Source organism: Hermetia illucens, chromosome 6 (genome assembly GCF_905115235.1).
Source record: "Hermetia illucens chromosome 6, iHerIll2.2.curated.20191125, whole genome shotgun sequence".
Taxonomy (NCBI): domain Eukaryota; kingdom Metazoa; phylum Arthropoda; class Insecta; order Diptera; family Stratiomyidae; genus Hermetia; species Hermetia illucens.
The window spans coordinates 31126083-31198171 of record NC_051854.1 but is presented as its reverse complement, the minus strand read 5'-3'; the positions used below and the strand labels follow the sequence as shown (position 1 = coordinate 31198171).

General features: G+C 42.0%; 1 long non-coding RNA gene and 2 pseudogenes across 1 annotated transcript; 1 reads left to right on the top strand and 2 right to left on the bottom strand.

The window, feature by feature from the left end:
- Positions 1-20290: 20290 nt before the first annotated feature.
- LOC119660537 lies at positions 20291-37056 on the bottom strand (annotated as a pseudogene).
- Positions 35604-35978, top strand: LOC119660539. Its single transcript, XR_005250438.1, has 2 exons — positions 35604-35844; positions 35919-35978. It is a non-coding gene; the product is annotated as an uncharacterized LOC119660539 (long non-coding RNA).
- A 13727-nt stretch (positions 37057-50783) lies between the features above and the next one.
- LOC119659064 lies at positions 50784-65347 on the bottom strand (annotated as a pseudogene).
- Positions 65348-72089: the final 6742 nt, after the last annotated feature.

The window sequence follows — 72089 nt, the reverse complement described above, 5'->3', positions numbered from 1 at the left end:
CTGGGAGTTCTTTCTTTATGAAAAATGGCAGATGAAGAAGGATGAAGGCGAGTCTCCCGCCCCTAAAAACGGGACAAATTGTCCCAACTGGTCGTCCAGGTTGGGGGTTGCGTAGGGCTGACAACCCTACACGGAAAACCGATGCTACGAAGCCACGCAAGGAGCCTCGGACAGGATGGATCTTACAACGACGAACCCGGCATCGACAACGGATTAACGATTTGTGCATTTTCTCATGAAACGTGCGCTCCCTGTACAGACCGAATGCTGGTGAGCAGCTAGTCGATACCCTGTCCCGATACAAGGCTGATGTAACAGCGTTGCAAGAGATGCGACGGACAGGAACTGGTTTCCTGTAGAAGAGCTGCTATACCATATATTATAGCGGCCATCCTGTAAACCATGTGCTCATAGTAGGTTTCTTAGTCAGCCAAAAAATGAAACCTGCTGTTATCGGCTTTGAAAATATAAGAGAAAGGCTATGCACTCTGCGTTTGTGAGACAAGTTTAGAAATATAAGCCTCATAAACGTTCATGTCCCTACAGAGTCGGAGAAGGATACCTTCCACGAGGCAGTTGAGCGGACCCTCGAAGCCTGTCCCAAGTATGATACCAAAATCATCCTTGGAGATTTCAACAGTCAAGTAGGGACGGAGTCCGTATTCAGGCGATATGTTGGCTCCCATGGCTTACATAGGGATACCAACGACAACGGATTGTGCATTATCCAGTTAGCAGTATCGCACGAAATGGTTATTGAAAGTACCTGGTTGGCGCGGAAAGTGGTTCACAAACATACGTTGGCCTCTCCGGACGGGACCACTTTCAACCAAATTGACCACGTACTGATTGAACGCCGCCACCTCACAAACTTGATGAATGTCAGAACATATCAGGGGGCCAATATAGACTCGGACCACTATCTCGTTGGCATGGTGCTCCGAACTCGAATTACGACACCATCTGCAATCCCCTCTGACAATCAGGTAATAGCGAATACCGAAGCCATCCACAGCATAGGTGACGCGGAGGCGTCACCTATAAAAGGGAAATGGATGCCGCAATAACTGCATTCAACAGAGGTCCTGGAGATGAAGCATCAACAAATAATCTTCAAAACCACCTAAAGAACATTATCATTGATATGGCCACAAAGGTACTTGGCCCCAGCCGCAAAAAAGTCGGAATGGCTGGTTTGACGATGAATGTAAGTTAGCTACGGAACGGAAGAACGCCGCATATCGAGTAATGTTGCATTCTCAAAGAACGCGAGCACGCGCAGAGACTTATCACGAACTCTGTCGAGCGGAGAAGTGACTTCACAGACGGAAAAAGGAAGCCGGGGAGAACCAACAACCCCGTGAACTAGAAAAGTACAGGGAGCAACCGCACCAGGTGCGGAAGTTTTACCAACGATTCTGCAGGATGAAGTCTAACGCACCTCGATGTTCATCCTGCGACCAATTACACCAAGTGGTTCATCAACTTGTACTCAAAGTATGGGACAGCGAATCAATGCCTGGCGATTGGCAACGAGGCATTATCTGTCTCATACATAAAAAGGGAGATATCACACAGTGCAGCAATTATTGAAGTATGACGTTGCTGAGTACCATCTATAAGATATTCTCCGCTATCTTGCTAGGTCGGATAGGCCCATACGCCCAAAACATCATTGGCCCATACCAAACAGGCTTCACTCCAGACAAATCAACAGATCAGATTTTTTCTCTGCGGCAAGCGGTGGAAATACTGTTGGAATAAAGACAACAGTTGCACCATCTATTCATCGACTTTAAAGCGGCCTGTGATAGCATAGCCAGGGTAAAACTGTTGACGGCCAGGAGAGAATTCGGTATGTCGACGAAATTGATAAGACTGACTAGGCTGTCCCTGGCCAAAGTGCGAGGCCAAATACAAGCCGCAGGATCACTCTCAAAGCCATTCAACATCAACAACGGTCTACGATAAGGGGATGCCCTATCATGCGTCCTCTTTAACCTGGCCCTCCGTGATCCGTGATGCTGAGGTAAATGCAAGAGGTACGATCCTCTTTAAGTCCACCCAACTACTGGCCTATGCTGACGATATCGACATCATGGAAAGGACGACCCGAGATGTACAAAATGCCTTCATCCACATCGAGCAGCCGCGTGAGATCTTGGCTGCACATCAATAAAGGCAAGACAAAATATATGGTGGCAACGCCAGCACCGAAAACCAACCAACCAAACCAATCAAACCGCAGTAGTAAAACGGGAAGAATAGAGGAGACCACAACTTTGCGACGTTGATAATTTCTCCTATCTAGGGTCGAAAATCACAAGCGAGAACAGCTACGATGATAAAATTCGCTCACGGTTGTTCGCAGCCAACAGGGCCTATTTCAGCTTATAAAGACTGTTCCGCTCGAATCGTCTCATAAGGTCAAACCTCTTACTGCACAAGACAATGATTTTGCCAGTCCTCATGTATTCCTCGGAGACTTGGGTTCTTAGCAAGAAGAATTGCGAACTCTTGGCCGCGTTCGATGGAAGAATCCTCCAATGAATTTTTTGCCCCTTATATGAGGATGGACGACTCCATAGCCTACATAACGATGAAATCAATGAGCGATGCCATGACTGTCAGGTTGTGGATAAAATCCGGCTTAATAGGTTACAGTGGGCGGGTCACTTAATCCATATGGATGAGGATGATCCAGCCCGGAAAGTCTAGAAGGGCAATATCTATGGTAGAAAAAGAAGACGAGGCAGGCCCTGCCTAAGATGGAGCGATGGCGTAGGTCAGGACGCCAGACAGATTTTAGGGATATCGAACCGGTGGACTTCGGCGCGAAACCAGGATGTTTGGAGTTCCTTATTAAGGCAGGCGGATACCGATTGTTGCGCCGTTGATGATGATAAAACCACACGTGAGGAACTTTGAGTGCATGGCCGTTGCACTGACATAATAATACAGAATTCACTTGCGTCAGCAGCTATTCACACAAATAATTTGTTCTGCAAAGGATTCTATCGTTTATTCCTAATTCCATACGGTTTACACAATGGGTTCAATATTATTAGTAAATATGAAAAAGTTCACCAAAAACAGATACAAACAAGTCGGGATACCGGAAGCTGAGCACGTCGGTTTTGTCGTTTCCAATTTTGCTCCGTGCACAAAAGTATATATGTATGTGATGTACGTACATATCTATTATATTGGTTACTACCCGCAAGCTTTACTCGCGCGTATATATAAATACAAATATCTACCTCCAGTAATAGATACTGATCTATAAATAACTAAATAAAGCGAAGTAAGGAAAACTGAGATGTTCCCATGGACCCCGCCGTTCATATAAGTTCACTTTATATGGTGATGACGTCATACGTGTTGCAATAGCTTTACGTGAAAAGCTAAATCTTGACCTTCTACAACTTTGTTAATGGTGGTTGGATTACCTTCAAACTTCAGAATTATGTCCTATGTCCTCGCCTATGCTGATGTCAAATTTTGTATTTCTGGGATGAAATTAAGGAAGGTTTTCCAGTAAATTCTAAAACGTGGTGTTAACTATTATAAACTTTATTTGTGGAGATATCGGAACGGGATGTATTTTGAGCCCTAGATTTCATGCAGATGCATCACTGCGATTCTTTTTAGACTTTTCAATTGGACAAGTTTTGAGATCGGTACTTGCTTTACTTTTTTGGGCACACATTTTGAGCCCTATCACTCCTGTGTTTTACCGAATATCAGAAATCAGAATCAGTTTCGAAATCAGTGCTAATCGAGCTCTTTTCATTTGGTACCCGCACAACTATATTCGGTGAAAAAATGTCAACCTCTTTTTCGCATGTATCGGGCGCCCTCTTCAAACTCAACGCAAAATGGCGAAACGCGCTGCATGTAAGAGGACATACAGACCATACGTTCTCACCAAATTTCGTGATAATCTGTTCAGCCGTTTCCGAGTAAATCTGGTGTGACTGACCGACAGACAGACAGACAAACAGATAGACATTGAATCTATTTTAATTAGGTTTTGTTTCACACAAAACCTTAAAAGGGCTGAGAACAAGTAACTTTTTCATATATGGGACTTTAATATTTTACTCGTATGCCAATTATTCTCGTTAATTATGACGTCAGAATCTTATTTGTATGGCTTCAGATGCAGTAAATTCGATGCGAAATTGATAAGTTTGAATGCTATAACTTTGCACTAATGTTCGGATTTCCCTGAAACTTGGCATGCTTGCGCGGGACATTGTCCTCTATGCTAGTACTAATGATGATGATGAGCTTAAGGGGTGTTTTCCAGCCAATTTCCACAAGTTGGTAATATACTTTAGTAAGTTTATTTGAACAGATATCGGAATGGGGCGTATTTTAAGGCCTAGATTTCATCTAAGTGCACCTTCCCGATTTCTTTTCGGATTTTTGAGTTGGGTAGTTTCCAAAAATGAGTTTAAGTGTGTACATTTTGACTCTTTTATAATACTTTACAATTCACATAAAAACTAATATGAGATTCGGAAAGTACTAATCAAGACCTTCCCTTTCTTCCCCCACATGACTATATTCGATGGAAAATTTGTACATTCCCCATTTACATGTGTGGGGAGCAACCTTTAAGGGGGTCATCCGGTGGGAAGGCCGTTTTTTGCCTTTTTCGAAAAATTATTTTGGAGGACTGGATAAAGATAGAAACGTGATTTTCTCACCATATGTTTATTGATGTCTGTAGTATATGTGATAAATTCTTCAGCTTGATATCTTAGCTAGTTTTCGAAATACGTGTCAATTTATTCACCCATTTCCAAGAAAAGGTGTTTTTTTGCTGCCACGCTGGAGGGCGCTGTGTTCATCTGAGGAAAAAAACGAAGCGGCATTTTAATGTGGACAATATTCCACGATCCGCAAACTAGGATAATTAGAAAATATTGAAAGGTAAATTTTTGGTGGGCTAAACTTAATTTTTTGGATTTTGGTATTTTTTTACGGCTTTTTTATGATTAAAAAAAACGACTCGTCCGATTGCAATTATTCTAGTTTGCGGACCGAAGAAATATATATTAAAGAAGTCGTGAAAATTTCAAAGAATTTGATTGGATAGATTTTGAGCTATGGTGGCAGCCAATTTTCAAGATGCAGTTTCGAGAAAAATGCATTTGAAAATTTAAATGTGATTATCAACAGTAAAATTTTAACTCATCATTAATCTGCTATACCTGGTCCATAGAGAGCACCCTCCATTTCTTCAAAAAAGTCTTGTAAGGCCAATTGTTGCTCTCTGGTTTCAATTCTGGCTTTTTTAGCGAAGTCAGTCGATCGTCGTTCGGATCGCCAAATTCGCGCTTCATTACGGCGGTGGACATAAACCTGACATATGTGACCAACTTGACATCCCATTGTCACTAGGATTTTGAGAATGCCATTGAATCCTTCATTGAAAATAATTACAGCCAGAAAAGTGGCTATTTCTACGATCCCAGAATGAAGGTGTTTAGGAGCGAAAGTCCAGATCAATGCATTTAACGACTCATTGTTATTCTGGGTCTCTGCTCCTAAACATCTGTTCAACAGACAAATCTTCGTAGATTGGTTTGATGACTGTTTGAATTTCTTCAGTCAAAGGTGCCTTTTCGTGGTGAAAACTATCCAGTTCTCCTTTAGCTTCCGCTTTGCGCCATTTGCACCAACTGTCCTCGCCTGCTGGACAATTGTGATGCTGAGGATTTTCGTCTGTAGAACATTTATGGAAGAAAGTTGCCCAAATTTGTTACTTCATTCCTTCTATCGAATTTGCATGTCGGCGAATAGCTAGCCCACAAAATGTAGTGAGGTCGTTAATAACCTTATCAGTAAGTTTTCCAGCCCTTTTTCCACCAATGCCTTTGTGATTCTTCTTTGTATTTCTAAGCCGCGTTCCCATTCTTTTCTCGACATGTCCTACGCATTCCTTTTTTACTACTACGCATATTTTAATATTTGCAGAAATTTGCAGAAATACCGGAGAAAACTCCAGCAAAATGCAATATACAATATGCAAAACTTGTCGCAATTGGAACATCCATGTTCATGCTTGCTAAAAGTTTCTTTGCTGATGTTGATACGAAGTCCTTTTTCTTCTCTGATAAGTATCGATTCTCATGAAATACTCGTTTTTTAGTGCGAGTATGACGTTGAACGTTAAAGCGATCTCGCTTCGTGCAATCCTTTTAAAAAAATCACTGAACACACAAACAGCACAATACTTACAACAAAATATTACTAAGTATAGCTTGAAAGCCTTTCAGTGCTCACTCTAGACTGGATTATCCTTTTTATTCCAAACAGCAAATAAGTTTAGACAATTGATTCGTTTTCCATCTTTTTATATTTATACCTGTGTTCGAATCTATAAGGCTCAGGTAAAAAAAGGTTAGATGCTCTTTCTCATCGAGTACTCTAGCCGCTGCTGCAAACTCCTTACCTGTTTAACCCTGTAATTTCTGAACGACTCGGAATATCGGAAAATCCCTTTGCCCACATATTCTCCACTAAATATAGATACAATTCATGCAAAAAAAATCGATTTCCCCAACCCGACACACGGGATGACCCCCTTAAAGCTGGAGGCAGAAGAGAGTAATTCCTCTGCCGCCAACCAACGGCACTATTTTCACCGCCTGCTTCCCACTCCTGTGGCGAACTCTAAACCGAGTGGAGAGCGCCGGTAACCGCTTGCATTCGCAACATTCGAAATAAATCTCGAAGGGAAAGGAAGAGAATTGGCGGTTTCTGCAATACTTTCAACACGAAAGTTGTATAAGGGAGAGATTGATGTGAACTGAAGTGAGTTTTGATCGGAATTAATACCAGATACGCGAAAGGCTGCCCCTAAGGAGGTGTGGTGTCGTAGCTTCTATAAAGTATACTGATCGATTCTCTACTATGCGAACTACATCGATGGACCGTGTATAGAAGTATACAACGCACCATTCATTTCATTAGCAGTTGGCGCCTCAAGCATAGGCTTTCAGCAAATCGAAATGAAACTACAATGGCATACGCTTCAGGTATGAAAGGTTTTGTGTATTTCTTATAAAAAGACATTTGATTACGCATTTGTCCCATTAATACATAGCACGTAATATACCCATATATTATATGAGAATATCCACTTTCGGGTGACTTTGACATTCGAAATCTTGAATTTCCAAAGAAGTGATAACTATGACCTATTATAATTTGGTAGTAGTAGTGCGATTTCCACCAAACTTGGCAGGATTAAACTCTATGTTATAGCCTACATTTCGAGGATGAACTTAAGAGTGGTTCTGCAGCCAATTACTGAAAATTATAGTAATATACTATTATTATTTTATTTGAGGGAGATATCGGCATGGAGGTTATTTCGGAGCCTAGCCACCATACAATGGCAACCTCCTGATTTTTTTTCAGATTTTTCGGTTGGGCACTTTCTTAGAATGGCCCCGTTAAATGAATGATCACTTTCGACCCCCGAACTCCCCGCCTTACCAACAAATGTGAAAACTAAGACCAGCTTTAGAAAGTACTAACCGAGACCTTTCATTTGATACCCCACATGACTATATGTGGTGGAAAAAAATTTACACCCCCCTTTTGCATGTATGGGAACCTCCCCTTAAATTCGACGTAACAGGATGTTACTTATTGTATCTATGAGCGTTCACAGTTCCCACCTTTCGACCAAATTTGGTGTCAAAATCCTGCTGTAGTCTCCGAGAAAAATGCGTGTCACGGATAGACAGAGAGACTGTAAACCGATTTTAAAAAGGTTTTGTTTTACACAAAACCTTAAAAAGGTGGAAACTGAATGGTTTGTATCTTCCAGAGGTGAGGGGTACGATCTTTCAAGTCTCCGTAGAAGTGAAATATCTGGAAGTTATTCGAGACAAGAAGCTTCTTGGAACAAACATGTAAAGATAAAGATGAAACGAACTCCCGCAGCCTATGGGCTGTGCAGGTAGGCTTTGCCTCCACATTAGGACTTAGGCATCAGGTAGTAATGCGGCTATACTCGTACGTTGCTATCACTAGGCCGATTCTCGCTTATGCATTTATAGTATGGTGGGTTGAGGTGCGAGGAAAAAGTTTTCGCCGTAAACTAACAGCACTGCAAAGAATTGTGTGTCTGGGTATTACAGGTACTATGAGCAAAACATCCAGCGCAACTCTAAATATAGTATTAACGATCGTCAAATTGCATTGAGGGCTTGAAACAGCCCTTGGATCACTTCGAAAGTCATTCAGGACTGTAGAACCGATTCAAGTCTATTTCACGATTCAATACGGTGGAACAACTCTAGGTGTAAAAGGAAATAAAATGTCGGATGCCTTAGTAAAAGAGAGTTCATTTTTTTAACCAGCAATTGGTTTGTCAGTACTGTTAGCTTATTCCGTTATGAAAAGCTGAGGAAAAGCTTGTCACAATGGCAAGTGGCAGAGCCTTAATGCTGCTAGACAAACTAAACTTTTTCTGTCAGAGCCTAAAACGCATACTGCAAAGTTTATCCTCTTGAAAAGCAGGAAGACATGCATTCTGACTAGCCATAATTCACTGGCTGAATATATGTTCCGAATAGGGATTCTCCAAGATGATACGTGTCCATCTTATAATGAATCCATAGAACATTTTCTATGTGAGTACCCCGCCGATTAATAATGTCAATGGAGTGGGAACTGAAATGCAGTTTGTCACCGAAGATTACACCCAGGTCTTAAACGGAGGTCAGTAGGGAAAGGAATTATCCGCCAAGAAAGAAGGGAAAGGATTTTGAGGAGGGTTTAAGTGAATAGCACATCCAGTTACGTTTGCTGACATTCAGAGCCAGCATAATAACCCCGCCTATGGACGCGTCAAAGATCAGATTTTTAGTACTGATTTGTTCCAACTGCAACTGGTAACATCACATCCACTAACAGAAATCCTGTGATACATAAACGAGTTTTGAATATTCCGTCAGGCTGGAAATAAAGTACAATGGGGCGGAGGCAATATACATATTGCTTTCATTGTTCATGTTATACCAAAGCCTTTTCTCTATTATATATGCGTTGCCAAGTAACTGAGTGTACTAATCGTAAGCAGGGACCGCTACTTTAGGTTCAGCTAAGTTAAACACACAGAACTGCTTCCAAGTAGCTTTTATCGTGTATTGTATTTTCAACTTAACCAGTAACCAGTTTGATAGCTTCGATGGTTAATTTGGCTATAAGCAACTCGAATTGTCAGTCTGATATGCAGTTCAGACTTTCAGCAACAGGAAGCGTTGTATATTATTCGCACTAGCATTTCCCCCATAGAGTCCAACAGGCGCATGAGTCTGTATGATGATAGTTCACCAAGAGATTTACCAGCTTACCTCTGGTGTTTTCGTACCTCAACAAAGATGCACCAAGAACGTCTCAAAGAAGTCCACCCTCGATTTAACAGCCACCTCAAGGGCTTTGTTTGGTAGACCGTCAAGGCCCGTTGTTTTATTTATTTATTTATCTATTTAATTAAGGCGATATACAGAAAAATGGATTCCTAGTTTAATATTGTACTCAGATGGAGGAGCAAGCAAATGGCTTAATGTGCGCTTAAAACTAAAGAAGGAGACTGAGCCAAAGGACCCAAGCTATAGGGCGCGGCGTAGCCTCACGATCGAGGAGTGAAAGTAAATGTCGAGCTCCACGAAGGGTACTTCAAAAGTATCTACGCTGCGTGCGATGCGGAAAATAATATCAAATTTGGAAGAGCAGTTCATCAGGCAATTACAGAGTTTGAAAAGGGTACACATATCAAAGAAAATGCGGCATTGCTACAGGGAAAAGAGGCTGAGGATGCGGAGCCTTGACGGATAGTCTACCCGGAGAAGGTTCTTTTTAGAAAAGAGACAATCACAGTTGTGTGTCTGGTCCCCCGACTACACAGCACTATTCAAGGATGTTTCTTACAGGGGACTTGAAAAGTGTTAAGGAAGTCTGAATTGACGCAAAAGTCAGAGGAGGAACGTAAGATAAAACCAGATATTTTGTAAGCTCGATTTCAATGAAGTGGGAACTGAAATGAAGTCTGTCATCGAAGATTACACCCAGGTCTTGAACGGAGGTCAGTAGTGAAAGGGGTTGTCCACCAAGAAAGTAGGGAAAGGATTTTGGGGAGGGTTTTAGTGAATAGCACACCCAGTGGCGTTTGCTGGCATTCAAATCCAGCTTATTAACTGAACACCGGCGTCATTTTTAACATGGGCGAGGAAATAGAGAGAGGTGCGCTCGGGGAGGTTGGAAAGGAGGAGATCGAGAGTGTGCCCCAAAAGGTTTTTGGAGGTGTTGAAATTCAGGGCACAACATGTGTTCATAAAAGGAAAGAGTAGATGGAAAGAATGGAAAAGGTTGTTGGAAAGGATAGAAAAGCTAGGCAACTAGCCAATTGAGTATGGGGATGTTGAAATTTCCGCAGAGGAAGAAAGGAAGGGAATTTGGCAGTAAGGAGTTCCGACAAGCTGTCAAACCATTCTTCGTACAGGTGGGAAGAGGGGGGTTCCCTGAAATTCACTCGCGAGTTGCTTCGCTTGTACAGCTTAAGAAACACACCAACACGAGCCAGAAAGAAGGATTGCCGACTGTGTCGCATTCAAACGGATGACTTTAAAAGAAACTATCACTCGGTCGGGGTTACTGTCTTTTGTTAGTTTGGCCCAAGGAAACGATGAAATTGCACCGATCTTACTACATAAAAAGCATAAAAAGTTCGTAGAAGTGGCGAACGTAAGCTTGGAAACGGCTGGCTAGCTTCACCCTAAGGCTGCTGGCATGATTGAATGAAGTGCGAGGATTTAGAGCTGCAGTGGGGTGGGGAGTTTCGTCGGCTACGGGGACAACTGTCTTGCTATTCGTGGTCTGCAAAGGAGGCTGCAGCGTTAAGGGCGCGCGGGAGCGACGTAGCATCGGAGACTTCTTCGGAATTATATGGAGGCCGCTTGCCTGGTAGGCTGTGTTCTAAGCTAGGCCGCAGGCGGACCAGCAGACTGGGCAGCAGGCGGTACAGTCTTGTTATTTTCTTGTTATTTCCCAGCCTGCCGCAAATCACCAGCACTTCTCTTCTCATTACTGCCGGTATTACTACCACGACTACGACCTCTAGAGGATATTGCCGCGCCTGCCTAATGTACTTTGCGGAAATGAATGACCTTTGAATACTGCAAACTTTGTAGGCGTTTCTCCATGAGTCTGCATATCTGCCTCTCACTTACACTTTTCTTAAAAATGGTTAAATCTATTGATACAAAATGGTTGGTTGGGACAGTTTTCCACGACGGACGTAATGAATGACATAGTTCTACCTTGATTTTAAGGGAAGAGATTCTCCATAAGCGCAAAAATGGACGCAGTGTTTTTCTTCAAATGTGGACATGTCTAGTATCAAATGATAAGTTCCTGCTCCCGATTGAGTCCCTCGTTACTACATCCCTGGATGTTGAGTATTGAAAAATAAACCACTAAAGAAGTTCTTGCATCCGCTTCTTATCCTCCGTGCTGGATCCGTTCCGAAAATTTAAAAGATGTCCTTATCGAATTGCTTTCCCAATGATGTCGCCTGTTGTGTAAGGTTTTCTTTTTTTAATTGATAATGTGACTTCACGGATTGTGGAGCACAACAATATGAGTCTAAATTGTGAATGAAATTGTGGAAGAATGAATTAGAAAAATCATACCTTCGAAGAGTTCTCCCTTTGATCGATTCTACGATGTAACGTGTGAAGTACCATTTGAAATCGTCGTTGGAGCCATGACCTTTTGTTTTTCATTTAACGTATTCATCACAGTTCAATGAAATTGTAATTATGTTGTTCTTCCAGACAAAATAGAAGCGCAAATACAAATACACTTCCTAGTGGCGAGTAAAGAGCTGCTACTGTAGCTTATCAGTATAATAATTTCCAAATCTCACTTTCCGCAACTCAGAATGACTGGCATATTCTGAATGAATGACATTCGCAATTCAGAGTGACTAGTAATTTATAATACAAGTAAATATATGAGATAATTTTAATTTTTTTGAACTAAAGATTGTCAAATGGGATTGACTACATGTTTTTATTTAAGGCATGGATGTGTTGTGGAGGAGTAGGACTCCCTTTATGCGCCATCACTGCATTCTCCAACTACAATGACTTTTGATATCAGTTGAAATGTGGGGTTGAGGGGTCAAAATGTGGACAATGTAAAATACAAGAGTTCTTATACTCAGATTGTCAAACTCCTAGAAAAAAGCATAATGAAACCCGTTGTATCTAATCTAGCTCTCAAAATATATCCATTTCCAATAGAAACTCAAAGTTAATAATATGTCGATTTTAATCATATTTTAAAAATGTGCTTCCTCCTTGACAGTAGTTTTTAATCATTCTAGGAAAGTGAATTTTAAGAAAAATCATAAAGGATACTAAGTTATACAAATGCAACTTTTTCAAATTGATTCAATGACCAACTGTATCTCCATCACACCTAATCTATTCAATGGGTATAGGTGATAATATATGACATAATACTGGAAAGTTTGATTGAAATCTTATTATTAACAGGAGGAGGAGATCATACAGTGTCTCGATGGGTACCCCCTTTAAGTTCACCCTAGAATCACAAAATTTTGCAGCAAAATAGGCTATAGTATAGAGCATGAACTGCCAAATTTAGTGAAAATGCGCTATTACTAACGAAGTTATACTAGGTTAAAACTGTTGCTCCTCTGCAAATTCAAGACTATGAACGTCAATATCACTTGAAAGTGAATATTTTTACATAATATATGCATATTTTGTGTCCGGATAGCTCAGTGGTTAGAGCACTAGGCTGTCATACGGAAGGTCGCGGTTCAAAATCTCACTGGTGGCAGTGGAATTTGCATCATGATTTGACGTCGGATACCAGTCGACTCAGCTGTGAATGAGTACCTGAGTCAAATCAGGGTAATAATGTCGGGCGAGCGCAATGCTGACCACATTGCCTCCTAGTGTACCGTTACGGTCTTAAATGAAGTGCTCTAACACACTTCAAGGCCCTGATCCAATATGAATTGTTGCGCCAACGATTATTATTTTTATTATTATGCATATTTTTTTTACGTGCTACATGCTAATGGGACAAATGTACACTCAAATCTCTTTATAAATGAAATACACAAAACCTTTCATATCTGAAGCGTCTAGCTTCCGGTTTCCTGACTTGTTTTAATATATATGTATATATTAACTTGAAAGCTCAAGTGTGACTTCTTAAGTATGTAACACTGACTTACGGAAATATCCGGCTTAGCCGGTGACATGACATAAAGTGAAAAACCTAAGAATAATTTAGAACTTACAAGTAAATAAACAGATAACACAAAATAGTACTTCGTACTGGGCAACGAGAAAATGAGAGTTTTTAAGCACCGGTGGGCAGGATTGAATTACGGTTTAGAGTAAACCCCAGTCCTTTCTCGTGGATAATAGCAACCCGAGAAAGGGCTACCTTTTACTCCATTTGAGCCTGTGCGAGGACATTGACCAAAGGCGATTGAGGGGAAATAGATTGTGGAGCTTAATTAGTAGAAGGAGGGACTTTAACTCAGTGGAGAAGTTATTGTTTACAGAGATCTCATATTATATAGGCTAATTGATGCTGACTAGGTAAAATATAATGAAAAGGTGATCTATATCTGCATAAGGATTGTATGCCTTAAAATTCGTCCGATGTGGTTAGCCTCTGTGAAAGTCCGCGGAACAGCTTTTATGAAAGGAGGGGATAAAAAATGGAGTGGAGGCGTGATGGTCGAGAAGAGAATTACTGTCCGAGAGAAGGGCCAGCCCTAACACGTAGTACTTCTGCTCGCCCAACGAGTCGTTAAGCATAGCAATTTTTTCGATCAGTGGATTAGCCTGGGGCAGCCACTTCTTCAGTCTGATGCCCGACAGGAGAGACTTGAAACGAGCCAAAGTAAGGATAGTCAATCTTGGAAGAAGAAATGGCGAGCTGGCGAAGACACTCGAATATCTGAAAAATCAAATGACATTATTGATCAAGAAAAATGGAAAGCCTACGGAGCAGCTAATGGCTGGGGAGGCGGGGCCGCCATCTCCAAAGGTAGCCAGAAAAAAAGTGAAGCTTTCTTCGACTACTTCTGCAGCCATGGAGGAGCCGGGCTGCCTTGAGGGCGAACACGTTTTCGGCAGCGACTCTGTCCGTATGGAGGACATAGAAAATAATCAAGCTGACGATACGAGAGACAGCGACAACGGTGGCGATGGAAATGTCCCAGAAGAGGGCGCTACCCAGGCAAGTTGTAGTAGTGAAGAGGGAAAATTGGGTGAGTTTTTGCTCTACGTTTCTAAAACATTAAAAAAGAAAAACAAAATTGAAGAAAAAATATTAACTAATGTAAAAAATAATACAAGTGCCATCGAAAATTTAAAAGATGGTCCGAACGGGGGTGCATGTGGCACCCGAAATAAGGAAAAGGGGAAAAAGGTGCCCCCCATGAATGTTTATGAATTAGGTGGTAGAGATTTAGCCACTCTATTTAATGGGAGCGCGGGGCTCTCGAATTTTGTGATTAAAAAGACGGGGGCCGAGAGGGTCCAAGTCAAATATAACAAAATAGCAGATTACAAAAAAGCACGGGAGGTCCTCGAGCGAGTGAAGGCTCCTCACTTCACCTACACTCCAAAGGAAGAGAAGGTGGAAACCTTCCTTCTTCGAGTGGATGGGGAGGAAGAGCCCGATGAGGTGCTCAAAATGTTCCGGGAGACAGGAACTGAGGTCAAGTTCCTCTCAGTGTCACGCTTTAGTACGAGGAGATCCGTTTTGGAAAAAACGAATCCTGATCGGTATCAGGCCGCTTAATTACCAGGCCATTGGTTTTGAGCGCCTGCTGAGGGGTGAAATAGTCTAGTGCTGAAGATGCCAGCGCTATGGTCACTCGGCGGTGAACTGTCAAATGACATTATGATGTGTAAAGTGCGGGAAAGGCCATACCGCGGTCGAATGTTCACTGACTGAAGCAGAGGGCAAGGAAAAAACTTTCTGTGTCAACTGTGGAAGCGCAGAGGTATCCGGCTTCATACCGTGGATGTCCTGCATACCGCAATGTTAAGGTCACAAGGTAGCAGGTGTCAAAATCGGCCCAAAGGACGAAGGTGTCAGCTTCGTTGAATGAAATTTTAGGTTCGACCTTCTGTATTTGGCCGTGCATTTCCTGAGTATCGTCCTTTCGAAATGTTGGACAGCTTCTGCTACGTTGGGTGACATGCTAACCCATGCTGGGAAAACATAGATCAGGATTGGTCGAATTAGAGTTTTGGCGGCAGGGAGTAAGGCTTGCCTGAGCTGCTGTTGGCATAGACGATAAGTTTAGGGGGGGAAGGGGAATATCGTGTAGGAAGATGTTAAAGAAGTTGAGACCTAGTATGGACACCTGAGGGACTCCTGAGTTTACTGGGAAGTCGATGGAGCGAAGTCCATCGAAGTGGACGTGGTAAGTTCTGTTTGGAATAAAGTCTCCAATGATTGTGAGTAATGGGAGAAGGCAATTGGTTTGAATTAGTTTGTAGAGTAAACCCTCTTTCCGAACTGAATCGAATGCCTTTTGAAGGTGTTAGGTGCATGCTACGGTGCACTGCCTATTTTCCAGGCGGTTGAGAATGTGGTCTTGCAGGTACAGGATTGCCTGTTGCTGATTTCCATGATATCGACAAGTGTCCGTTATGCTGGCAGTTGTTGAAGAGGATGAGTAGACGTTCGCTGATATTAGGTGCACACTTTCGCAGGACAAAATTAGAGATTCCGTCGCAACCCGATAATTTTTTATTGTTGGACCGGTTGATTGCAAATTCTACTTGGGAGTTAAAAGAGGAAGCGAATGGGCCCATTCTGACTATATCAGCAGGGCAGCTGGAGGAAAGGGGGCAAGCTCAATCTTTTATGGCTGGCAGTAGTGGTGATCACCGAGTTCCAGATTGGATCCGTGAACGATTTGGCTCTGAATAAGTGGTATACAGGAAGATATTTTTTTCTCAGAGCAGAGAGATTTTCTTCCTGCCAATTGTTTAATTATTGAGAAGACTTGTGGGCCAGGTTTGAGGGATTTGAGAAGTTTCTTGTAGGATGCATTCAGTTTGGACTAAGGAGAGTGTTGAGAGGGGAAAGCACCCCTATTTGTAGTAACCAAGCTCTTTGACTGAAACATGTTTGTCAATTGTAGATTCGAAGACGGTGTTGTAATAGTCTAGCTGTTCAATAGAGTGAATGTGTAATTTGTGCAAAGGAGGATCCAACGCATTGGATAAGTCGCTTTGAAAATTGCCCCAGATTGTATTTATGCGGGTGGTTGATGGAGGGGAGAATTTGCTGTAGATGCAAAGAGAAGCTGAGGGTATGGTGGTCGGAGTGAGCTGCAAAAGAGGAGCAGCTAGTGACACATGCTGAGAGGTTGGACGAGATTATAAAGCCGTCTAGTGTTATGTCTGCGGTAAGCAATACGCCTGACTGGAACCAACTGAAGAGCATTTTGCTTTTTCCTTGTCAATTGAGTCGCCCCAAGTTACGTGCCTGGTGTTGAGGTCACCACCGAGTAGGAAAGCGCCGAAACTGGCTACGATTTCCCGAAGTTCGGACATAACAGGATTGAGGTGGCGATCAATACCGCCCGGGAAGTAAAGAAAGCCGATTAGGACTCGGAGGACGCCTCACCCCTAACAGGTAGTCTGACTACTACTAACAGGTAGTTTGATGCAAATGTAGCAGATGGGATGGTATTTGCTCTTGTTGCCGAACTGACAAAGATGACTGTGCCTCTGCCGGCATCACTGCTGAAAGTAATCTAATCGGAAAATTGTCTGGGTGATCAAGTTGACAGTTTGTGCATTTGAGGGGCACCACCGACTCCTTTTTTTTTTTTTGAGGTAGGGTAGGTGAATGCATTTACGCACAAAGTGTTGGACTCCCGATTCGGTACGTCGTCGGACTACCAACTAAACACCTCCTCATCGTCAGAGAGCTAGCCTGGAACCGTTTGTCGCATTACTTTGGGCCAGCCCCCGAACTCTCCCGCCTTGCGGAGCCTTCAAATCAGGGAATCCCTTTCACCAACGGGAAGGGAGAGGAGGAAGGGAACTGTCAGTTCAAGGAACCCCCTGCCATCCGGCTCCTCCACCGGTCGAGTTCTATCTTCTTAGCAACGAGGAGGGCCCGAACGTAATGGGCAACACGGTTCCAGCTGTCAGCAGTCCTCAGCATCTCTTCCACAATGTTGTCTGGAGAGAGATCCCCTGTGTTTAAATGGAGTTGCTGACGAACCCCATCCCACCTTCCACAAGAAAAAAAAAGTGTGGTGGGTGTCGTCCACAACTCCATTGCAAAACACACAATCCGGAGAACGCGCCTTTCCAATCTTGTGCAGGTCAGACTGAAAACTTCCATGCCCACTTAAAAATTGGGTAATGAAATAGTCAGTCCATGTTTCCGATTCAGCCACGCACCTAAGTTGTCGATGAGCCGCGCAGTCCATCTGCCTCTAGTTTCACTTTGCCAAGAGAGCTGCCACTCGTCTAGGGTGTGTTGCCGTTCTTCGCGAGCAACCACCTCCCTTGGCTCATCTCCCTTGCGCTTGTATATGGCCTGACGCTCCCTAGCAAGAAGGGCAACGGGGATAACTCCCGCGATCACCATCACGGCCGGTTCAGAGACTGTGCGGTACGCAGACGCCACCCGTAAAGCTCCCCGTCTCTGTACTTGCGCGAGGCGTCTACGATATACCTCCTTGTTAAGAGCGCCAGCCCATACCTCTGCACCGTAGAGCAGGACAGACTGCATTGAGCTCATTAGGAGACGTCGCCTACTAGACGTAGGACCCCCAATGTTTGCCATTAGCCTACTTAACGCCGAAACTCTAGCCGCAGCCTTATTCGCTGCTGCTTGGATTTGCTCAGAAAAGCTCATCTTTGAGTCAAGAGTCAACCCGAGGTACTTTACCGCTGATTTTGACTGGATTATCGACTCGCCGAACGATATGGGACGCAGGGTCGGAATTCTCTTCTTAGTCAGGATGACTCCTTCGGTTTTTTCCACCGACTCCTTGTTGTCGTTGTCTTAGACAATCGAACGAGGGCAATCCCTAGAGGTGTGGACCCACGAACTTGGTACATCTGGGGTCGTATCCGCAGTTTGAGGAAGCGTGGCCAAATTGTTGGCAGTTAAAACACTGGGTGACATCCCCTTTTCTGATCGCGTGAAAGAGGCTTAAGTTGGTGTCGTTGGCCCGTGACGGGGTGGAAAACCTTGATATCATCATTTCGAATACAATCAAAACGCAACATTGTCCCCTCTATTATCGCAAGACGTCGTTCATTGTTTTTTATATTCGGCCAGTATCTAAAACCATAAAGGGTGTCTGGGCGGGCAATAGTATAATTTAGATTTTAGACGTTCGTTAACACGTCCATCACAAAGAATACCAGTTATGGAATGGCACTTCATCCAGGTTGCGTTAATGCGTGAAGTAATTTCATAGCGCAGTTCTCCATTGGCAGAGAGCATTGATCCGTGATATTTAAATTGCTTAATTCAGGGCAGATCACTGCCATTGGCAGCGATTATGCCTGTTTTATGAGGATGGTTCGTCAAAAACTCAGTTTTGTTCAGATTCAATGTGAGATTGTGTTGCATGAGGCGATCATTCCATTTTTCGACAAGTTACTCAAGATCTTTTTTGCTATTAGACATCATTTGCATAAAGCAGTGCAGGCACTGGACGTTGGATATCTCGTGTGACAGTGTCCATAACAAGAGAAAAGAGAAGTGGTGAGAGGGCGTTTCCTTTGTAAACACCAGCAGAGACACGAAGCGGTTTTGATACACCCGCCACACTTCGAACTTTACTTTTCGGATCGTGGTAGAGCAATTGAGCGCAGTGCACGAATTCTTCTGGCGCTAAGTGTTGTCGTAGAGCGTACTGGATGAGTTCGTCTGGCACACGGTCAAACGTTTTCTCTAGATCCAGAAATGCAATGTAAAGAAGGTGCTGCTTCTTATGATGTTTCTCCATGAGTAACCGCACAGCGTATATTGCGTTAGCAGTTCAACAGTTCTTGACAAAACCGGCTTGATTCACTGGTATTTCAACGATTTCGCGAAAACGGTTGTCAAGAATACGTTCACAAATCTTTATGGTATGGGAAAGTAAACGGATCGGACGGTAATTTGAACATTCTGCTGGACTACCTTTCTTTTTCCATCTTAGAACAGATTTCTTGCCAGTTAGATGCTGCTCTACGTTTCTTCATATTCGCTTTCCAGAGCTCAGATGCGATGTCGTCAGGTCCTGCGGTATTCCCCGACTTCATTCGTTTTATTGCTTCCTCGACTTCAGTTGCGCTGACGGGTGGATCTGCTCCAAATGTCGGCAATAATTCTCCAGTTGAAATCTGCTAGAAATATTCTCGCCATCTATCCGCTGCGGTTCGCAAGTTGGTATCACCTAACTGGCTTGATGACCCCGAGGGTTGCAAAGGTGGTTGTGTGGATTGTGTCTTTCATTTGGTTCCACGATTCTTCCACATTCGAGAAGTTTGGTAATCGCATAAGTGAGATCTTTTCTTCTTTCTTCTCACGAAATCCAATTTAATGCAAGGTGGGACAGTGCGTTCTTCATGCTGTTTTTTCGGTGGCTTAATTCGCAGGACGGCAATCAACGGCCAATGTTGAGGTGCGATAGTCTCGTAGGCAACGGCTTTGTAATTAGTAACGGTGTTAAAATGTTGGCGTCTTATGAGAATATAGGCGATTTGAGTTTTACAATGTATTCATAAGTACAAGGTCATGGATGTCCACAAAACCGATTATACGCATGTCACCCTCATTGCGTGTTCCAAACCCCTTTCCTCCCTCTTCCCTTTCCCTCAGGGGTCGCGAACGATCATTAACGGGTCGCTTACGATACGGGGAGTGACGTTCCCGAAGTGCCGTGCAAGTAGTTCTGACCCCCTAGCTGGCATAATACCAGCATCCTAGGTAGTAACCTCGAGAAAGTTTCTCGATGAAGAGTGTAGAAGACAAACAGAAAACCGATTTTAATAAGGTTCAGTTTTTCACAATTTGAGGCATATAGCTTTTGAAAGGGAGCTTTCAACGTGAAACATCCCCCGTCTCCTCCATAACCTTCCTTCCGCCTAGGGGGTCTGGTTGAAAACTCAACCTTTACTAAAATGTTATTCTTTCTGTTTTGTTGTTATTCAAATGAAATTCAATTTATGCAATCTGATTTATTTTTTAATTTTACTCTGCTAAAATAGCATAAAAAGTTATATTAATTAATAATTCGTTCAAAGTCCACCCAGCTGCCTCCTTCAGGAACGCAAAAAAAATACTTGGGATCAATAATGAAAGTTGGGTTCGTCTTTGGGTTCAACTTAACTCTCCAATTTCGTATTATTTCCACAATAGCTGCCTTAGATTGGCATAACGCGAATTTCATACCTGAAATGAAATTGTAAAAATAGAACTCCAATTATAAAATTATCTCCACATATAACTGGGAAAAAGTTTTTGCTTTATGCCGAAATATGCAAGTTTTCCAATAGCAAACATTTCTCTAGTAAAGCAAAAGGAAAATTCGAAGATTTTCTATATATGTACATGTACATGTGCTGTTGAAAGAAATTACCTAAGCATATTCTTGGTCCATCACCAAACGGAAGAAACACCCCCATTTCTTTATATTTTTTGGTTCCTCCGTTTTCAGGGCTGAAGCGTTCCGGGATGAATTCTTCCGGATTTGGGTAATACTCCGGATCATGATGCAATGCATAGTAGGGTAGCACAACTATAATTCCTTTTTCGACTTTGATGGGTTTTTCTTTACTAGACATTAATTCGCAAGTGTTTGAACACCTTTTGGTGATCGAAATCCCTGGCGAACGCAATCGCAAACATTCTGTAATAAAAAAAACTGATTGATGAAAGAAGCTGATATAAATATGTTTCATTACCGTTAATGCATTGATCTAGATAGGGTAGCTCCAATAGCTTTTCAAATGATATTTCACCGTTTTCCTCAATTGTCTTATTGATTTCGTCTCGAAGCTTTTGTTGGGCACCTTCACTCTGAGCAAGCTAAAAAAACATTTGAGTAGCAGTTATTCATTTATTAATTGCTATTGTTGTGAGTACAGTGGATCCCTCTTAAATCCAATCAATTCTGGTTTGAGAAGCTTTTGCATTTATCCAGCCATTCACCCCTTGCAGTGCATCTACCACGCATACGCGCCTTCTTTGCCGGTTACATGAAATGCCTTTCAGCTCCCCCACGACTTGCTGAGACCCCGGCACTTCTCCTCTACTGCGTCCAAGCGTTGTTGGGGCGACCCACTCGTCGGCCATGTTCCGCAGCATAGCGTAACCCGCAATCAATTGTCACCCCTCCTTAATGTATAATTTGCCCACCGCCATTCCCATCTTCCAATCACAGTGCGTATGAACAGGCGGGCATGTGTGCCGAACAAGTTCTTCTTATGAGATAGTGTCAGACTAGTGTTGATGAAGCGTTAGAGCTTTTGAGTAACCGTGAGGGTTTCTTTCCATGTGCTACTCTCATATAGCAACATAGAAGAAGCACTAGCAAAGAACATGATCTTGGTGTTAAGATAACTGCATTTCCGTATTTTAAACAGGGCGGCGAAGGTGGATCTAGCGCTCTTAATGCCTCGGACAACATTCAGTTCAGTGCGATTATCAGCGGAAACCACGCTTCTTAGATATACGCTTTCGATGCTCTGCCCTTTAATGCAGATAGGGAGAGTACGATGACCTGTCAGACTGAGAACCTTGGTTTTGTTGGTGTTTCCCTTCAGTCCAACTCTACCAGCCCCTCTTCCCAAATCCAGAGCCATTTGAATGAGATCCATGCCCCAGCATAGCTAAGGTTTTTAAGGGAAGATGTCAACATCCATTTAATTCCTCTACGTCGTCCCGACAAGGCAGCATGAAGAGCGTCACCGATATTAAGAGAAAATAATATCGGTGACAGGATGTAACCTTGGACCTCTGTGCCCGCTGAAGTGGGGCCTAAAAATATACTCAAGGTCTTCTTTGCTAATCATAGCTTGTCATAAGAGAGGACTGAAATGGATAGAAATTTGTGGGCTAGCAACCTGTAAATTTTGAAACTTTATTGCTACCGAAACAACAACGACGCCTCGCCCTTGGCTATCGAAGAGGGACTATGATTGGTTTTTGGAACCCATACGCTACTCGACAACGGTAGAGAGGGTCCTCAGAATGCTCGCTTTCTCCAACTTGAACGGAAATTCTGACGATATAGCTAGACATTCTGGGAAGAAGCGAAGTAAGATGATGAAACTCTAAAGAGTATTCCCCTCCCTCTTGGCACAATAATGGCAATGTACTTTTGTAGTGAACAAAGCCAACTGGTAGCAGAAGTGAATCTGGGGTAGGGTTGCTCCTGACGGCTACCGCAATGCGTGCTCTCTTGCTCTGGGGGTCGGTTTCTGGCAGACTTCTAACTACAAAATTACGGTACAGGTTAAGAAGTATTGCAATTTGCAATACTACGTACCTATTTTCTCATGGGACATGCGCTCCCTGTACTGATTGAATGCTGCGTACCAGCCACACGATACCCTGTCCCAATATAAGGCTGATGAAACAGCATTACAAGAGATGCGTTGGACAGGGGCCGACTTTCTGGGGGAGAGTCACTACACCATATATTATAGCGTTTATCCAGTCAACCATGTGCTCGGAGTAAGTTTCCTAGTTAGCCAAAAATTGAAACCTACAGTTCCACTCTTCGTTTGCGAGGAAAATTTAGAAATATAAGCCTCATAAACGTTCACGCCCCTATAAAGGGGAATGCAGAGTCGGAGAAGGATACTTTCTACGAGGCTGTTAAGCGGACCCTCGAAGCCTATCCCAAGTATGATATCAAAAGCATACTTGGAGATTTCAACAGTCAAGTAGCCGTATTCAGGCGATACGTCGGTTCCCATAGCTTACATAGGGATCTGATCTGATTTCCGACAAAATGCGCATATTTTAGTGGTAGGTTAAGAATTTTTATGAACTGCTCAACAAACAAAATATCGGTGAGTTGGAGGTCCAGTCAGCTGAAGACGACGGACAAATGTTCCACCATCAAGCAGAGGAGAAACTGCTTGTGCAATCCACCGGCTTACAAACCATAAGTCACCAGGAGCCGATGGAATTACAGCGGAATTGGTGAAATATGGAGGCGACCAACTACAGCAAGTGGTTCATCAACTGATGCTGAAAGTGTGGGGCAGTGAATCAATATCTGGGGATTGGTAAAGAAGCATTATCTATCCCATCCACAAAAGGGAGATATCACGCAGTGCAGCAATTATAGTGATATCACGTTGCTGAGTACCCTCTTTAAGATGCTCTCCGCTTTCTTGCCCTTGGTCGGATAGCCCTATACGCCCAGAAAATCATTGGCGCATACCGAAGAGGCTTCACTCCAGGCAAATCAGCAACAGATTAAATTTTCTCTCTGCAGCAAGCGATGTAAAAACTGTTGGAATATGGACATCAGTTGCACTCCCTTTTCATCGACTTTAAAACCGCCTATAACAACATAGCCACGGTAAAACTGTACACGGGCATTAGTGAATTCGTTATCCCAACGAAATTGATAAGACTGACTAGGCTGACCCTGACCAATATGCGACAACAGTCTAAGACAAGGGGGTGACCTATCATGCGTTTTCTTTAACCTGGCCCTTGAGAAAGTGCTTCGCGATGCAAATGTAAATGCGGGAGGCACCATCTTCTTCTAGTTCACCCAATTACTGGCCTCCGCTGATGATATTAACATTATGGGAAGAACAATCCGAGATGTACAGTCTACCTTCATCCAGATTGAGCTGGCGGCGGTAGGTCTCGAGCTCCTAGATTAATGAAGGCAAGACGAAGTACATGGTGGCAACGTTAGCCCCAAAAACCAAAGAACGTACAAAATCAAATCGAACTGGTCAAATGGGAAGAATAAAGACAGGAGACTACAACTTTGGAACCGTTGAGAATTTCTCATATCTAGGGTCAAAAATCACGCACGGTGGTTCGCAGCCTACAGAGCCTATTTCAGCTTACAAAAACGGCGATCTTACCAGTCCTAAGGTATTCCTCGTAGACTTGGGCTCTTAGCAAGAAAAATTGAAAACTCTTCGCCACGTTCGATAGAAGAATCCTCCGAAGAATTTTAGCCCTTCTACACGAGGTTGGTCGATTCCGTAGCCTACATAACGACGAAATCTATGAGCAACACCACGACCGTCAGGTTGTGGAAGAAATCCGTCGTCTTCCTCGTCCCAAAGGGGCATTACCAGATCTAGCTGACTGCGGAATCGTGAAAACCGATTGATGAATAGAAGGTCTTGAAGCTCTATTGGCCGTTGCGAGTGAAAGTGGGCGTAATGCGTTCCAACTCCAATACCGAGCGAAATCTCGAAAAGTGCAGTATAGTGTATGCCATAACAAGAGAGAATTTAATGTTGCGATCGCGAAGTATGCGGAAGATGTTGCAGAACGAGGGATGTCAACGGTCCATTTCTCATTCACGATGACGAGCAACTGAAGAGGTGGAAAGGACAATTCACCACGATTCTTAACCATATTACATCCGGTGAGGCTCCTCCTCTTGTGGATGCAATGGCTAGTCACCGTAATATGTGGATACGGACTATTATTTCAAGCAGAAGAGAAGTTAGACCGGCCATCAATGCACTCAGACGGTGTAAAGCCGCTGGGCTTGACGGTATACCTGCAGAGTTATTTATCGCTGCACCGGCAGTAACTGCAGATTTGCTGTTTCCACTCGTACAGAAATCCTGGAAATCGGAGATCATCCCCAGAGAGTGGAAGAAGGGGTTGGTCGTTAAGATTCCAAAGAAGGGCACCTGTTTTGGGTATGACAATTGGGGGGAGGTATATGCGTCCTCCCTGCCGTCGCGAAGATAATACCCAAAATAATCTTGAAACGCATCAAAAACCTCTCGAAGGCTTGATCGACGGAGAGCAGGCTGCTTTCAGCTCGGGATCCTTCTCCATTGACTACATCAACCCCCTAAGGGTAATTTTGGGTCAGTATGCGGGACATAAATCTTCGCTTCACCTTCTCTTCATCGATTTCGATAAAGCTTTTGATAGCATGATCAGGGAGTGTATCTGAATTGCTCGACGCAGGAGTGGCGTTCCAGAGAAACTAATGGCCATTATCAGAGTGCTATATAATGGCGCAAAATATCACGTGCTGCACCGCGGAAAACATAAATAATAAACGAAAATTAATTCATTTGTGAAATTCAGTAACCTTTGATTGTGTGAAATACAATTTAACTGATTGTTTTAAAATAGTTTCCTCAATGAATTTAAGGTGAATACTTTCATTGTCATGAAAATACTTCCAGAGAACAGAAACCTTCACCATATAAACGAATTAGATTTGTATTTTAAAATCTTGGAGATCCATCGTGATTATTATCGCTTTCAATTATTTTGGGATTATCTGCCATTATTATGTGATAATTTCCTCTTCTCTTCTTTAGTAGTTGAAATTCTGGACACACTAAAGTAGAAACTTTCTGTCGTATGTAGTCAGTTTTTCAGATCACTCAAAGAATTCAAACAGAATGACCAGAGAGTGTAATTTTTGGTGACGGAAGTAAAAGAACAGAGGGGTGGACTTTAGGAATTGCCTGCCCATTGAATGGAGTATCGCCATGTTACTATGTTCGAGGCTCAACGAACCATAAACAGCTCGAAGAACTGGAGGTGTCCTGATCTGGATAGGGTACTGACTTTCGGGTACAAAGGTCGCCAGTATAAACAGTAGGTTGGCACAGATCATAAATGAGGATATTCGCGATCGATATGGGGTTGCATCGATCGTCGAAAAACTGCGGCAGAGGCATTTTCAATGGTATGGCCATGTAATTTGCGCTAACGAGAATTCGCTTGCCAAGATTGGTCTGAACAACGAACTCGATGGTAAACGACCGAAACAACGATGATTTGATACACTGAATGTTAATTTGAAAACTTTGTAACTACTTTCAGATTAGGAAAATAAGAGAACAAAAACTGATCACGAATTGCTGACCCGGATTGTGAAGAAGACAAAAGCTAAAGAAAAAGAAGAAGTTGGCCTGAAGAATTTCCACTCTTACTGACTGCGGGCCAAACTAATGAACTTTTGGAGACGGTCATCTGTTCAGTACATTCAGAGCATACAGAGGGGTAGCTTCGACAGAAATTCCTGGAGTTCCCTCTGATTTTGTATGATGAGAACCTCTTTCCTTGGCTATTGAACGATACTGGAGGGCATGGAATCGCAATAAAACATGGCTTAGTGCTAAGTGCGAGTTGACACACTTGACGTATTCAGTTAACATGCAGTTGTATGCTGTCGTTGATGATGGAAGGAGTCTATTGCGAATCTTTAGTCTTGATTTCCGAATGGAATTTGGATTAGACAAGTGCCGAATCGAAACTATCGCAAAGGTCGTCACAAGCCACATACTGGACATAGTACTGGTGACCTTTATATCCAAGCGATGAACAAGACAGACTTCTACATTGATACATCAAAACTTTGGATACAAGCATGGGCTGATCACGTCTTGAAGTATGCAAACATATATAGGAGTGCTATGAATTTTTAGATGTGTACGAATAGAAGAAAATAGAAAGATCCTCACATAAGATAAACTCAAAAATTCTATACCCCAAGTGTCTAGCTTCCGGTATTCCAACTTGTTTTCTCCAGGCAAGGTTCTCTTTGAGGGCATCATGTTGAACAGAAAGCTTCTTTTGCTTGTAAAGCAAGCACTGAGAGAAGGAACAACTAATTCCCGAGAGGAAATCAATAGGGTGGTCCTTAATCAAAAACAGTCTATTTCATTTCATCTACGTTTGTACCGAGGATATTCAGCTTTTGTACTTATATGCATATGAAAATATATGAAGGAATGTTTAGAATTTTCGGCTACCTACGAAAAAAAAACTTGCAAAAACGTTCCTTACATAAGATGAACACAAAACGTTTATACCCGAAGCGCCAACCTTTCGGTATTCCGATTTATTCTACTGATGCCCTAATTTTTTGTCAGCCACTTATATTAGAGTGGCTCACATACTCAACGGTGTAAACTAGAATATAAAAAGAAACTGATCGAAATCGACGAACTCAAGCAGTTTGAGGTTGCATAGAAATACATTGGGTGACACCAAACTTGATGGAAAGATGGGAGCTGTGAATACTCCCGCATAAAGTAAGTTACATCCTTTTACGTCGAATTTAAAGGGGGATCCCCATACCCGCAAAAGGGGGGGGGGTGTTGATGTTTTTTCACCAAATATAATCTGCGAGGTATCAAATGAAAGGTCTCGATTAGTACTTTTCGAATCCGGTCTTAGTTTTGATACTTGTAGGAAGGGTGGGTAGTGCGGGGTGTCGGAAATGATCATCTCTTTGACGCCCCCATTCTCATTCTCTGATACCCACCTGAAAAATCTAGAAAAAATCAAGAGGCTGCTACTATATGGTGCCTAGGCTCCGAAATACCCTCCATACCGATTGGAAGTGGGTAAGGAGGATTGGAAAATTCCCAGTGGTTACTTCCCTTGAAAAGTTAGGGTAGGTTAAGGTTTCTTGTTATCAGAATGGTGAACTTTAAATTTTTAAGGATATGCGAGAGGAAGGGGGCAAGTCCCACTTCTCTAGACTCGACCAAAATTACGGGGCGTCGTTCCTAAAAAAATAATTAATTATGGTACTTCCCTCAAAATGGTGTTATTTTGATTTTATTAATGTAAGATTTTGTTTTCAAACCCAAGAGTGCGGGAAAGATGCGGTGGGGAGAAAGAGGAAGGTCCTCGTTTTCAACCCCGTTGAATTTCCCCGGTCTTCTCCTGCATATGCTGCCTCCCATATTAAGACACCCTAACTTGTTTGGTTAGAGGGAAGGTAACCTCCAGCTTCCATTCCATATCGGTTTTCAATTCTGCTTTCTCCGGAGGGTTGAAATTTCAAGCTGCGTCATGATTTTGTTAGATATCTGGGATTCAAATTTAAGAATTTTCTTTTATCTAAAATAGATAGACTTAACTTACGCATCTTATGCAGTTCGAGATCAGTATACTCGAAGTTTCAAAACCATCAACGAAGAACGTCAACGTGTGTGCAGCTAGCTCTATTTCAGTCAAATTTTTTTTCTCCCTGAGCTGCAGTAGGTAATTCAAGAAATCAGCACGATCACTTTTCGTACTCTGTCGAATTTTTATGGCTTCCTTCATCAATTGTATGAAATATGTTTGCATATCTTTCCTCATAAACGGTCGTTTGAAGATTCCTCTGAGACGATCCGGTAGTAGCGACATCATCATCAGATAAATTTTTGATCCGAAGGATTGGTCCAAAATAGCGGCTCCCTTTTCGCGAATATCGCAAGGTCCCTCTTCGAATGCTCCAGCTTCAATTCCATAGATGCAGTTACTGACAACTTCGGTCGTGTATCTAGCTGCTAACTGTAATTATACATATAAAGTTGTTTAAAAGTCATTCAGAAACGGGAAAGCGTTTACCTCTCTGGCTTCAACTCCATGTGGAAGATGCTTTTTGGTTTCTTTTTCCAGATATTTAGTCATTTTCCCACAAACAGATAACATTATCGGATAGCTAGCTTTTATCTAAGTTGACATAATGTACTGTATATATATATCTATCCCTAGAAATATTTTCACAGGAGTTTTTAAATCTACTTATTACCCGAATGTTTGTTAGAGCAGGTGTAACTTCAGATCTCTTTTATTTCCATTCTTCCCCTGACAAAATAAAGGGATTTCGTCCGAATAAAGGATCAATTTCTTTGTCTGTCTAAAAAAAAGAAGAACATTTCAATTTTGAATTAAAAATTACCTAGCTTTCTCTGGAGGTAAAGATTTGCTTATATTAGACCTTTGACTGTAGAAAATATTTTTTAAGTGGTTTCCGCGATGACATCTAAACGTACTGTTACGCTTTACGTAGTCTCGCGTCTCTGAATTGCGTAGCACTAGACCAAAAAATGGTTCTATAACTTTAATATAAACATTTATTTTACAATAAATTATACAACCATAATGCGTAATTAATTATAGAACAATTCCTTAAACTGGTACAATTTGAGGCCTATTTACAAACGGCGCGTTTGAGGCTACTTTTGAAATTTGACTGATTTCGTTTCGACCTCCGGCCTATAACCTCGAGGAACATTCCAGAAAGGCATGAAAACACTTTATTAGAAAATTACTTTGCGCCTTTGGCAAGATCTTCTTACTGGCATTAGGATCATCTGCTAACCATTATCCTAACTAAATATTCGCCCTACTTTTTCGCCCTAATTTTTGTGTCCTGGCAAATTGTCATTGCTAAAATTTGACGTCACATATATTTTTCCCAAAGTGATTTTTGTCACAGTATTCGTATTTACGAGTACGAATACGAATTCTGTTCCGTAAATATTTCCAAGTGCGAATATGATTTTTAAGGTTTTGTGTGAAACAAACCCTTATCAGAATCGGGTGGATATCTGTCTGTCCGTCTGTCTGACACACCCGATTTACTCAGAAACGGCTGGACCAATCGTCACGAAAATTGGTGAGACCGTTTGGTCTGTTGTTCCCTTTATATACAAACAGTGGCGCCATTTTGTGTTGAGTTTAAGGGGGGGATCTTCATAAATGTGAATGGAAGGAGCAAAATGTTTTTTCACAGAATGTGGCCATGTGGTGTCAAATAAAACGCCTCAATTAGTACTTTTCGAAACTGTTCAGATATTTGATATCGGGTGAAAACTATGGGCCTGGGGGCTCAAAATATGACCCTCAAAAAGTATAATAGATATCCTTCTCAGAACCTATCCAACCGAAAAATCTGAAAAAAATCAGAGTAGTGTATCTAAATGAAATCTAGACCATAAAATACATCTGGTTCCGATGTCTGCACAAGTAAAGTTAATAATACTATATTAGCATATTTTAGAAATTTACTCAGAAATCCCTTCTAAGTTCATATGAGAAATACGAAATTTGGTACTTGCATAGGGGATAATATAAGGCATAACTTTGTTTGAAGGAAATTCCCGTATTATTAACAAAGTTATAGAAGATGAAAATTTTACATTTTGTAGGAATTTCATGTAGTCCAACACGTGCATGACGTTATCACAACATATCAATTCGTCAATACCACAACAAAGTGAGCTCACGTGAATGAGAGGCCGCAGGGAAACATTTCGTTTTAGTTTCTTAATCATTTATATGTCAATACCAATTACTCTAGACAGACATATGTATGTTTTTATATGTATATGTAAATAAAACTTTGCGGTATTGCTTAATTCAGATAAATATATTTGTACATTAAACAAGGGGTATTCAATATACGTACTTTATATATACACATGTATACTTTTATGCACGAATTAAATCGAAAATAGGTGTATGATGAATTTATATACATGCATATAAAATACAGTATTCGGTAAGTCGTTAGAGCACAAGAGGGAAGGTTGCGGTTCAAATCTCATTGGTGGCAGTGGAATTTGCATCGTGATTTGACGTCGGACACCAGTCGACTCAGCTGCGAATGAGTACCTGACTCCAATCAGAGTAACAATCTCAGGCGAGCGTAATGCTGACGGGTGTACCAAAACCGCTTCATATCTCTGTTGGTGTTTATCAAGGAAACGCCCTTTCACCATTCCTCTTTGTTCTTGTTCCAACGTCCATCGCCCTACACACTTCTTTATTCAGATGATGTTTTCCTAGCATCTGGTAGCAAAAATGATCTCAAGCAACTTGTCCAAAAATGGAATGATCACCTAATGCAACACTGTCTCAGATTGAATCTAAACAAAACTGAATTTTTAGCGACCAATCCCCATGAAACAGGCACAATCACTGTCAGCGACAGTGATCTGCCCAGAACTGAGCGATTGAAATATCTCGGGTCAATGCTATCAGCCAATGGAGAACTGCGTTATGAAATTGCTTCACGCATTAACGCAACCTGGATGAAGTGGATTTCCCAAACTGGTGTTCTTTGTGATCGACCTATCAACGAACGTCTCAAATCCAAAATTTACCACAATGTCGTCCGTCCTGTCGCTCTCTATGAGTGTTGGCTGACTATAGAGGACAGCGGTGTCTTACGGTAATGAAGACGAAGATATTGCTTTAGACTAGTGGCGTGACACGTTTTGATCACATCCGAAATGAGGATATCCGCGATCGTTATGGAGTTGCACGGATCGTAGAAAAATTGCGAGAGAGACGTCTTCGATGATATGGTTACGCAACTCGTGCCAACGAGAATTCAATTGCCATGATTGGTCTGCACATCAAAGTCGATGGTAAACGACCAAAAGGCAGGTCGAAACAATGGTGGGTTGATACGCTGGATGAGGATTTAAAAGCCTCGAGATTGCACCCAGATCAAGCATTCGATAGAGCTAAATGGCGAAACCGATCACTACGAGCCGACCCCGCTTGTGAACGGGACAAAGGCTGAAGAAAAAGAAGAAGAAGAGCGTAATGTTGACCGCATTGCCTCCTATAGGGTACTATAATCCTATAGTGTACCATTACGGTCTTGAACTGCTCTAAAACACTTCAAAGCTCTTATCCAATTGTATTGTTGCGCCGACGATTATTATTATTATTCGGTAATAGGCAATCTTTGTTTGTTTAGGGTGAGCATAATATCTACGTCTGCAATATTTACGTATTTCTTGTAGTTTGAAAAAAAATGTGAAAAAATATTTTATCTCCTCTGCCATCTCATACTGCCCTTATAGACTTTTCGGGGTGGATCATCCCCATCCATACGGATTAGGTGATCGACCCACCGTAACTTATTGAGCCGGATTTTATCCAGATGGTCTTGGTATCGTCCGTAGATTTTGGGGTCGCGGAATCGTCCACCCTCATGTAGGAGGCCAAAAATTCTTCGAAGGTTCTTCTCTCGAACACGGCAAAGTGTTCGCAATTTTTCTTGCTAAGAGCCCAAATCTCTGAGGACTACATGAGGACTGTCGAGATCATTGTCTTGTACTATGGTTGAGAGAAACAGTTTCTGTAACCTGAAGCCTGTTATCGGTCATGATTTTCGATCTTAGATAGAAGAAAGCATCAACAATCTCAAAGATGTAGCCTCTTATCTTTATTCTTCCCGTTTGACCAATGCGATTTGATGTTTTCGTTCTTTGGTTTTTGGTGCTGGCGTTGCCACCATGTACTTCGTCTTGCCTTCATTAATGTACAGCCCGAGATTTCGCGCCGCCTGCTCGATTTGGATGAAGGTGGACTGTTCATCTCGGGTTGTCAGAATAGGCCAGTAGTTGGGTGGACTTGAAGAGGATGGTACCTCTCGAATTTGGCCCAGGTTGAAAAGGGCACATGATTGCGCATACCCTTGTCTTAGCCCGTTGTTGATGTTGAATGGTCTTGAGAGTGATCCTGCTGCTTTTATATGGCCTCACACATTGATGAGGGTCAACCTAGTCAGTCTAGTCAATCATGTCAATTCGCCGGAATACCAAATTTTCTCATGGCCGTGTACAGTTTTATCCTGGCTATGCTATCATTGGTGGACTTAAAGTCGATGAAAAGATGGTGCAACTGATGGCCATATTCCAACAGTTTTTCTATCGCTTGCCGCACTGAGAAAATCTGATCTGTTTCTGATTTGCCTGGAGTAAAGCCTCTTTGGTATGGGCCAATGATGTTCTCTATCCGGCCTAGCAAGATAGAGGAGAATATCTTATAGATGGTACTCAGCAACGCGATACCTCTACAATTGCTGCACTGTGTGATATCTCCCTTTTTATGTATGTATGACATATAATGCCCCGTTGCTAGTCGTCAGACATTGATGAGCCCCTTGACCATCAGTTGATGAGCCTCCTGTTGTAGGTACTCGCCTCCACATTTAACCAATTCGGCTGCAGGCGACTAATGATTTTTCAGCCGATAAATTGCACTTCTATACTTTGTTGTGGCAGCATTTGTCCGGCTCCTTTAGGTTGAGGGGGGGGGGGGACCTCCAATTCGTCAATATTTTGACTGTTAAACAGTTCATCAAAACACCAACCCACCGTTCCAATATGCGCATTTTGTCGGAAATCAGATTTCCCTGGTTCGGTTGCCCCTATACTTCTCGAGTTCATAGACTTGTTGGCTTACCCAGGCCTCCTAGAGAGGCTCACGTTTGTTTGTTGATCGCTTTCTGCATAAACCAAGTACTTCCAACAACCATTTCGTGTGACACTTGTCAGCAGTCCGTTATTATTGGTATCTTTATGTAAGCTATGGGAGCCAACGCATCCCTTGAATACGGGCTCCGTCCCTACTTTGCGGTTAAAGTCCCCAAGTATAGTTTTGATATCATACCTGGGACAGGCTTCGAGGGTTCGTTCTACTGCCTCGTAGAAGTATCTTACTTCGACTCTGCAGTTTCCTCTGTAGGGGCGTGAACATTAATGACGCTGATATTTCTAAATTTGCCTTGCAGAGTTTACAGCCCTTCGCTATGTTTTGAAAACCGTTAACAGCAGTTCTCATCTTTTGGCTGACTAGGAAACTTACTCCGAGCACAAAGTTTGCGGTATGACCACTATAATGTATGATGTAGTGCTCTCGACCAGAAAATCGGTCCCGGTCCAACGCATCTCTTGTAATGCTGTTATATCAGCCTTATGTTGGGACAGGGTATCGGCCAGTTGCTGAGTAGCATTCGGCCTGTACAGGGAGCGCACATTCCATGAGAAAATGCGCAAATCATTATTCCGTTTTCGTTGCCGGGTTCGTCATTGTGTTATTAGCTCAGTCCGAGGCTTCTTTTGCGGCTTCGTTACAAGTTGTTTTCCATGTTGCCAACTCTAACCACCCGCAACCTGCAGGACCTTTAACCTGGAGGATAGACTATTCTCCACTTAAACGCGTATTTGGTAATTGGCAATTAACATATTTATATGGGCGTATTGTGTGAGTCAATTGTCCAACCACCGGTCTGCCTCAGACACAGACATATGTCTGCCTATTGCTTGATACAGACTCTCTGATGGCTGAGGCAGGCTCAGATATTTGTCTGATACAGAAGCAGGCTTTGTCGGAAACAGATATTTGTCTGTCTGATGTCTGATACAGGCATGGACAATCACCTGTCACAATCACAGAAGAAGAGGAAGAGTATGTCTTTGCTTTCAAGTGCGTTCTCTTCTCAAAACAAATCTTCAAGCTTGTAAATACCTTTCGAGTTTATATATACATATATTTTTTTGTGCACACCTACAACGCCTTTTAATTTTCTTATTGCCAACTAAGTCCGACTCCGCCATATATATCTATAGCATGATCAGATCATTAAGGTGCTAATATTCGCTATTCAGGTGAATACTAACATTTCAATACAAAAAAAAATCATATTAGCATTCATAAATACAGCAGCAGCATTCGTATTCAATTTTGTAGATACAAAAATATTCACTTTTTGAATACAAATATATTCGTATTCGTATTCATAGCGAATCGTTATTCGCATTCCTATTTACGAATACAAATATGCTCAACACGTACGGGTAGCACACTGTTCGGCGAATTGACTTTCAGATTGGCCTCGAAAAAACCATCATCCGGTAGTTGCTTACCTTCGCTTACGTATCGCTATTATGTCTACTCGAAGAGAATTTGTAGCGATTTTACTAGCCTATACCGTAGCACGAAGGAGCTTACAGGTGGTTGGAAGTCTATTGCATCACATTAACATAGCCACAGACGTTTCTCTGAAACCCGAAACAAATATTTGTGTGACTTGACTTTGTTTCCCTTGAAATTTTCCGGGACTTACGAACCATCTTTTAGTTATCAGCAACTGATATTCGAGAATGAGATTGTGGCGCAGCAGGATTCGCGGCATTCGAAATTTATTTCGAATGTTGCGAATACCAGCGGGCAGATAACGTCACCGGCGCTCTCCACTCAGTTTAGACCTCGCCACAGGAGTGAAGAACAGAGTGCCATGAAGGGGACGGCAAATGTCATTATTAAAAAAAAGGGATTAAAAAAAAATATTTTCGACGACCGCATCTCCTAGTTGTAATTGAGTACTTAAAGTGTATAATAAACTAATTAGTTTATTGAATTAAATTAATTGATCTGATATTCTAGTCAATAATAAGTACCACACTTATACAGTATAAGGATTTCTATCGGGATTCTATCATGTCTTGTTTTATCAGAGGGAGATTTTGTTGGTGTGTTCTTCCCTAAGTAAAATTTATAAATGAAGAACAGCTGCAATGGAGAAAAAGAATACAAGCTCCTAAAAGATAAGGGATTTTGCAAATGTTTAAGACCCTAGTAACTGCCACATGTTTATCATTAAATCGCGCAGTCACTTAACAGGCATGTTTTTAGTCAGCTCCAGTCCAGTCATTAATGCTTTCAACCTACAAAGTCTTTCAGTCAAGACCGATTCACATGAAATTTGGGGTGAGGGGAGAGGGTGGCATAAGAAAAAAAAGTTATATAGCGCCGATGTGCGCTTCCCTCCGGAGGGGGGTACCAGACCCCACACTTTTTTCTGCAACTAGACACTCCATATCCACTAACTTTTCAGAATTAATTTCGAGGGTTTAAGTTCACTGGACTCTCAAGGGGTTCGCTTATTTTCAATTTATATGAGAAAATCATGTTTAGTTTTTATTGACTTTTATATTAAAAATTCAGGTAATTAAATTATTTTAATCATATTTCCGTTATTATTTATTCTATACTATATTCTATTATACTTCATTTTAAAGGTCTTCTCAAGGATTTTAGAAGGGCTTGAGGACGATTTCCACTAAAATTGGCCTTGAAAGTATTAATTTTCTTTTTAACCATATGCACGTACAAAGAAAAAACTACTACTTGTAGGAAAAATTTTCACTAAACACTTTTTGCTTAAAATCGACCATTTCGTTTTCTGTAGTTATTTCGAAGAAAAAAATTCCACCCCGGAGAGTGGGGTGCGAAGTTAGGGGGAGGGGAGGGGTTATACCACCCTCTACCATTAATAATTCCTTGAGATTCTTCAATAATATGACCTTACACGAACATTTTTGGCTGTTTTTTTATCGATCAAATTTGATTATTTGATTATTTCTTAAATTTCTTGTTCTGAATATATTTTATAAGAGAATACATTTTGGCATTTGTTAGGAATTCAGAGTGCTTTATCTATTTTTTGCATGTTACTGTATTTGATGAGATTTTAAATATATCTACCAACTTTGAAATATACTGCAGTTTTGCCTAATGATCACAAATTGTTATAATATCTGTTAGCAATAGAGTTCGCAAAATACTTGAGCTTTAAAATCACGTTTGTAATTTTCTTCACTTACCCACTTTGAAAACTCATTTTCACTGAAATTCCTGAAATTTGTTATGAGCACATCTTGCACCAACTTAGGATCAATGATGAGCAGCTGTGGATTCCGAAGGTTGAAAATCCCAACGAATCGGTCTTTTCCCTTATATTCACTATACAAAAAAATACAAATAACGATCACGACTTCACTAATGGATATTCCAAACCATTCTCACCGGTAAATATCGAGAATATCATATTCAAAGCTTCGTTTCTGAAGAACTACGTTTGGAAGATTGCCAAACAAAGGACGCGGCTTTGGACCTAACACCCCACGCTTTCGCCAGTAGTTAAAGTTAAATACTAAGAAAAGGTAAAGGAGTGCTCCAATTAGCCCAATTAAACACAAAGGCAGAAGGAAGGCCATGGAAGTATTGCGACTGATTGTAGGAAACACTAGCAATGAACTGATTCACTTATAGTACTTCGAGTTTGCTTCATTGCGCAGTTTATTTGATTACAGGACAGGAACTCAACGTCCAAAATTTGGATCAACATAACTAAATTCAGTTGCCTCAACAGCAACGCCATATTACCAGACTAAGCTGGTACATACCATTTAAATATTATATATTTTCCACAAAATATATTTAGGAAAAATAAATAAATAAAAGAACCAATTGACGAAAATAAGTATCTGTATGACCTTTATACATTACTATCACTGAATATTTCGTCTAGATGTGTTGGCAACATACACTTGCCATTGACCTTGGATTGTAGACATCAAGTTACTGCTAAGACTGGACGCAAGGTGCGCTGATAGCAGAGTTGGGCAAAATCATAATCATAAATACGTGATTAGGAATTCCATGATTAAATTATTGTAATGATAATCGTGCTAACGATTATAATCTCGTACTCATGAAGTCATAATTAATCATAATCATCTATTTTCGGTTGGAATTGCTTTGATAATGGGTGAAATGGGGAAAAAAAGCCAGAAATTATACTGAACGGATGCTTGACCGTTTTTACGATACAAAATTTTTCAAATTGTTTTACTGAGTTTTCTCTTCATAAATTGTGATTTGTCAGCCGATGCATAAACTAAGTTTGAAAACACTTAAATATTACAGTTACGTGTTTTTGTGTGAAATAAAACCTTATTAAAATCGATTCGATATCTGTCTTTCTATCTATCTGTCTGTCTGTCTGTCACACCGAACTTCCTCGGAAACGGCTGAACCAATTGCCACGAAACTTGGTAAGAAGGTGAGTTATGTATCCAATATCGTCTAGGAATGTCGAATATGACACTCGCCTAGGTAATTTTTTTTTGTTTTTTTTTTGGGTACTGTAGGTGAATGCATTTACGCACACAGTGTCGGACTCCCGATTCGGTACGTCGTCGGACTACCAACCAAACACCTCCCCATCGTCAGAGAGCTAGCCTGGAACCGTTTGTCACATTACTTCGGGCTAGTCCCCGATCTCTCCCGCCTTGCCGAGCCTTCAAATCAGGGAATTCCTTTCACCAACGGGAAGGGAGAGGAGGAAGGGAACTGTCAGTTCAAGGAACCCCCTGCCATCTGGCTCCTCCACCGGTCGAATTCTATTTTCTTAGCAACAAGAAGGGCCCGAACGTAATGGGCAATACGGTTCCATTTGTCAGCAGTCCTCAGCATCTCTTCGACAATGTTGTCTGGAGATAGATCCCCTGTGTTTAAATAGAGCTGCTGACGAACCCCACCCCACCTTCCACAAGAAAAAAAATATGGTGGGCGTCGTCCACAACACCATTGCAAAACACACAATCCGGAGATCGTGCCTTTCCAATCTTGTGCAGGTAAGACTGAAAACTTCCATGCCCACTTAAAAATTAGGTGAGGAAATAGTCAGTCTCATCATGCTTCCGATTCAGCCACGCACCTAAGTTGCCGATGAGCCGTGCAGTCCATCTGCCTCTAGTTTCATTTTGCCAAGAGAGCTACTCGTCTAGAGTGCGTTGCCGTTCTTCGCGAGCAACCACGTCCCTTGGCTCATCTCCTTTGCGCTTGTATATAGTCTAACAGTCCTTAGCAAGAAGGGCAACGGAGATCACTCCCGCGATCACTATCACGGCCGGTTCAGAGACAGTGCGGTGCGCAGACGCCACCCGCTTACCCGTAACATCAATATGCCGAGTCTGCTTTGCGCCTGTTCGAAAGTGCGTCCAGCAACAAGCGACATCATCTGCATAGCCAACCAGGCGCGACTCTTCAAGTAGAGTTCAAGTAGACTGTCATAGGTAGCGTTCCAGAGGTCCGGCCCTAGGATGGATCCCGGTGCTACCCCCGACGTGACCCCCATCCACCTTTGACCCTCTAGTGTTTCATAGAGAAGGTAGGTTCCTCAGATAGTCTCCCAATATCCGTAAGAGATAGTTCGGCACATTGGAAGTATTGTCTAGTGTGCCTAGACACAACGAACAAAACAAATACGTGTCTGCACGCTAAATGTTGGTACCCTAACTGGAAAGACGGAGGAACTCGCAAGAGCCCTTCGGAAAAGGCGCATTGACATCTGCGCTCTGCAAGAAACCCGATGGTCTGGTTCCAAAAGCTGCGACATTGAACGCGAACGCGGTAAAAATGGCTACAAGCTTCTCTATTTTGGTAACCCACACACTCAATATGGTGTTGGCATTGCCATCTCAGAGGGTTTCCGTGATGCCATTAAAGAAGTCGAACGATTTGATGATCGGCTGATGAAGCTCACCATTATATCAGCTGATCGCACTATTCACTTCTTCACCGCGTATACACCACAGACAGGTCGACCTGATGCCGAGAAAGATGCCTTCTGGCAACTTCTCGATGAAAAGACTTGTCACGTGCCTGCTGACGATTACATAATCATTGCCGGCGACCTTAATGGTCATGTGGGTGAAAAGGCAGACGGTAACAGGTGTCATGGGGGAAAGGGGTTCGGAGCGCGCAATGAAGGTGGCGAGCGTATAATCGATTTTGCGGACACCCATGACCTTGTACTTATGAATACATGGTTCATCAAACGATTGTCTCATCTTCCCACATTTTATAGTGGGAACAATAAAACGCAAATCGACTATATTCTCATAAGACGCCAACATTTTACCATTGTCACTGATTGCAAAGTCGTTCCCTATGAGACCATCGCACCTCAACATCGGCCGTTGATTGCCGTCCTGCGAATTAAGCCACCGATAAAACAGCGTGAGGAACGCACTGGCCCGCCGTGCATTAAATCGTGGCGATTTGGTGAGAAGGAAGTAGAAACGGTCTCACTCATACAATTGCCAACCATTACGACTGTGGAAGAATCATGGAACCAAATGAAAGACACGATCCACAAAGCGGCCTCTGCAACCCTCGGGGTCACCAAGCCGGGTAAGCGGTACATCAACCGAGATACTTGGCTTTGGAATGATGATGTTGAAATGAAGGTCCGTGAAAAGAAACGCCTCTACCACAAATTTCTCGACGATAAAACGCTTGCTAATTGGCAAATTTATAAGAATGCCAACCGGGAAGCAAAGAAAGCGGTCGCTGTCACCCGAGCGAACCATTTCAAAAATCTTTACGATAAACTGGACACTCGGGATGGCGAGAGAGATCTTTATCGACTTGCTAAAAGCCGTGATGAACGCACACAGGATATCGAACATTTCTGTTGTGTTAATGATAAGAACGGTACTTTGCTTACCAACCGTCGAGCCGCAACGGATAGATGGCGAGAATACTTCGAGCAGATTTCAACTGAAGAATTTGCTCATCCTCCACTTCCACAATCATTGCCGACATTTGGAGCAGTTCCACCAGTCAGCGCAACTGAAGTCGAGGAGGCAATAAAACAAATGAAATCGGGGAAAGCAGCAGGACCTGACGACATCGCATCTGAGCTCTGGAAAGCGAAGAGCTGGGACCCAATATTGTGGCTCAGTGAATTCTTTAACCGGGTTATTCAGGAAAGAAGAACACCATCTGACTGGCAAGAAAGTACCACTGTTCCAATATGGAAACAGAAAGGTAGCCCAGCAGAATGTTCAAATTACCGTCCGATCTGGTTACTTTCCCATACCATGAAGATTTTTGAACGCATTCTTGACAACCGTATTCGTGAAATCGTTGAAATAACCGTGAATCAAGCCGGATTTGTCAAGAACTGCGGAACTACTGACGCAATACACGCTGCGCGGTTACTCATGGAGAAACACCGTGAGAAGCATCACCCTCTTTACATTGCATTTCTGGATCTAGAGAAAGCGTTTGACCGTGTACCACACGAACTCATCTGGTATGCTTTACGACAACACTTCGTGCCAGAAGAACTCGTGCGCTGGGTTCAATTGCTCTACCACGATCCGAAAAGTAAAGTTCGAAGTATGGCGGGTGTATCAAAACCGCTTCGTGTCTCTGTTGGAGTTCATCAAGGAAGCGCCCTCTCACCACTACTCTTTGTTCTTGTTATGGACACGTTCACACGGGATATCTAACGTCCAGGGTCATACATACTGCTTTATGCAGATGATTCTTTCCTAGCATCTGATAGCAAAAATGATCTCGAGCAACTTGTCCAGAAATGGAAAGATCGCCCCATGCAAGACGGTCTCAAATTGAATTTAAACAAAACTGAATTTTTGACGACCGATCCCCATGAAACAGGCACAATTACTGTCAGCGGCAGTGATCTGCCCAGAACTGAGCGATTTAGATACCTCGGATCAACGCTATCAGCCAATGGAGAACTGCGTTATGAAATTGTTTCACGCATTAACGCAACCTGTATGAAGCGGCGTTCCACTACTGGTGTTCTTTGTGATCGACATATCAACGAAAGTCTCAAATCTAAAATTTCCTGCAATGTCGTTTGTCCAGTCGCTCTCTATGGTTCTGAGTGTTGGCCGACCATAAAAGCAATGAACGGCGTCTTGCGGTAATGGAGACGAAGATGCTACGTTGGACGAGTGGCGTCACACGTTTAGATCACATCCGAAATGAGGATATCCGCGATCGTTATGGAGTTGCATCGATCGTGGAAAAGTTGCGAGAGAGGCGCCTTCGATGGTATGGTCACGCAGTTCGTGCAAACGAGAATTCACTTGCCAAGATTGGTCTGAACATCGAAGTCGATGGTAAACGACCAAAAGGCAGACCTAAGCAGCGGTGGCTTGATACGCTCGATGGGGATTTGAAAGCCTCGAGATTGCACCCAGATCAGGCATTCGATAGAGCCAAATGGCGAAGCCGATCCCGACGAGCCGACCCCGCTTGTGAACGGGACAAAGGCTGAAGAAAAAGAAGAAGAAAAAGAAGTCTAGTGTGCCTAGAATGTCTTTCCGTCTTAGGGAATTAAAGGCGTTTCTGACGTCAAGTGTTACGAGAAGCACTACACGCCGAGTTTGGCGGCTATGTGCCTCTGCTCGTCGAACGGCGTCCACGACTTGCATGATAGCATCAATTGTCCATCTCCCTACTCTAAAACCAAACTGCCGGGGAAATAAATCTCCTGCAGCGCGTATCGCTTGAGCTTGTCGAGCACTTTCCCAGCAGTGTCAAGCATACATAGTGGGCGGTATGAAGACGGCAATTCGGGGTCGCCTTTCCCTTTATAGATCAGCGCAGGTCTCGCAACCTTCCAACACAACTTCCAACAAGCAGGGAAAGTGCCCTCTTTCTGGCAAGCGTGGAATGTGCCGAGCAGTAGATCTGGCCGGTGTTGGAATACCAGTTTGTATAACTCTGCTGGAATACCATCTGGTCCTCGTGCTTTCTTGCTTTTCATGAAGAGGACTGCCTGTTCCAACTTTCTTATGGAGAAAAGTGGACAGTCCTCTGCGCTCTTCACGTCGACGCCATCATCCCCTACGGGGTGCGCAGGGAAGAGTGCCCTTACAATTCGGTTCATCTGCTCGGCTTTAAGTGAACATGGTTTCCACAGAGCCCCGATTTTTCGGATTACCACGGATCTCCATTCACCTCATCGACCAGATCTTGCCAGCAGCGAGCTTTGCTCTTGTTTATTGCGCTGCGGAGTCTCCTTTTGGTTTTTTTTTGGGATTTGTACTCCATCATTATGGTACATGCATCCTCCCGGTCGCCTAGATGTTGTGTTAAGCGGGGGAACCTATGCCGCTCCTTCTGGAACTCTGCGATTTCCACTGTCCACCAATACATCGAAGGTTTGCCGCGCCTCGATGTCTTCTTGGGCAGGGAGGCTCCGCAGACCGCCGTTATGAGGTGCATAACTGAATTTACGACAGTGTCAGCTGCGGCGCCACCGCCCCCAGGAGTACCCTCCAGCGCGGCCCCACCTATTCCCAGAGTTTCAACAAACTTCCCGGTGTTCACATTTCGCGACGTTCCATGCACAGAAAGACCGCCGGGGTGGCGCACACCGAGAGTTTGTATCCACCACTTCGAAAGCAATGTATTGGTGGTCACTTGCCGATAAATCTTCCAGAACTCGCCACCCTTCCACCAGCGACACCAGTGATTCCGACGTGAAGGTTACGTCTGGAATGCTTCCTTCGCATCCCGGGCGCCGGAATGTTGGGGGGGATCCCGTGTTTAGGACTACCAGTCCTGTTCTCGCCGCCATTTCCAGAATTCGTTTTTCTCTGGAATCTGTGTGAGGCTTGCCTCATTGAAATGCCCTAGCATTGAAGTCACCCCCGACCAGGATCCGCTCATCCGTGCTTAAGATAGTTTCCTTCAAAGCATCAAGCCTCCGACGACAGTCCGGCATCGTCTCATTCGGCGTAAGATAGACACTAAAAAACGTTATCCCTGAACACCGAATCCAGACAAAGCAGTCCCCTCGGCCTTGGGTAAGAACCCTAAGGAGGATGCCGTCCCGTATCCAGATGGCAGCGGTAGCTGATATGTCTGGGTGCCATGAAACTGGGCCCTTGTTTTGGTACTGCTCACTGATGAGTACTAAATCAGCTTTGGTCTCCATAGCGAACTGCGCTAGCAACTCGTAAGCGGTGGCATTCCGCTGGATGTTGATTTGTAGGATGCGAATCATGTTGACCGTGTCCTAGCTCTTTCCAGTTCTGCTCTGAAAACTGGACACCGCTCCGATCCCGCAGTGTGCCCAACGCTCTCATCAGTTGCGCCACGGTCCCTGCATAGAACGCAGCTTTCCTTTTCATTGCAGGTGTTCGCTTTATGGCCTGCCTGACCGCATTTATGGCATGTTGCCCTTCTGTCAGGTCAAATGTGTGCCCATAATCCAAACATCTGCAATATTTGGTTTGGGCGGCCCGGATTTGCATCCTACACACTAGCCAACCAATTCTTATTTTCCCGCTGTTTAAAACATTCCTCGCGGATTTCTCGGCAACTTCCACCACAGCGAGTTTTTGGTCTCGGGAGTTCGCGGAGGTGATAGCAATCCGGACACTGGTCACCTCCGGGCATTCGCGTTTGATGGCCTCTTCTACCTCGTTCTTTTCCGTGAGACAGTCAAGGTCTCGGATTTCCAAAGCACACGTGGGTTCCAGGCTGGAAACCAAAGCTTTTTCTCCCAGAAGCCCCTTGACTGCTTTACAGAACGTGACTTTATTTATAATCTTCGGGCCTAGTTCGACTAAGACTCCACTACACTTCGTTTTACGAATGGAAGACACTTCTGCTCGGTTGTCTTCGGGTTTGATTTTGTAACGGATTTCGCTGAGGACTTCCGCAAAAGTCTGGCCTCCCGCCGGCTAAATAAGCAAAGCTGGCGGTCTAGTCCTCCTTCGTCTTCCCACCTTTTATTTTGGTGCTCCGTCCTTCGTGTCCGCCTTAGTTTTGGGCAGAGGTTTTTCTAATAGCGCTACGTGTTGTTGTCTTTTGTTCCTCTTCGCCTTCTTCTTTTCAACCCTGGAGAGTACCTGAGTGAAGCCTCCTTCAGATGTCCCTTCCTCCTTTCGTTTTTTACCAAGTTCGCTCTGCAATGGGCTGTCAGCGATCCGTTTAGTACTCGTGGTTTCGTCAGGAAACGCGGTTGTTTCTGCTTTCTGCGGATTTTGTCTTACTTTCAATGTTCGCCTAAAGTATGAAATCCTGTCCAGGAGCTCTTCCTGTTCCATTAGCCCGTTTTTCACCCCCTTGCCGACGTTTTTCTGGAGAACGTCGCAGATCGCATGTGCTTCACAACTGCCGTGCATTTCTTAATAAGCGTTTCTTCTTCAGCTTGCGCCAGAGTAGTCGACAGCCCTCCCACTCGGCTTATATTCGAAACCATTTGATTAGTTTCGGCAGTTTCCACTGTGCCTCTTTCCGCAATTATAGCACTGTGTGGTATGTTCTGGGTTCCTATCTGCGTTGCAGGTGCCGCATCACTTTGCGAGTCTTTCTCTCCATCTGCGCGTCCCGATGTCTCGTCGGGTATTTCAACCCTTGTTGCGTCCGTCGCTGGGCACTGGGGGGCGAACGGCGCATTTTCGTGCTGCGAATAAACGCAGCATTTCCACTATTTCCTCGTTTCGTTTGTTTTTATTCTCCATTTGAGTTGTTTAGTAGCGCATCGTGTGCAAGGGAGCGGGCCGGGTATACCCTCGGGGACACAGCCCCTACCCCAGTTCCCTGAGGCCTGATCTACGCTTAGCTAATCCCGGAATTCACGGGCGGATCAGCGCTCGCTCGGGGCAACGCGGTCTACTAACACCGGTTCAATGCACACTACCCGACCAGGGTGCCGAAGGGGCTGGCTCCTGATACACGCCACAACTACCACCTTGGCAGAGCTAGGCTCACATCACCCCATCGACGTCGATATCTCCTTGTCGACGGCTCCGGGGACTCCCAGCGTGTCCCGGCGTGTATCGGTCATTAGCAGTTCTTCATCGAGAAACTTTCTCGAGGCTACTACCTAGGACGCAAGTATTATGCCAGCTAGGGGGTCAGAACTACTTGCTCGGACACTCCGGGACGCCACTCTCGGTATCGTAAACCACCCGTGAACGTTGACGATCCCTGAGGGGACTCACCTAGGTAATGTGAGTAAATACCTAGACCAAGTCAACGTGTCTGAAAGACGGATGGAAATTATAAATGTATCTAGTCATAACTGCTGCCCTCAGTTCCCGTTCTATCTGTCACGTTTCGAACTTACAACACCGTCCGCAATAAAGCCAGTTCTAATTAAACTTCATGTGTTCAGTCTTTTATTTTTTCGCTCCCTCCAAAAGAACTTTACTGAATTTGCGCAGTCAGTAAATCGAGGATTGAGTTTTTACGCGAGTGAATATACAAAATCGCCTAGTGATCACGAAAAGTGAGTGAGTGAGAAATAATTAAAGTGAAATCGCCAGATTTACTTGAGTGAACGAGAATTCGCGGCGGTGAAATTATAACAAAATAATAGAAAAGGGTATTGCAAAGCCTCGCAACAGAATTCGTTGCTCATCCGAATTAAAATTAGAGACGATTAAAAATTTAGTTTAAATCAAAACTTGAAAGCGAACTATTATAAAGAAAAGAACTATTATAAAGAAAAGAAGGTAATATATGAGCAGTGAGAGTGAAGTCCATTAAACAAAGTAGAAAAGGAACCGAGAGAGGACATTCCATTAGAAAAAAAAGACGAACCAATACCAGGCAACATAGGTTAAAGAAAATATTTTGTTTTATAGAAAATTTAGAAAAGTGGAGAACACAAGAAAGGGAAGGAGGAGGAACAGATTTGTGTCCAACAGAAATTACACAGCGAAAAGTGGAATGGAGCAACATTTGCAGAATCTGCAGCAACGTCCGCAAGAACGAGAGACGAAAATAGCGCAGTTAGCTGCGACAGTTAAGGAACTTATAAACACCAGGAACCGAGGTGAGCAAATCGCCAATCTTGCTCAAGCGATCCAACAACTATCCATGCGGAATCCAGCATTCGACCAGAAGGAGAAAATCCTCAAGGAACTGAGACATATGGGCAACTTTAACGAATCTGGAGAGGTCTCAATTAATGCCTTCATTATCCGTACTGAGTCCTATTTAAACAGCATAAATGACTCACAAATAAAGAGGGAAGCAACTCGTTTGATATTTTACGAGAAGATCCACGGTGATGCAAAAACACCATAATCAACCTTGCGAAATCTATAGGAAAATCAACACCCTTCGAGTCAACACCGTAAACGAATTAGCCGGCGAATTACAGAGTATTAAGTATGAGACAGATGGGCTAATCGTCTATTATAACAAGTCGGGAAACCGGAAGCTAGACGCTCCAGGTATGAAAGGTTTTGTGCATTTCTTTTATAAAGAAGTTTGAGTGGAAATTTGTCCCATTAGCGTGTAGCACGTAAAATATGCATATATTATGTGAAAATTTCCACTTTCAAGTGATATTGGCATTCATAGTCTTGAATTTGCAGAGACGCGACAGTTCTATCCTAGTACAACTTTGTTAGTAATAGTGCGATTCACCAAATTCGGCACGATCATGCTCTATGCTATAGCCTATATTGCTGCAAAATTTTGTAATTCTAGGGTGAACTTAAGGGGGGTTTTCCTGTCAATTACTAAAAATTATACTTATGTACTATGATTAACTTTATTTGAACAGGTATCAGTATGGAGGGTATTTCGGAGCCTAGGCACCATATAGTGGCAGCCCCCTACATTTCTTTTCGATTTTTCGGTTAGGTAGTTTCTGAAAATGGGTTCGTTAAAAAATGACCACTTTCAACCCCCCGCACTATTCGCACAAATGTCAAAACTAAGACCGATTTCGAAAAGCAGCTTTAATTTGATACCCCACATGACTATATTTGATGAAAAGAAAATTTACACCCACCGTTTGCATGTATGAGGACCCCCCCTTAAATTCGACGTAAAAGGATGTAACTCACTATATGCGTGAGCGTTCACAGTTCCCACGTTTCTACCAAATTTGGTGCCAATCGCTATAACCGTCTCCGAGAAAAATGCGTGTGACGGACAGACAGACAGACAGACAGGCAGACAGACGGACAGACAGTAAACCGATTTTAATAAGGTTTTGTGTTTACACAAAACCTTAAAAATGCGTTATACGTAGATTTAAGCAATGGATCGTCATTATTGGATATCCGGATAGCTGAGTGGTTAGAGCGCAAGGCTGTCGTACGGAAGGTCGCGGTTCAAATCTCACTGGTGGCAGTGGAATTTGTATCGGGATTTGACGTCGGATACCAGTCGACTCAGCTGTGAATGAGTACCTGAGTGAAATCAGGGTAATAATCTCGGGCGAGCGCAATGCTGACCACATTGCCTCCTAGTGTACCGTTACGGTCTTGAATGAAGTTCTCTAACAAACTTCAAGGCCCTGATCCAACATGGATTGTTGCGCCAACGATTATTATTATTATTTCCGAGTTATCACAATCTCGGCAGATGCCGGATTTTACCTAATACTAGCACAAAGTGCCAAGCATTTAGGCTCGGATGATCCTACCTATTTAAAAACTAAAGGGGCGCTGGTGGTGGTGGCCGGTGGTAGGTCAGTGGGAGAATCCGTCGAGTACTCCCTGCAACATCGAGCACGTATGCAGAATGGTGTACTTCTGCATGGTTTAAACCAGACTGTGCGAAAGTCCCAGGACATCAAGGGAAGTCGTGAGGGTTTTAGGTACAATACCTGTAGCTGACAATATTATGGGAACTACAACCACCCGCTCGAGACGCCAAATTTCTTTGATTTCCCGAGCCAATGACTCATAGTTCATCTCCTTCTCCACGTATTTCCGTTCAATGTTGCTATTATGGGGGATAGTAACATCAATAATATACGCGGAGCGACCCGTCTTGTCAACTAACAGTATGTCAGGCTTGTTGTGTGCGGTATGGCGATCAGTCAGAACTTGCCGGTTCCAATACATGCTGCAAGCAGAACTATCAAAACCAAAGAGGACTAAACGAATCCCCCTTTAAGATGCCCCTCCGTATACGGATGGGCTCTGAGGTATTAGCACCCTCAGATGTACGGACTGATAAGGTGGTATGCCACCCTTCCATGACTGTCGCCAAAAACTTTATTAGTTTCGGATCAATGCGATACAGATGGATATCGATTAGCCAGGTATGCGGAACGCTATCAAAAGCCTTGGCATGATATAGCCTCTAGCTGCTTGTCCTACAACTACCGAGTCTATAATGAGTTGCTCTTTGCAACCCGTTGACCCAACTCGGCAGCAAGTCTGCTCCTCGGACAGAATGTTGTTGGTCTCGAGGTGCGCATTGATCCACTAATAATGGACGTGATGAATTTGTAGAGGGTTGGTAAGTAAGTGATCGGTCTTGTGTTTGCGGGGTCCTGCACCGTGTCCTTCTTAGGGATAAGGTAGGTAATCCCCGCAGTGAGGAAGGGTGGAAATTCATCCGGCCGACTCATGACCTCATTTATACTGCGTGCCAACCAACTGTGTATGCTAGCAAATTTCTTATACCAGAAATTCTGTACCTGATCCAGACCTGGTCCCCTCCAGTTCTTTGAGCTGTTTATGGCTCGTCGAACTTCCTCTTCGGTAACATCCGCAAAATTCATGCCAGGCGTATTGGCATGGCGGGTGCCTTCGGCGGTGATGAGACTTGGGTTCTTAGCAAAAGGAATTGCGAACTCTTGACCGCGTTCAAGAGAAGAATCCTCAGAAGAATTTTTGGCCCCCTACATGAGGATGGACGATTCCGTACCCTACATAACGACGAAATTTACGAGCGATACCACGACCGTCCGGTTGTGGATAAAACCCGGCTCAATAGGTTACGGTGGGCGGGTCACTTAATCCGTATGGATGGGGATGATCCCACCCGGAAAGTCTATAAGGGCAATATCTATGGTATTATAGAAAAGGAAGACGAGGCAGACCCTGACTAAGCTGGAGCGATGGCGTAGGTCAGGATGCCAGACAGCTTTTAGGAATATCGAATTGGTGGACCTCGGCACAAAACCGGGATTTCCGGGATACCGGTTGTTGGGCCGTTGATGATGATAGGCGATAATAAAAGACATATTCATTCATTCATTCATTCTGGAAAGTTTGAAGACAATCCAACTATTATTAGCAAAGGTATAGGAGGTTAAAGTTTCGCATTTCGGGTAAATTTTTTGCACTCTAAGACGTTTATGACATCATCATCATATAAAGTGAACTTATATGAACGGCGGGGTCCATGGGGGCGTTTTAGTTTTCCTTTTTTTGGTTTTTTTTTGTCATTTGCGTATTAGTGTCAATTACTCAAGGCAGACATGTGCGGGTAGTAACCAATAGAATAGACATGTGTGTACTTGGTTACCAGCGGTTTTTAATTTACGTGGAAATGCGTGAAGATGCATTATATCAATTTATCAACGCGGTAATAGACAATGTTTGTTTATTTAGGGTGAACACAGTATTTATGTGGTTGATATGTATGTACATGTACACCGATTGTTACCACTCTGTTCCCTCACCACGAAAATAGGGGAAGGCAAATTTTTGTCCTGCTAAATGACGGCATAATACCGCCTGTAACTGTGGAGGAGCTGCGGGAAATATGTGGTAGGTTCGGTGACAACAGGGCCCCAGGGTTGGATGGCATCCCCAACCGAGCTTTGAAACTGACAGTGAAGACTAGGCCCGACCTTTTCGCCAACACCTTCGAGGCGTGCCTAAAAGAAGGAATATTCCCTGCCCAGTGGAAAAAGCAAAAGTTGGTGTTGCTTCCGAACCCTGGCAACCCACCGTCGTACCGTCCTATCTGCCTGTTGGATACAATGGGGAAGATGATGGAGAGAGTCATCTACAACAGACTGCTGCCCATCGTCGAAGCCAGCAATGGTTTGTTGGAACGCCAGTTTGGTTTCCAACGCGCCCACTCTACGGTGGGCGCATTTGGCATGGTGGTAAACCTGGCAAAAGGTGCACTGATTTCTGGCGGCTGCTGTGCCGTGGTGGCGTTGGATGTCAAAAACGCATTCAACTCGGCCAACTGGAATAGAATTAAACGGGCGTTGGCTAACATAGGTGTCCCCGGATACTTAGCGAATTTGGTGGAAAACTACCTCTCAGAGAGGACTCTCTGGTACGGGACGGATGAGGGCCCCTAAGAGTACATTGTCACAGCCGGAGTACCACAGGGATCGGTACTTGGTCCCCTGTTGTAGAATATCATGTATAACGGGGCGCTTGCTCTTTCCGTCCCAGAGGGGACTACGATTGTCGGCTTTGCTGATGACCTAGCTGTGGTTGTTGCAGCAAAACACCCAGAAGATGTGGAAGCCAATGGTGAATATTTTCAAATTTAATCCTAAATTGTCTGATCTTCCTTTATTCCGACTTTATTTTCAACGCGCCATGTATATTTCCTGAGTATTTCTTTCTACTTTTTTCTACCACATTATTGAAAGAATATCTTGAATTCCTTGAAATGAAAATCATTCAAATTCAATCCGCTAAAATAAACAATAACAACATATAATACAATATTTGTATTAATTAATAATTCGCTCAAAGTTCACCCAGGTGCCTCCTTCAGGAACACAAAGAAAATGATGGGGATCGATAATGAAATGCGGGTTCGTCTTTGGGTTCAACTTAACTCTCCAATTTCGTATTATTTCCACAATGGCCGCCTTAGATTGACATACTGCGAATGTCATTCTTGAAGTGGAATTTGTAAAATATCATGGCAATTATAAATTTGCTCCTGCACGAAACTGAAAGAAATTACCTAAGCAAATTCTAGGTCCATCTCCAAACGGGAAAAACACCCCCATTTCTTTGTATTTTTTTATTCCACCATTTTCAGGACTGAAGCGTTCCGGGATGAAAGCTTCCGGATTTGGGTAATACTCCGGATCATGATGCAGTGCGTAATAAGGTAGTACAACCGTGGTTCCTTTTTCGATTTTGATGGGTTTTTCTTTACTGGACATCAATTCGCATGTGTTTGAACACATTCTATTGACTGAAATCGATGGTGAACGCAATCGCAAACATTCTATAATAGAAAGAAACTGACTCGTAGAATAAAGAAGCTGATATTAAGATAATATGTTTCATTACCGTTAATGCATTGATCTAGGTAGGGTAACTCCAGTAACTATTCAAACGATACTTCACCATTTTCTTCAATTGTTTTATTTATCTCGTCTCGTAGCTTCTGTTGGACACTTTCATTCTGGGCAAGCTGAGATATATTTGACAACACAGTAGTTATTCAATTATTATAATAAATAGTATTAGATATATGTGAATTGAATCTTCCACCCAATATAATATACAGGGAGCAAAATTTAAATCCACTGCTATGTGTTCAGAAAGGGACTAAAAAAATTTGTATTTTTTTTTGAAAAAAATATAACGCAGAACCTCACGAATACAATGCAAAGAAAGTTAACGAAAAAGAAAGCAAATGGAAAACCGAATACTCAGCGCCTGAAAGTTATAGCCACAGTATTTTGAATAAGTAATACCCACATTCAATGGACCGGAGTTGCGAATGTACTGAGGAAACTTATTCGCAAACATCACAGGTACTAAGCCACAGATGTTGAGGGGCTATGATCCGTATCGATAAGCTTCCCCAATACATTCGCAAGTACGACCATTAAGTATGGGTACTGTCTGTTAGATTGTGTAGCAGGAAAAAGTCAAACGAACGTCCAACAGCTGTAAGTCTTCGAACGAAGAATTATTCGTGAAGCATGCAAAGTAAATCAAGTGCCATAAATTAGAGAAAAGAGCAAGCCCATGTGGCGGCAAGCAACTTGCGTGTCGGATGCACGCTAGTGCAAATCGCTGTGGCTATGCCATCGAAAAACAATTTTTGACAGCCGACAGCAGTAATATACTGCTTATTTTTACAGCAAAGAGCAGGCGAGTCCCTTGCATGCGGCTGTCTGTAAGGCAGACTGTGGGCTAACTTGAAGGATCGATCTTTTAATCCTCTGAGTGGGGTGAAGTCGGACCAAGAGCGGATCGATGAATGGAAGTCGAAGGCAATGCACGGTAAACACGTGGATTGTCTTTGACAGCCATTTATCGATTCGCTTTTGTCGAACAGATGGCTATGTGCTGGGGAGCTCTTTGCTGAGACGGAAGGATTCATATGTGCCATTCAGGATGGCGTGGTCTCCACCCGAACTTATAAAAAGCTCATCATGAAAGAACGGGTGGAGAACGACCAGTGCAGAATGTGTGATTTGGCGTTAGAGACGCTGGACTATCTCATTTCTGGCTGTACTGTTATGGCACCGGTGCAATACATCACGAGGCATAATGCTGAATGTAAGGTTATCCATCAAAACCTTGCATAGAAGCACGGGCTGATCATGGGAACAGGTCCGGTTTACCAATATGAGCCCCAAGCAATACTTAGTTCTGCTCACAGCATGTATTGGTACCGGCAAGTTCGCCATACTCTACACAACAAACCTGACGTACTGTTAGTTGACAAGACGCTCCGCCTATATTATTGATGTTGCTATCCCCCATAATAGCAACATTGAACGGAAATACGTGGAGAAGAAGGTGAACTATGAGCCATTGGCTCGGGAAATCAAAGAAATTTGGCGTCTCGAGCGGGTGGTTGTAGTTCCCATAATATTGTCAGCTACAGGTATTGTACCTAAATCTCTCACGGCTTCCCTTGATGTCCTGGGACTTTCGCACAGTTTGGTTCAAACCATGCAGAAGTACACCATTCTGCATACGTGCTCGATGTTGCGGGGAATTCTCGACGGATTCTCCCATTAGGCTTCCCCAACATCACCACCAGCGCACCTTTAGTTTTTAAGTAGGTAGGATCGTCCGAGCCTAAATGCTTGGCAATTAGTGCTAGTATTAGGTAAAATCCGGCTTCTGCTAAGATTGTGATAACTCGGGAAATAATTTATTCTTCTACTTAATAATTAATAATAAAGTTATTGACTTAACAATTGGCGACCCCGCAAGAGACGAATCTGATAACGAAGCTACTTGCCAAGGAACAACTTCTGCGAAACTCCCTTAACTCTGTTTAAGGAAAAAATCTGTACAAATTTATGAATCTGGACAACATTTAGCGGGGAGATTCGTTAGAGGATACCAGAATATTCAGCTTCAATCTGTATTTAACTTGAAGATAAGCAAGAGTTCCGCAGTTATACTTCTACAAAATCTCCAACCACCTTTGGCTCCCAAATAACCTTGGAATTCTACTTCACTTCGCAAAGCTACAGGATGAAAAAAAAGCAAGCTAAAGAAGAACGCAAGCGAGTGGCTGAAGAAAAGTTCAACGACAAGCTGGCACGCATATCCAAAATTAAAGCAACTGGACAGGCAAAATTCCGAAGACAACAAACGTTACCGAAAAATGAATCGAATTTTCTTTGCTGAAAGCTATTTGCGTTGGAAAAAATGACGCTATATAATTTTTACAGACGAAAAGAAGTTTAATATAATTTAATGGATTCGGACAGACAGCCAAAGTTGCAGGATGGCAACGATCCCTGTTTATTTCTGAGCTAAGTTCACTTACAACTCCCAATTGGTATCTTCGGATAACTAACATAAGCAGAAATGTCGACGACCCGGCATGACATGGACTTATGATGTGGAAAACGATTTGGAATAGGTTGCATTTGAGCAGACAACTTTAGCCAGCGGAAATACACAACGTTCACCGATTCTTGGAACTTAAATGGGGAATTCTACTATAAATCTCTTTGCAAGAAGCGCAAAGCTAAGATGATCACCAACTGAAAAGGTGGAAAGTTCCTCTATCCCAGTTGAAAAGGGGACTAGTGGTGAGAGAAGGTAATAGTTCTGGTGATCAAAAATATGAGATGCTATCGATAAAAAATGGCAAGCTTCGACTTCTGTGATGCTCCTTTGTCGGGAGAACAGATTGATAGACCCACCAATCAGGCGGAAACGTGAGTCATTTCACCGAAGAGGATGGATCTAATTCAAAAGACAAGCATAGAGGAAAACGAGCTGCTGGACTGCAGAGCAGTCTTCCAGAAAATCAAGGCTGCTGCCATCATCTAACGACACATTTCTATGGATGCTCAAAATTACATAATGCAGATGGACCTTATCATACACCTTCGAAACCTCTGGTAGATCCCTCAAGAAGACTTGATGAAAAAGCGGCGCGAAGGACCAAGCAGTGTCGAAAAAGGCGAAAATTTAGCAACAATAATGTTAATTAGATATAGACGGCAATGATTCCATTAAAACAAAGTCGAGGTCAACCACGGCGATAATATAAGCCCCCTCTTGTCAAACCGAACGAAGGGGATTTTTCACCTTTAAGAAATCCGCAACAACGCGAAACTGGAGTAGACGTCAAATTCATCTGGCGGGCTTGAACCATCTTCTCATAATGTTCTGACGTTCGGCAAATACCTATCTACCGGCAGGTGGAACATCGGAAAAATCGACTTCGGGTATAAAGAACTGCGACTTAATAGTTGGTGAACTCAACAGTGAGCACTATCGCAGCTTGAGATGCATTGGTGCTCAAAAGAGAACTCCGTCCCTTGTTGGTGGACGACTGAAAATGCAAATCTACCAAGGAACAAATACAGACATGGTCGATTGCGTAGGACGCAAAACGCCAAGATGAGCTAGCCCTTAAACCCGCAAAATATAAGAAACCGAAAAGGAACTCCGCCACGAAATCAACAAGCAAAAAGCATGCTACTGGATGAAGGTGGTCAGTGACAGGGACCCACAGGGCCTCGGGTATAATTTAGTTATTAAGAAACTCTGTGGTTATCGATCATACAGATCCATTGAAGTAATGAACATGGATCGTACAGATCCATTGAAGTAGTGAACATGGATCGTACAGATCCATTGAACTAATGAACAATCAGGCAGGTATTTTCTTCTATCTACACCATCCGAGCTGAAGTTGTCGATGAGAGGGGAAGTTCTTAGGAATGCCTACTCTTCACTATAAAGGAACTGCAAGAGGCGGTCTTGTCTATGAAGGACGAAGAGCATCGGACCGGAAAGAACTCCAAGCGAACTATTAAAACTTATATTCAAGTATAAGCTAGTTAATAGTTATACTCAGCGCATTCAACGCATGTTTGACAGCGGGTGTTTTTCCCTCCCACTGGAAAGCTGTGAGGCTTGTGCTGATGAGTGGAGGTAAAGGCGAGCATATCGACTTCCCAGTAAGTTGGATACAGGGGAAAAACTGCTCGAGAAAGTCATTAAGCCTAGATTGATTTACGCAAAATGTGATGCGATGTGTCGAGTAAGCCGATGAACGACGGCGGATGCATTCTCCCTAGCTCTGGAGAATGTCGAAGTGGTTGGTTCATGTTGAAGAAATCATGGTTATGTCAGAGCCGAAATACCTCGGTATCATGATAGTCGCGAAGATGAGTTTTTCCGGAACACCGCAGACAAGGCTGCAACTATAATAGAAAGTTTGCGATTTGTCGGCTGATGGCCGTATCCGGAGTGCGGTTTAGTCCGTTTTCTTAGTTTTGAAGTATAGGAAGGGGCGCAAGCGCAAGTAAAATGGCGAGGAACCTTACGAGTTGCGTCTAAAAGCCAGCAATAATGGTGATAGTCAATTCCGATCGCTCCCAATGTTGCACAGTGGAGGTTTATAGGAGGGTCCACGCCGATTGCGAGAGAGAGAGCCCGCACTTTCAGTGCCAGACAGTTGTCTTGAGAAAGTGAGTAAAGGGGTAGTTGGACCGCGTAACTTATTAAAGACGTGCGGCCATGGTTCAATCGAAAGCACGCTGAGGTTGACTATTAACTCAGCTGCTTAACGGGCACGAGTAGTTTCAATCCTTCTCGGACAAAATCGTTGGTTACTGCACTATCGTTATCGCCTATCGGCGGATACCAAGGGTCCCCGGACACCATAATTGAGACAATCATGCAGAACGAAAGCACATGAAGCTGAGGGCCATGCTACACTCAAGGCATTCTGAAAGTGAAAAGAGGGAGTATGGATAGGTTAGGAGATACGGTAGGTAAGCTGAAGCTCCCTGGACTGCAGGGTGTATGCTCCTACAGTAAATATGCTCAGCTTAAGCCTATGTGTCAAACGCTTATGGATTAGTGTCATACATTCGGGGATGGATTCTGGGGGATTATTCTATGTTACGATTTTTTGAAATGTATGGGATGTCTAATAATTTTTATCGGCACTGTACCGTTAGTATGCCAGACTATTTGCTTTAGTGCGATGTTAGCATCTTATGTCTTGGATTGCAGTAAATTTACACAAAAGAAACAACTTTCACAAAACTTTGTTGCAACATGCATATAAAAAGCATGGCTTATGCTCTTGTAACATTTTGCCATTCTAGGATGAATTAAGCAAGTTCGCAATCAATTTTAAAGATAGTAATATACTGTTATTCACTCGGTTATTCAAAATGTAGGAAATTTTGAGCTATTAAGAGAAAACTTTGACCTAATAAAACTTTGTTAGTAACAGTAGGATTTCCATCTAGCTTTTCAGTTTCAGTTGCGACTCGAACTCACGAAATTTCATGACAAAAGGTTTCGCCGATTGATTTTTTGAGTTTTACACAAAACTTTGAAAACGGAAAGAGACCAGCAGAATATTAAAATCATCGCCTGATTCGGTTGTTATTTAATATCGTAAAGATTCTTGTGCATCCTTGACAATCGCGCTCACGACATCATTCAAATTACCATTAACCAAGCCGACTTCCTCAAGAGCTGCGGAGCTAGTGATGCAATACATGCTGGGCGGTTACTTATGGACAAAAATCGTCCTCTCTATATTGGGTTTCTGGATTTAGAAAGAGTGTTTAACCGAACTAGAGGGGGTCGTGCGCTATGTTAAATTGTTTTGTTGTCATTCGAAGGGTAAAGTTGGCAGTGGCAGCTGTACCAAAACCATTTCGTGTCTCTGTTGTAATTCTGAAGGAAGCGTGCTGTCACCACTGCCACAAGAATCATTTAATGTTCAACGCCTCTATTACGGCTCTATCAGATGGTGCTTTCCTAGCATCTCGCACGACACTTCATCTCGAAAAATTTGATCAAAAATGGAATATTCGCTTCACTCAGCACGGTCTTCGAATAAAACTTAACAACACAGTGCTTTTGAAGGCCGGCCCCAATTAAACAAGCACTATAGTTATCTACCGCAGGGACGTGCCCAAAACTGAACGATTTAAGTATCTGGAATCATTAGTATGGGTCGGTGTTCCATAAGTGGCGTCCTTTGGCGTTGTACCCATGTCACGAAGAATGAAATCTGTATATCATTCTAAAGACCGCTATTAGAAATATCATCACCATCAACGGTTCAACAACTGATATCCGGACTAGGCTTGCATTAGTAAGGAACTTCAGCGATTCCGGTTTTGCGTCGAGGTCCGCTAATTCGATACCCCTAACAGATGCCCACCGAAGTATTAACTAAGCAGTTTTTGATTTTGCTGCCCTGGGTATGATTGGCGAAGGTTGAATTTTCAACCCCACTTTGGGAGATGGTGAGGAGGGTACGATGGGAGAGGGAGGGTCCCTCTTCCTAACCCTGTGGAAAACCTGCGGTGATCATCCCTTTTAAAAATTTACGACACTTCTAGAAGGGAAAGTCTGCATTTTTATATTCATAGCCTCAACCTCTCCGGGGGTCTCATTTCAAAACACCACAACTTTTTAAGATGGGGTAGAAGCGACAATTTTTCAACGGGGTTAAGAAAGCGGATCTTTATCCTACATCCTATCCTTTGTATAAAACAAAACCTTAACTGTCTGTCTGTCTGGCTGTTAGTCACACGCACTGTTCTCAGAAACGGTTGTACCGATTGATATCAAATTTGGTCGGAAGGTGGGAACGATGAATGCTCTCGTATACAATGGGTCACATGGTTCTACGTTGAACTGAAGGGGGGAGGGGATTCCACTAAATGCAAACCGTGTACAATTGAGGTATCAGCTATTTCAATTATTTCACGGACCCATTCTTAGGGCCTACCCAACCGGGAAATTTGAAAAAAAACCATAAAGCTAGGCTAGAAATATCCTTCTTACCGACATTTGTTCAAATAAAGTATTATATATTACTATAATTTTTAGTAACTGACTGTAAAGCCCCCTTAAGTTGCAATAATATAAAGCATGATCCTACCAATTGGGGGAAATCGTTCTATTACTAACAAAGTTATAGTAAGTCAAAGTTGTTACTTCAGTGCAAATTCTAAGGCTTTGAATATTAGTATCACGCTAAAGCTAGTATTCTGATGTAATATATGCATAGACACTCCGTGCTAGGTACAAATGGAACAAATATCCACCCAAATATTTCTATGCCCATAAGAAATACACAAAACCTTTCATACCTGAAGCGTCCAGCTTCTGGTTTCTCTACTTATTTTTCTTTTTCGTTAATTTTCTTGGCATTGTTCTCATAAACCTGTACTTTAAGATTCTTGTAAGCAAACTAAAGTACATACAACCCCTTTTACTCCCTTCCCGATATACATATGTGTGTGCATTTTTTTTGACGGTATCCGCACTTCAACTTGTTGCAAGAAACACCCCAGATGGATGTGATCATGTTAGAGCAAGTGTTACATAATATTTTAGTTTAAACTATTAACTCCATTGCAGATACCCGTCGTTTAGATTGGGAAACTTTTCTTATTGATAAAAGATGTAGTTAACTTACGCATCTTATACAGTTCGAAATCAGTATACTCGATGTTTCGAAACCGTCGACAAAAAATGTTATCGTGTGGGCAGCGATTTCTATTTCAGATAAGTTCTTCTGTTCTGTTCTGTTCTTCTGTAGTAGATAATTCAAAAAATCAACGCGATGCTTTTTGTGCTCTGTCGAATTTTAATCGCCTCTTTCATGAATTGTATGAAGTATGTCTGCACATCTTTCTTCATGAATGGTCGTTTGAAGATTCCTCTGAGACCACTCGGTAGTGCGGACATAAACATTAAATAGATTTTCGCTGCGAAGGATTGGTCCAAAACAGCTTCTCCCTTTTCGCGAATTTCGCAGGTTTCCTCCTCGAATGCCCTGGCTTCAATTCCATAGATGCAGTTGCTAACTATTATACTTCGGTTGTATATTTAGCTGCCAACTTTAACCATAAATTTAAATATTTGCAGTGGTTCAAAAATCTTTCAGACGTTTCTTTTACCTCTTTGACCTCAATTCCATTTGGAAGATGTTTCTTGGTTTCCTTTTCGAGATATTTGGTTATTTTCCCACAAACGGATAACATTATCGGATAGCTAGCTTTTATCTAATATTGTATTATAGATAATGCATATATTTAAAAATATAATGTCAGTGTTTCCAAATCTGTGTATTTGTTACCCGATTGTTCGTTAGCGCAGGTGTCACTTCGGCTCTCTTTTGTTTCCATTCATCTCCGGATAAAATAAAGGGACTTCGTCCTAATAAAGGATCCGTGTCTTTATCAGCCTATGAAAAATTAAAAAGATTTCAATTCTGAGTTAAAGATGACAATTTTCTTTTTATGCAGAGAAAGTTTTGTGTAAAACAAAATCTTATTAAAATCGATTCACACGCACTGTCTGTCACTATGAGATTCCATGCATACAAGTGAAGTTTGAAGGGGGATTCCCCATTCATGCAAAGGTGGGAGTTACAATTTTCTTCAGGGGATATGGTATTGTGGAGTATCAAATGAAAGGTCTCGATTAATACTTTCCGAAACTAATATTAATTTTGGCGTGAATTTTAAAGTGCGTGAGATTTTCACTTGCATAGTGTGAAGTGTGATAGTGAAATTCAAGCGCAATCTGACTGTGTGGATGCCCTATAATCCATAAAGGAGTGAGAGGAAAACATTAAAACAAAGCTATACAGACACGAATTGCCTTCTCTAGTTCTGGTGCATGAATTATCCATTTGCTCAACAGAAGGAAAATCAGCAATTTTGTGTGCAATTAGTGGCCAAAGAATAGTGCGACTATTGGAATTACAGTTACTAGTGAATTGAGGTGCTGTTGCAGATATCGTTTTTCTTTATGTGCATCAGCAAGCGCAAGCTAACTTCAATTTGATGGTTTCATGTTTCAACTCACAGGACCTCTTCATTTCATGACTGCATTTACCATGGAAATACATAGAATGAGCAATATAAACACTGAGACTGCAGTGAATGAAACAAGTGCAATGGGTTTGCAGGGACTAAATTGAAATAAAAGATACCCAGTCGTTGATAATAAACTAAAAAAAAAAAAATTGAAAAAAAAAAATAAAATCTCAGCGACAAAAATAAATCGTCTCCTTCCACTCATTGGCAAACCGCTCAGATTATCAGGATTTACGTATAAGCGGAAGTAGCAACCCTAAAGGATCTGCAGGGGCAGCAAGCTGTAGTTCCGTGTAGGTCCAATAAGACCGCTGTTTCGATTGAATGAATTGATGACAGAGATGATTACGCTTTCGTTTAGATGAACGGTCCGTATTCGTTTGCAACGAAGGTTCACCACTTCATCTACAAGAGATATGAACTTCACCGTCTATGGCACGATTGAGAATAGTGGTGAAATGCTTCTTCAACATCTTGAGCTGCGCATTATCGTGGGTCAGAAGCCTAGTTTGAACTTCTCTCACGAACAGTTTACGAGTGGTAGGGTGAAAAGTTCCTGGTTCCTGGACTAACCAAGAGGTGGCGACAGAAGGCTTTTTTCAAGGTTTTGTTTGCAAAATAAAACCTTATTAAAATCGGTTCAATGTCTGTCTGTCTGTCTGTCTGTCACAAGCACTTTTCTCAGAAGCGGCTATACCGATTGACACGAAATTTTGGGAGAAGATGGGAACTGTGGACCCCCAGACATGCAGTGAGTGATATCCTTCTAGATTGAATTTAGGGTGGTCCCCATACATGGGGGGTGTAAAATTTTTTTTCACCGAATGTAGTCATGTGAGGTATCAAATGAAAGGTCTCGATTAGTACTTTTCGAAGCCGGTCTTAGTTTTGAGATTTATTAGAAAGCCGGAGAGTGGAAGGGGTAGAAAGTGATGATTTCTTTAACGGACCCATTTTCAAAAACTACTCAACCGAGAATTTTAAAAAATTCAAGAAGCTGCCTCTATACGGTACCCACGCCTCAAAATACTGTCCATATCGATATCTATTATTAATGAAGTTAATAATAGTATATTACCATATTTTTGGGGAAATTGAGTAAAGCCCCCCCTTAAGTTTATTCCAGAGTTATAAAAGTTGGTAGTAGTATAAGATATAATATGAAGCATATTATCGCCAAGTTTGATCAAAATCATATTATTACTGACAAAGTTACAGTAGCTCACAGTTGACCCTCCCCTGTAAATTTACTGCAACTAAATATCAATATCGCACTAAAGTTCGTAGTCAGGCATGCTAAATGCATATACATAACGGGCTACGTACAAATGGAATAGTTCTACACTTAAATATACTCACAGAAGAAGCAAGCAAAACCTTCATACCTGAAGCGCCCAGCTTCCGGTTTCCCGATTTGTTTCTTTTGCTCGTGTTCCAAAGATTTTGAGATCTTGACTAACTTGTATACCAGCTTGCAGATCAATTGCTCTGTTCGCATATAATACGTTTCCGAGCTTTTTGAAGAAGGTGCTTCGGTTGTCTCCGTGAAAATGAAACAAGTCGGGAAACAGGAAGCTGAACGCTTCAGATATCAAAGGTTTTGTGTATTTCTTACATAAAGACATTTGAGTCTGCATTTGCCTCATTAGTACGTAGCACGTAATAAATGCATATATTATGTGAGAGTATCCACCTTCGGGTGATATGGTCTTGAGTTTTCTAGGAAATGACAACATTTGCCTATTATAACTTTGTTAACAATAGTGCGATTTTGGCCAAATTTTTTTGAATCATGCTCTATGCTGCAGCCTACATTATTGCAATTTCGTGGCAATAGGATGAACTTAAGGGGGTTTTGAAGCAAATTACAAAAAATAACAGTAATTTATTTGAAAGGATATCGGTATGGAAGATATGTCAGAGCCCAATAAGGTACCATATAGTGGCAGACTCTTGATTTTTTCAGATTTTTCGGTTGAGTAGTTTCTGAGAATGGGTCCGTTAAAGAAATGATCATTTTTAACCCCCCGCACTCCCCACCTTTCCAACAAATGTCAAAACTAAAGCCGGCTTCGAAAAGTACTAACAAAGGCCTTTCATTTGATACCCCACATGACTATATTTGGGGAAAAAAAGTTTACACACCCCTTTTGCATGCATGTCCTTAAATTCAACGTGTATGCGTGAGTGTTCACAATTCCCACCTTTTCACCAAATTTGGTGGCAATCGCTATAACCGTCTCCGAGAAAATGTGTGTGACGGAAAAACAGACAGATAGACAGACAGTGAGACATTAAACCGATTCTAATAAGGTTTCGTTTTACACAAAAAAAAGTCTAACACGTTTTCAAATCAAAAAAGAAATGCATTCAATACAGAGGGGGTACTAATTCGGCGCGAAAGGGGCAACTTTGACATACTACAACTTTTTTAACAATAGTAGAATTTCCGCCAAACATTCCAGTACTATCATACTGCAATTTTACGGATCTAGGGTGAACTTCGCAATGAATTTTCAAAATATAACGATGACTTGATTTGAGTAGATATCGTAATAGAGAGTATTTTGAGGCTTAGATAATGGTCGGTTGCATAGTTTCTGAGAAAATATTCTTGAAATAATTGACTCTTTTGGACCCCCGCACTATTTCCCTTTACAACTAATGTCAAAATTAATATCTGTTTCGAAAAGTATTAATTGAGACCTTTCATTTGATGCTTTATAAGGCTTTATTCGGAGAAATTAATTTACACCCCGCCCCCTCCCCTTTTGCACTCTTGGAACTCCCCTTTAAACTCAACGTAGAATAATGTTACTCACTGCCCGCAAGAGGATTTACAGTTCCCACCTTTGCACCAAATGTCCAATCAATAGGAGTAACCAATTTGGAGGCAATGGGTGTGATAGACAGGCAAATATTAAATCGATTTTAGTAAGGTTTTGTTTGAATTAAAAACTTTAGAACGGAAAATTTGACACGAAAATATGGGTTCCTTTTAAGTTTTTGTATGAAACAAAACCTTATTAAAATCGACTCAATGTCTGTCTGTCCGTTTATCGCACGAAATTTACTCCAAAACGATCATCCCGAAATTTTATGGGAATATGTAGTGGTATCACTTTGTGTTGAGCTTTAGGAACGGGCTCTTCATATATGCGAAAGAGGAAAACAACATTTTTTCTCATTGAAAATGGTCATGTAGGATATCAAGTGAAAGGACTCAATTAATACTTTTGGAAGATGATCTCCTTTCTTATATTGGGTGAAACATACGAGTGTGACAACTCAAAATGTTTGTCCCAAAAGGTCTCGTTCTTAGAACCAATCCAACCGAAGAATCTGAAAAAATCGCAGCAATGCATCGATACAAAATCTAGGCTTCGAAATAAGTACCATTACGGTATCTGCTCAAATAAAGTTAATAATAGCATATCATTATATTTTAGAAATTTACTCGAAAACCTCCTTCATTTCATTCGATATAAGTAATAATATAAGAAATAATTCTGGGAAGTTTGAAGGCAATCTAACTGTTTGTAACAAAGTTATAGGTCGAAGTTGTGAATTCATTGTATTCCAATGATTTTAAGCCCGCCATCTACTACTGCCGCTCCACTCCATTCTTTAGTAAATGGTGAGCTCAGAATGCATTATTTGTATAGCTGAAATTAGTCTAGGTGCAAACCTGACGTTTTCGAACCATAATTCATGCCCTTGTCGGGTTTTGAATTAAACCAAAATAGAGCAAAATGCCACCCGTAGTGGGTTTCAGTCACGCTTCTCATCAGGATGAAGGCGCGAGGCAGCGTTTGTACAGGTCGCCTCCACCCTGGAATCGAAACCGACCGGCCGGGAAAATTGTTTGCCCATAATGCTCCTCCAGACGGATATACCATACTCGTATATCTATGTTAGTATCAACGCATTTAAATGCTGTACATTTGGCGTCTGCAGTCAAGTGGAAATATTCAGATGCGTGCTATCAATTTGAATGTGTACATATATCTGAAAGTTTTGAAATACGTATTTGAAGGAATATTTCGAATTTGCAGCTATCTGCGAGAAGGAAATCGGTCATACGAAGTTTGCCCAGCTTTCGGTATTCCCACTGTTTTCTTTCTGTACCGAAATTGAAATTTGAGTATGCATCTTTGCAAAATAAGTAAAATTTTGCTTTAGCTTTATTATTTCGGCACCGATCATATGTATTTTCCATAGATTATATTTTCACTTACGAAAGAGGTTCAGAGTCCTCATCGCTTCCTTTGACGTTCTGTTTTGCTGAATTTCATTAGATCCTAAAGTTATTTAGCAATTATGATAAAAGGAACAGTGTTGACCAATCATTATATATCAATATGATATCTGTTGGTAAAATAGTTCACAAAACACTTCATAATTATTTTTTTTTCTACTTACCCACTTTGAAAACTCATTTTCACTGAAGTTCTTGAAATTTGTTATCAGTATATCTTGCACCAACTTGGGGTCAATAATTAGCAGTTGTGGGCTTGGAACATTGAAAATTCCTACGAATCTATCTTTTCCTTTATATTCACTGTCAAAAATAATCGTATATAATTTTAACCAAATTACAAACAGTTCAAATCGTTCTCATCGGTAAATGTCGATAATATCATATTTAAAGTTTCGTTTCTGCAGAACTACGTTTGGAAGATTGCCAAACAAGGGTCGGCTCTGGGCCTAACACCCCACGCTTTTTCCAGTAGTTAAAGTTAAATACTAAGAAAAGATAAAGGAGTACTCCAATCAGTCCAATTAGACACAAAGTTAGAAGAAAAGCCATGGAAGATTGCGACTGATTGTAAGAAGCGCTAGTATTAAACTGTAGAACTTCGAAATTATTTCTTTACGCATTTTCACAATTGGATGCAGTTGAATTGATAGCCACCTTAACAATCTGAGCTAGCATATATTTTATATACATACATATATATATGTATATCTTTTGTTTACTCTTTCCTGGATCATTATTCATTCAAACCGCCTTTTTTTACACTTAATTGTTTTTTTCAAAGAGACTGTGCTTCAGTTTCATAATCAGCGCACTTGAAACTGTCCAAATGATAAGCTTAAAACAAAGATAGTCCACAACAGAAAGGCCGTATATAGCATTTAAACATAATACATATAATATATTTCATCCAATAAAGACAGCCATAGAAAAAAAAGTCGGGACACCGAAAGCAGTGCGCTTCAGACAATTAAAAGTTTTTGTGTTTTCATACGTGAGGAATTTTGGGGGTACGACTATTCCATTTATAAGTAACTAAAAATTATTTGATGTTTTTGCCAATTCAAATATAAATATACAATTAATCTGTTCATTCTTCACAGAAGACATTACACGTATCCGCTTATTACATGCGTACATCTGTACATGCGCATCTATATTAAACATCGTAGCTTTCCCCGAACGCACGGACCAATACACACATCTAAATATGTCTGCTTTGCTTCGCAGGCAAAAACGTAAATGTACCGTGAAGCTAACAATACATGATTAGCTCACTAATAACGAAAAAAATCTAAATAATTTACGACTAGGTAGGATATTTTCATCATATAAGTTATCTTTTCCTTCCGGGGGTATGGTAAAAAAATAACGCACGTTCGATTTATAAACTTTATTTGTTCTCTATAGTCACAACAAGAATGCTTACTGCTTAAGACTTACATCTATTTATACATAAAATGTGCAATTACTGTAATTATAAAAGTGCCAAATGTGCAAATATAAATAAAACCTAGTTACCGAGTTCAATGTGCATCGATTGATAAACTGAAATTTGCCTACCTATGGGAAGCGTGTGCATATAGATCACGTTGTGTCTATTCGCATGATTAAGAGTGTGATAACTCCTCCCTCCTCAAAAATCTGTGTCCCACAGATTAGAACTGTAATCTTATAGGATCCGGATGGGAATAGGGTAGGTTTGTTTCTAATTTCACGGAGGTATTTCTACGCCGTAAATAAAGGAATAAGACAATGGCGGCTAATGATAAGGTTACGATAGCAATTACAGTGTCAGAAGCAATTGACACAATGTTGTTGGATGTTGGATTTTCAAGGCTTTTAATGTTATCCAAATGAAGTTTGTGCAAGTATTCGATATCAACTTTTACATCATTTTCGGTTAAATTGCTAGTTAAAATTGAGGGTAAAAGATGGAAGCTTCTGATTTCTCTGCTGGTGTACTTTACGTCGTCCACTGTACTGTATCATTTTGGAAATTAATTAGAAAGGTGCCATTGAGAACTCTTGTTGTAGTGTCATAGTTTAGTTTACCTACAAAATTTGTTAGATATAGCGTGTTTTCATTAATGAGTTCGACTACGGGACTATTGTGGAACTGGTAGTCACAGATCGCATTGGTTCCCTGCAATATTTGGTTAAGGCATTCAGTAGATCTTAGTTCTCGCAACTGATTCTTATTGCAAATAGTTATGCCTTGAATTTCGGAGCATCGCTCGCTTACGCCGTACTTTTCCTTGTGGCTCAAAAATAGACTAGAATAGTTGATGTAAATCATCTTACCATCCTTAATAGTTGGACGGATCAAGAGGTGATTGAAATCGGTGGCTTCCGTTTTTGGTAAACGTACGACTTAGAGAAGAATCGAGTCTTTTACAAGCACCATAGGCTCCGCGTATTCAATAGCTTGAATATCATTGCTGTACGGGAGCGTCTCAACCTGTGCGAGGATTTCGTTTACTTCAACCCTGCCCAGAAGTTTCGAATTGACTATACCCCTCTTAGCGAGCTGGTTGGCCAGAACAATCTCCTCTATTTCCTCCTTTAAAATCGTCATTTTATTAAATAACGTTTGCTCATACTTATCGTTATTTAGGGTAGCAAGGTCGGCAACGATTCTATTGTAGTTATCAATAAGTTCTGTAGATACTCTGCTAATATACCTATTGATTCTGTGCTGCTTGTTGTTGTTGTCTATAATATTATTCTGACTCTTGACAATGCTATCCCAATCAGTGGCATCCGGACTTCCCGCAAGCCATTTCCAGGCAGAACCTAACCAATTTATTGATCGACTAGACCTACGTACTTCCCTGTATCTTAGTTGGTCAATTAGCCTCTCTATTTCGGAAATGCGATGATTAAGTTGAGGTACTAAAATACTTGTTCTATTGACTCGGTATTTCACTGTTAATGTTATACTACTAATAACTTCGTCGTAATGGCTAATATTAATCGCATGAATAATTTTAAAGTTCCCTGTTAAGATTCTCCCGCCTCCCTGTTTCATGGTCATAAGTGGTCCATTGTACTCGTAAACATCCACAGAAGCCCGTACATTGCAAAAGGTCAGTCTGAAATGGAAGGGATATTTTTTAGATGAGACTTGTGAACCTCCCTACCCTCGGTTGTGGTGATAGTGACACGGGTGTCCTGTGCAACAGTTTCCTTCTTATACAAGGGTTTGCTTTTTGCTTTAATTTGCTTATCAACCTTGAAGACTACATCTCCAGGCTTGTAGGCTTTTGGTTTAGTTCTTTTAGAATTGTGTTTACTAATCTGATTCTCTTGTTTTCGCATGATTTCGCATTTAACATCTTGATTTAGTTTGGTTTTAAAATCAAGTAACTTCTGATAATTTATGCGCTGTGATCTAGCGAAGAATATGTCAACCGGTTTCTTCCCAGTAACGGAGTGAAAGGAATTATTGTATCTGTCTACGGTAACGTTTATTGCCTCGTTAAGAGAAAGGTCAGGGTATTCCTGTCGGATGCATCGCAAAAGTTCAAGAATAGTGGAATGCAGGCGTTCAGCCGTACCGATAACCTCACTTTTTTGAGGTGGTGTCAAGTATACGGTTATCCCTAATGCTTCAAGGTAGTTTAAGATTGTTGGACTAACGAAACTTGGTTCGTTGTCTGAAACCAGTAATTCAGGAATGCTGAAATAGTACACCTTGATTAGCTTGTCGCGTAGATGAAGGACGGACTTATTCTTTAAGTGAAAAAACTTTGCGAACTTGCTAAACTTGTCCACGCAGGTAAGGTATTTTTCCCCCGAAATTTGAAAAATGTCCATATGCAAGATTTGTGTCGGATATTCTGGAACAGGTGTTTCCTGCAATTCCGACTTGGCTGGGTGGCGGTCATGCTTGTTCCCATTACAATTGTCACAGGTTGCCACATATTTTTTAATTTCCTTCGTCATTTTCGGGAAGTAATATCGCTCTAATATCTGCTCTTTATTTTCTTTATGATTCCTATGAGCTCGCCGATGTTCCTGTTGTATAATTTCGACCTTGTTTTCTTCATTAGCAATATCCTGCACCATTCTTTGGGTGATGCGAATTTTGAATTTTGAAAAACTTCCCTTAAAAACTTCCTGAAGTAACTGCAAATATACCTCGGGAATTTTAATGCCATTAACGACATTAGGGTTTAACCTTTCCTTGAGTACCCTAGTTAAGCTGTCTTTGTTTATTTCGCTTAACTGAATAAAATGTCTGTTGTACGCTGGGTGTGGGATATTATAAGCTGGTTTTTAAACACATTAATTGGAGCCTCGGTATGATGGATGAGATCTGTGCTCTCTTCCTCTGCACTGTGCATTGTTGCCGAGCCGAAGTCAAGGATGTTTACCGCCAACGGCAGCCTAGAGAGGGCATCGGCCACGACATTGGTATTCCCTGGTTTGTATAGTAACTCGTAATTGTACTCCTCTATTCTCGATTTCCATCGCTTGAGTTTCGCATTATTATTACTATTACTCAGAGCGAAAGTAAGCGGTTGATGGTCTGTTAGGATTTTTATCTTCTTTGCCCCGCTGAGGTACGTCTTGAGTTTGTCGAGGGCCCAAACGATAGCCAGCAACTCCTTCTCGTTTGTGACGTAATTCTCTTCGGTTTTATTTAGTGATCTCGAAACATAAATGATAGGCCTGTCACTTCCCACTTCACCTTGCGATAAAACTGCTCCAATTGCATGGTTTGACGCGTCAGTGGTTAGAATGAATGCCTTCTCGAAGTCTAGAAATGCTAGAACCTCGGATGACGTAAGGAGTTCCTTCAACTCGTCGAAAGCTTGCAATTCTGTGGGCCCGGGTTTAATTTCCTTTTTCTTCGATTGGTTAGCCTTGACTTGTGCGTTCCCATTTCTCGTAATGTTGGTTGGTATGTTGGTTAAAGGTTCCGCGACTTTTGCGAAGTCTCTAATAAATTTCCTATAATACATAATATAATAATATATAATATAATATAATATAATTCTTCAGTTGCCCAAGTATCGTCTGTAGATTTCCTAAATGTTGTTCTTCTGTTTCACCTAAGATGATAATGTCGTCGATGTACACGTAGCATATCTTCCCAACGAACGGTTTTAACACATCATCTATCATTCTTTGGAAGATAGCGGGAGCATTCTTTAGGCCAAAAGGGAGTCTAGTAAACTCGTACTTGCCATTCGCGGTTGAAAACGCCGTTTTAGCTATATCGTCCTCCTTCATTCTAATCTGATGCAATCCTGATGTTAAATCGAGTGTCGTGAAGTACTTGGATCTTCCGAAGCTTGCTAGGGTGTTGGTGATGTCCGGTATGGGGTACGTGTCTGGAATGGTGACCGCATTGAGTCTTTTAAAGTCCGCCACTAGTCGATATTGCTTTTCGCCCAAAGAATTTGGCTTTTTTGGTACAATCCAAGTGGGTGAATTATATGCACTATTCGAGGGACGTATGATACCGTTTGCAAGCATCTCGGATATCTGTCTTTCTGCCTCGGCTCTCAAATTGATAGGGTAGGGGTCTGATTTTGTATAAATGGGATCAGACGTAGTGGTTCTGATTTCTGCCCTTACATTTGGTTCCACCATCTCGTTGTCATTAATTGGTCCGAAGGTCTCGTTATATTCCTCTAATAACCCCCGCAATTTCTCTTTCATTCCATCACAAAGGTGGTCGTTCTTTATTGCTATGCTATTTACCTGCTTAGATTCCTTTGCTTTCAGGGGAATTTTAATGTTCGGCGAAATTTTGAGAGTATTATTTTTCCTGTCAATCACAGCATTAAGTTGCTTCAGAGTGTCGTCGCCTATTATCCCGTCGAATAATTTCAGACCAGGCAAAACGTAAAAATTTAGTGGCGTGTCGTTCCCGGTGCTCTCAAAGAACTTCCCAGTAACTCCTAGTGTTATAAGGATCTCCCCCGCGGCTGATTGAATTTTAAATGGTTTAGCTATTGGTTTCGCATTTTGGGAAAATTCAACAGAGATGAAATTTTTATTCGCACCAGTATCCACTAAAAACTTGAGTATTCTACCATTTCGGATACGATACTCTAAGTATGGTACGCTAGACAGACGTCCATCATAAAATTTAGTTGATTTTCTTAAAATACAGGCTTGCATTCCTCAATTTGATCAAAGTGACTTTCCTCTGGTTCGTCCTGAGGCTCTACGTTATAATAACCGGATTAATCATGGTCAATACACGGATCAGTTACTTGCTCCTGCGATTCTAGATTATGGAGATGCGATTCTAGGTTATGGAGATGCGATTTCCTAGGCAGATTCATAGAATCGTTTGAGCGCTTATTAGAGCAAAAGTTACGGGGTCTGTTCGTATAATCCACCTGACGAGTCTGGATGGATCTATCTACTTCCATAGGTGTTGGAGGTTTAGGATTTGTAGGTCTCGGAGGAGGATTGTGTGTATCCGGCTGCGGTGGGTTGCTGGGCCGATTATTATATACCCAATTTCGCTCAGCTGTACTTAACTGCTGATAGGGTACTGTTATCCTAGGATTGTTAAAAGCGCGGCGCGAAGCGAAGATTTGGTTAATTGGATAAGATATGGAATTATTAACATTCCTCTTTCGGGTGTTAATATTTCTGAAATTGAGGTTCTGAAACTCCAAACAGGAAGCGTAAGCCTCGGGAAGAGTTTGTGGTTTCTGAACTATCAACATTCTTGAAAGGTCCCCATTCAAACCCCTGATGAAGACATCCAATGTTCTATTCCTATAATTCTGCGTTAGTGCTGTAATTGTCTCCTGGGAATAGTCCTCAGTTTTGATTTTATTCACCAACAAGGAAAGTTGGTGATTCACGGCTGCATAGAATTCATCGACACTGTTGCTCCCTTGGAACATTCAGTGTAGCTGGTGCTCCAGTGTACGAACATCTCGCTTGTTCGCATAATGAAGCGATAAACATTGCTTAATGCAAGACCAATCGTCATCGCATATATTGTAGGAGATGAGAGCAGCATCTGCTGGTCCTCTCACTTTTTGCCTAATATGGCGAAGAATGGCCCTATATATCGGTTTCTGGCGGACGATCTGATAATCCGCAAGAATGGTTTCCGCACTGTGGACCCATGATATATATTGAATTGGGTTGCCGTCAAATACCTGTACGTCCCTAACATAATCAGGGAATTTTTTAATATCCTCTAGATCCTTCTCATTCTGGGGGAGCGTGGAGATTGATTGGCTTTGAGAATCTGAAGGCTGGGTCTTAATTGCTTTCTCCAGAAACACCAATCCTGCTTCTGTTTTTTTAAGGTTTTGTGTAAACACAAAACCT